Here is a 72,089-nt window from a genome sequence, read left to right as displayed (position 1 = left end):
CCAACAAAGGTCTGTCTAGTCAAAGCTATGGTTTTTCCAGTAGTCATGTATGGATGTGAGAGTTGGGCTATAAAGACAGCTGAGCGCCGAAGAATCGATGCTTTTGAACTGTGGTGTTGGGAGAAGACTCTTGAGAGTCCCTTGAACTGCAAGGAGATCCAACCAGTCCATCCTAAAGGAAATCAGTCCTGAATATTTATTGTAAGGACTGATGTTGAAGCTGAAACTCCAATACCTTGGCCACCTGATTTGAAGAACGGACTCATTGGAAAAGACCCTGATACTGGGAAAGATTGAAGGAGGGAGGAGAAGGGAATGACAGAGGATGAGATGGTTGGATGGCATCACTGATTCAATGGACATAAGTTTGAGTAAACTCCGGGAGTTGGTGATGGACAGGGAGGCCTGGCGTGCTGTGGTTCATGGGGTCACAAAGAGTTGGACACGACTGAGTGACTGAACTGAAATGAACTGAATCTGAATATATGGCTTATATAAATCGCTGCTCATTTGGCATGATTCTTATGGTTCTTGGGCAGGATAGCAAAACCCCTCTCCTCCATATTTGTAAACTTTCCTATAATGCAACTCTGGTTGATGCTGCCAAGTTTTTCCTTCATTCCTTTCTCTCCAATCAAAGAAAACTATGTCTCTTCAAAATGCTCAATAACAGGGAATCAAGCCTGATGTTGAAATCTAATAGGAAACATAAAAAGGATTAAACTCAGATAACTGTGGGGAATAGTGACATGATGGAGTGTCGACATATTGTATTGGTTGTCATGTTTCCACCTGTGGCTGCAGCATCGCGCACAACTCCAGTGCTCTGCATGAGGCTGGCCATGCACACAGAGCAGAGTGGAGTCTTGGGCTTGTCAGAACACACCAGATTTTACTCAGGGAGATCAGAGGACTGCCCACATGTGCTGCCCAAGACTGCCATTGGCAGTCGTAATTCCATCTTCCTCAGCAGGGACTGAGTCACCTGGAGGTGGAAGCTTTTCTGAAAGATGCTTGCAGTGAAGGAGAGGGAAAGAGTAAAAGAGATCAGGCTGCAATTTCTTCTGCAGTCTTCTTCAGACACTGGGGCTTGTAGAGGTTCTAAACAGGTTGTCCAGAACTATTTCACTGTGAGTCACAGATCCAGCCTGGCCTGTTCTCTGTTGCTACTTTTTCTGCTGGTTTCAGCAGCACTCAAAGAATCATTCTATCCTAACCTGGCATCTTTACAGAAGGGGGATCTTGGCTCTGAACTGCAAATACTTTACAAGTAATCCAGTTATTTTCTTTCTTGGTTTAGGTGGCGTCCCAGTGGGGAGATATGATATTTTTCAAGTGATTGTTCGAAGTTCAGCAGCTTCTAGGAACAGACAATTTTCTGAGAACTTGCAGAAAGCAGCCAACACTGTCATTCTCACCATCTGAGCTGTGAAGCCAGGAGACTAGAAGGAGTATGTCTGTGCACTCAGGATGCTCACAGTAAGAGGAACAATGAAAACTGTAAGACCAAAACCTCAGAGCTTGTACCCCAGACTCACCTGCTGCCAGAGCTGGGGAGGACCCTCAGACCCTGAACGGAAAAGCATAACTGAAGAATGGAAAGGAAACAGATGATTGTATTACAGGAAAAACCATCGCAAACTGCATTCACTGAAGGTTTTCAACTCACAGTCCTGAAATTGACTCTCACCTTTAAATCTTAACAAATTAAAGAAAAAAAAATCTGGCATTTTCTTTTAATGTAATTATGTTTCTATTTTCTTTAAACTTTTAGTAAAAGTTGCAGGGAGAAATATCAATAACCTCAGATATGCAGATGACACCACCCTTATGGCAGAAAGTGAAGAAGAACTAAAGAGCCTCTTGATGAAAGTGAAAGAGGAGAGTCAAAAAGTTGGCTTAAAACTCAACATTCAGAAGACTAAGATCATGGCATCTGGTCCCATCATTTCATGGCAAATAGATAGGGAAACAGTGGAAACTGTTTATTTTTTTTTTTTTTGGGGGGGGGGGGCTTCAAAATCACTGCAGATGGTGATTGCAACCATGAAATTAAAAGACGCTTACTCCTTGGAAGGAAATTTATGACCAACCTAGACAGCATATTAAAAACCAGAGACATTACTTTGTCAACAAAGGTCCGTCTAGTCAAGGCTATGGTTTTTCCAGTAGTCATGTATGGATGTGAGAGTTGAACTATAAAGAAAACTGAATACAGAAGAATTGATGCTTTTAAACTATGGTGTTGAAGAAGACTCTTGAGAGTCTGTTGGACTGCAAGAGATTCAACCAGTCCATCCTAAAGGAAGTCAGTCCTGGGTGTTCATTGGAAGGACTGATATCGAAGCTGAAACGCGAATATTTTGGCCACCTGATGCGAAGAGCTGACTCATTTGAAAAGACCCTGATGTTGGGAAAGATTGAGGGCAGGGGGAGAAGGGGATGACACAGGGTGAGATGGTTAGATGGCATCACCAACTCAATGGACATGAGTTTGGGTAAACTCCAGGAGTTGGTGATGGACAGGGAAGCCTCGCGTGCTGTAGTCCATGGGATTCACAAAGAGTCAGACACGACTGAGCAACTGAACTGAATATTGACGTGTATATATATATATATATGTATATATATATATATGTATATATATATATATATATATATATATGCTGCTAAGTCACTTCAGTCGTGTCTGACTCTGTGTGACCTCAGAGATGGCAGCCCACCAGGCTCCCCTGTCCCTGGGATTCTCCAGGCAAGAACACTGGAGTGGGTTGCCATTTCCTTCTCCAATGCATGAAAGTGAAAAGTGAAAGTAAAGTCGCTCAGTCGTGTCTGACCCTCAGCGACCCCATGGATCGCAGCCTTCCAGGGTCCTTTGTACACAGGATTCTATATAACAGAGTAGTAAATCACAACCCACTCCAGTATTCTTGCCTGGAAAATCCCACGGACAGAGAAACCTGGTGGACTGCAGTCCATAGGGCTGAGCATATATATATATAAATGTTTTATTTTTCATATAGTTCAGTCATGTGCATTCCTACAGGTCAGTAGATATTATTCTAATTTATTTTTTTTTCTTAATGATAATAACCTTTAGTGAATTATCTTAACACAAAAATAATGCATTTCCATTACAGAAAATATGGCCACTCAGGTAAAGACATAAAAAAGAAATAAAATTAGGAGGGAGAACAAGATGGCAGAGGAGTAAGTGGATGTGGAGTACATCTCTCTCCATGGATAACATCAGGAATACACCTTCAGATACAGAAGTACATGCAGAACACCAAATGAGAGTGGACAGGAGTATCTGATCAGCAGAAAAGAATATATAGACCTATAGACCTACACAAAACTCAGTAGGAGAAGGAACTAGGGGGAAAATAGGAGTGTTAGTAGGACTGGACCTGCTCTCAGCAAGTGAGGGAACTGAAGCAGGGGTCCAATCCCCACACTGGGGCAATTGTCTGAGTCAGAGAAGAAACATTTAAGGCTGAGAGTGAAAACAGCTGATCTGTAGCAGCTTAAATGGAATGAAAATCAGAGGGTCCTTGCCACAGCCATACAGACCCCAAATGGCACAGTGGCTGGGAGCTGGAGTTTAGGGATTGTGGAGCAATCCCCGGGTGAGGGCTGCTGTTGACTGCAGAGAGACAGATCAAGGGGATGTGAGGGAGGAGTTTGTAGTGTGAAACGCCTGTGCAGAAAAACTGGGCAGCCATGGAAGCAAGGCGATACTGCTGAGTCACATGTAGGGGGTGGAGCCATCACCATAGCCTCTCTCCCCCTACACGCCAGCATTGGCAGCTGAACAATAGGGAGGCTGGCCCATCAAATACCTGACCGTAGAACTACAGAGTAGGACCCCACCCAGGGTGCCCCATTAAGTGCCTTACGCACCCCTCTACAGAGTAGGACCCCAACTGGTGGGGGGGGGCTCCCCTATGTGCCTGATGCACCTGAGAAACAGAGAAGGACCCCAAGCAAGGAAGCCCTCTAAGTGCCTGAAGGGGCAGAGCCTTGGAGAAAGACTAGCCAAAGAAGCCTTCTGATCACAGCTACAAGAGGCTCAAAAAGACTCCAATAGGGCCATAACTCCTGCGGTGGAGGTAGTCCGTGTCCCTGCACACTTGGTGCCATCAGGGTCCCCACAAGCCAAGCAGCTGTGCCACCTTCATGCTCAACTCTTACTGGGGCAGAGCTGCCACAGGCAAAAAAAAGTCTTGCACCTATGCACACAGGGTAGCTTCAGTAGTGTCCAACTCTGCGACCCTGTAGACTGTGGCCTGCCAGGTTTCTCAGGGCGGGGGCGGTGGGGCACGGGGGTGTTCTCCAGGCAAGAATACTGGAGTGTATTGGCCAATACTGGCTGTCATATCTTTCTAGAGCACTATATTTCCTGCTTCCCTAGCCGCCAACTCTCCTGAGTAACTGGTGCTGCCAGAACCCCTGCAACCCAAGCAGCTGCACCACCTCCACATCTGGCCCTCACAGGACAAACCCAAGCCCTCCAGGGCAGCCTCAGAAGCAAACCCCAGTGGATGACCCACATGCAGAGGTGGAAACAAAATCACAATTGAAACCCAAGGGCAGTGTGACTAAGGAAGAAGACCCAAAAGCCTCCCACCAGCTGTACAAGCTGAAAATTAAATCCACACGATCAACTAGGCAGACTCTGTGTCTATGGAATATATAAAAGGTCATTGAGAGCTCCCACAAAAGAAAACACACTCGTTCTGATAGCTGTGGACATTGGAAGGAAGAACACAGAGGAGTAGGACCAGATTAGAATCTGAGCTGTCTGCACAGCAGGTCCAAAGATCAGCACAGGGTTGGAGGGTATCCTTGGGAGGTGAGGTGGACTATGATTCACAGCAAGGCAAGGATTCTGACAGCAATGACTCAAGAAAAACATCTATTGTTCTTATGTTTTGACTTGATCTGTAGATTCTTTTGCATTTTTTCTCTTTATTCCTCCCTCTGTTGTTGATTTTACTGGCACCATGAAATCTAAGTAAGCTTTTGAGTTTTTTCTTTTTTTTCTCAGTCACATTTTTTATTGATGTTATAAAACTCTGCCTCTATGTTGGGCTTTTGCAGTTCTGGGGAGGTTTTTCTTCTTTTTTTAGTTTCAGTTTTTAATTTATAAACCTTTTTTTTTTTTTTTTTTACATATCTTTTCTTTATTTGCTTTTCCTACTGTTCTTTTCCCCTTACAGTTAATCTTTAATATATATAAATCTTCTTTATCTACTTCTATTTAACTTTGCATGTCTATTCTTTCCTTTCTTTCTTTCCTTTGGTCTCAACATATTTGTTAGTTTTATTTTCATTGCTTTATTCCTCAATTGGCACCTTGCTTTAGTTTTGTTTTCCAGTTTGTGCTTTAGTTAACTTTGCTCTGGTAGGCATAATTTTTGGTTTCCTTTGTTTGCTGGGTCAATCTATTGTACTTTATTTTTGTTGGACTGTTGATTTTGCTTATGGGTGTGTACATATATGTGTATATTCCATTATTTTAATTATTATTTGCCTGATTTTGTAACTGCCATTTGTCTGGGATTCATCTTTGGTTTCTCATTCTTGGACATTTGTTTTAATCCCACTTAATGCCATAACAAACCACTGTGGAATCTTCATTCCTGAACAGAAATCAAGCCCTCAGCCTTTGGAGTGAGAGTACTGCCTCCAATACCCTAGACTACCGGAGAACTAACCCTAGGGGGTATCAAATAGTGAGAACTCACACAAAGGAAACCACCTGAATACAAGACCTGACATCACACAACCACCAGTAGCACCCTGTGCAGGACATCTCATCTAAACAACAAACAACACAAAAATACAAACCCAATCATCATCAGACAGGATTACCAACTCACTCAGCCTTGCCCATCAGAGGAAAAACAAACAAACAAAAACTCAGCACAAATCTCACCCTATAAGCTTACAGAAACCCCTGGATCAACCTTTGGGGGGCAGAAACCAAAAGGAAGAAAGAATTCAACGTTGAAGCCTGGGAAAAGGAGAACTCAAGAACAATAAGTTAAAAATAATAATAATAATCAAAAGGCAGAGAAATACTACATAAATGAAGGAACAAACTAGAAACACAGAAGTCCAAATAAATGAGAGGATATAGGCAAACTACCTTAAAAGTAATTCAGAATAATGATAGTTAAGATGATCAAAAACCTTGAAAACAAAATGGAGAAAATGCAAGAATTAATTAACAAAGACCTAGAAGAATTAAAGAATAAACATACAGAGATAAACAACACAATTACTGAAATTAAAAAGACTCTAGAAGGAATCAATAGCAGAATATCTGAAGCAGAAGAATGAATCAGTGATCTGGAAAATGTGAGAATAACTTCTGAAGAGCAGAATAAAATAAAAAGAATGAAAAGAACTGAGGATAGTCTCAGAGATCTCTGGGACAATATCAAATTCACCAACATTTGAATTATAAGGGTCCCAGAAGAAGAAGAGAAAAAGAAAGGGTATGAGAAATTTTTTAAAGAGATTATAGTTGAAAATTTCCCCAACATGGAAAATCAAATAGTCAATCAAGTCCAAGAGGCACAAAGAGTCCCATACAGGATAAACCCAAGGAGAAACATACCAAGACATATACTAATCAAACTAACAAAGACCAAACACAAATAAAGAATATTAAGAGCAGCAAGGGAGAAGCAACAAGTAACATACAAGGGAAACCCCACACACCTAACAGCTGATCTTTCAGCAGAAACTCTGCCAGCCAGAAGGGAATGGCAGGACATATTTAAAGTACTGAAAGGGAAAAACCTACAACCAAGATTACTGTACCCAGAAATGATCTCATTCAAAATTGATGGAGAAATAAAAAGCTTTTCAGACAAGCAAAAGTTAAGAGAATCCAGTAACACCAAACCAGCTTTACAACAAATGTTAAATGGACTAATATAGTCAAGAAATATAAGAGAAGAAAAAAGATCTGTAAAATCAACCCCAAGCAGTTAAGAAAATGGCAATAGGAACATATATATCAATAATTACTTTAAATGTGAATGGACTAAATGCTCCAACCAAAAGACACAGACTGGCTGAATGGATATAAAAATAAGACCCATACATATGCTATCTACAAGAAACCCACCTCAGAACAAAAGACACATATAGACTTCCCATTCATGCAAATGGGAAGCAAAAGAAAGCTGGAGTAGCAATCCTTATATCAGACAAAATAGACCTCAAAATAAAGAAGGTTACAAGAAATAAGGAAGGACACTACATAATGATCAAGGGAACAATCCAAGAGGAAGACATAACAATTGTAAATACCTACGCACCCAACATAGGAGTACCTCAATACATAATACAAACACTAACAGACATAAAAGGAGAAATTGATGGTAACACAATAATAGTAGGAGACTTTAACACCCTACTCACACCAATGGACAAATCATCAAAACAGAAAATTAATAAGGAAACACAAGTCTTAAATGATACATTAGATGAGATGGATCTCATTGATATCTTCAAGACATTCCATCCAAATGCAGAATACACCTTCTTCTCAAGTGCACATGGAACATTCTTCAGGATAGACCACAAATCAAACCTCAGTAAATTTAAGAAAATTGAAATTGTATCAAGCATCTTCTATGACCACAATGCTATGAGACTAGACACCAATTACAAGAAAAACAAACTATAAGAAAAAAACACATGGATTAAAGATTAAACAACACGTTTCTAAATAACCAACAGGTTACTGAAGAAATAAAAAGGGAAATCAGAAAATTTCTAGAAACAAATGGCAATGAAAAATGGCAACTCAAAACCTATGGGATGCAGCAAAAGCAGTCCTAAGAATGAAGTTTATAGCAATACAATCCTACCTCAAGAAACATTGAATAGACAACCTAACTTTACACCTAAAACAACTGGAAAAAGAAGAAGAAAAAAAACATCAAAATTAGTAGAAGGAAAGAAATCATAAAGGTCCAAGCAGAAATAAATGAAAAAGAAATGAAAGAAACAGTAGTAAAGATTAATAAAACTAAAAGAGTTTTTTTTTTTTTTTAGGTGATACACAAAATTGACAAGCCTTTAGCCAGATTCATCAAGAAAAAAACAGGGAAGAATCAAATCAACAAAATTAGAAATGAAAAAGGAGAGGTAACAACACACAGTGCAGAAATACAAAGTATAAGAGACCATTATGAACAATTATATGGCAATAAAATGGATAACTTGGAAGAAATGGACAGATTCTTAGGAAAGTTCAATCTTCCAAGACTGAACCAGGAAGAAATAGAAATTGTGAACAACCCAATTACAATCACTGAAATTGAAGCAGTGATCAAAAATCTCCCAAAAACCAAAAGCCCAGGACCAGATGGCTTCACAGGAGAATTATCTCAAACATTTAGAGAAGAGCTAATGCCTATCCTTCTAAATCTCTTTCAAAAAATTGCAGAGGAAGGTACACTTCCAAACTCATTCTATGAGGCCACTATCACCCAAATACCAAAGCCAGACAAAGACAACACAAAAAAAGAAAACTACAGGCCAATAGCCCTGATGACACAGATGCAAAAGTCCTCAACAAAATTTTAGCAAACAGAACTCACCAACACATCAAAAAGCTCATACACAATGACCAAGTTGAGTTTATTCCAGGGATGCAAGGATTCTTCCATATATGCAAATCAATCAATGTGATACACCATATTAACAAATTGAAAGATAAGAGCCATATGATAATCTCAATAGATGCAGAAAAAGCCTTTGACAAAATTCAGCACCCATTCACAAATTCATTCAAACTTTTAAAAAAATGGGCATAGAAGGAACCTACCTCAACATAGTAAAGGCCGTGTATGATAAGCCTACAGCAAACATTATTCTCAATGGTGAAAAACTGAAAGCATTCCCCCTAAGATCAGGAACAGGACAAGGGTGTCTACTTTTGCCACTATTATTCAATATACTTCTGGAAGTCCTCACTACAGCAATCAGAGAAGAAGAAGAAATAAAAGGAATCCAGATTGGAAAAGAAGAAGTAAATTTCTTACTGTTTGCAGATGTCATGATACTGTACATAGAAAACCCTAAAAATAGTATCAGAAAATTACTAGAGCTAATCAGTGAATTTAGCAAGGTTGCAGGATACAAAATCAATACACAGAAATCTCTTGCATTTCTATATACTAACAATGAAAAATCAGAAAGAGAAATTAAGGAATCAATCCCATTCACCACTGCAACAAAAAGAATTAAATATCTAGGAATAAACATACCTATGAAGACAAAATAACTGTACACAGGAAATTATAAGACACTGATGAAAGAAATCAAAGACGACATAAACAGATGGAGAGTTCCATGTTCCTGGGTAGGAAGAATCAGTATTGTGAAAATGACTATACTACCAAATGCAATCTACAGATTCAATGCAGTCCCTAATGCACTGCAATGAGTTCCAACCAGTCCATCCTAAAGCAGATCAGTCCTGGGTGTTCATTGGAAGGACTGATGTTGAAGTTGAAACTCCAACACTTTGGCCACCTGATGCAAAGAGCTGACTCATTGGAAAAGACCCTGATGCTGGGAAAGATTGAGGGCAGGGGAGAAGGGGACGATGGAGGATAAGATGGTTGGATGGCATCACCGACTTGATGGACATGGGTTTGGGTGGGCTCCGGGAGATGGTGATGGACAGAGAGGCCTGGCGTGCTGCAGTTCATGGGGTCACAAAGAGTCAAACAGACTGAATGACTGAATTGAACTGAACTGATCAAATTACCAATGGCATTTTTCACAGAACAGAATAAAAAAATTCACAATTCGTATGGAAACACAAAAGACCCCAAATAGCCAAAACAGTCTTGAGAAAGAAGAATGGAGCTGGAGGAATCAACCTTCCTGACTTCAGATTATACTACAAAGCTACAGTCATCAAGTCAGTATTGTACTGACACAAAAACAGAAATATAGACCAATGGAACAAGATAGAAAAACCAAAAATAAACCCATGCACCTATGGGTACCTTATTTTTGACAAAGGAGGCAAGAATATACAATGGGGCAAAGACAGCCTCTTCAATAAGTGGTGCTTGGGAAACTGGATGGCTATGTGCAAAAGAATGAAATTAGAACACTTCCTAACACCATACACAAAGATAAACTCAAAATGGATTAAAGATCTAAATGTAATACCAGAAACTATAAAACTCATAAGGGAAAACATAGGCGGAACACTCGATGACATAAATCAAAGCAAGATCCTTTATGACCCATCTCCTAGAGTAATGGAAATTAAAACAAAAATAAATGAGTGAGACCTGATTAAACTTAAAAGCTTTTGCACAGGAAAGGAAACTATAAGCAAGGTGAAAAGACAACCCTCAGAATGGGAGAAAATAATAGCAAATGAAATAACTGACAAAGGATTAATTTCCGAAATATACAAGCAGCTTATAGAACTCAATGTCGGAAAAGCAAACAACCCAATCAAAAAATGGGGAAAAGACATAAACAGACATTTCTCCAAAGAAGACATACAGATGGCTAACAAACACATGAAAAGATGTGCAACATCACTCATTAGAGAAATGCAAATAAAAACTACAATGGGATATCACCTCACAACAGTCAGTATGGCCAACATCAAAAAGCCTACAAACAATAAATGCTGGAGAGCATGTGGAGAAAAGGGAACACTCTTGGCACTGTTGGTGGTAATGTAGATTGATACAGCCATTATGAAAGACAGTATGTAGATTACTTAAAAAACTATCACCATATGACCTAGCAATCCCACTCCTAGACATATACCCAGAAGAAACGAGGGTTGAAAAAGATACATGTATCCCATTATTCCTTGCAGCACTATTTACAATAGCTAGAATATGGAAGCAACCTAGATGTCCATCAATAGATGAATGGATAAAGAAGTTGTGGCACATATACACAATGGAATATTACTCAGCCATAAAAAGGAACACATTTGAGTCAGTTCTGATGAGATGGATGAACCTAGAACCTACTATACAGAGTGAAGTGAATCAGGAGACAGATAAATATCGTATTCTAACACATATATGGAATCTAGAAAAATGGTACTGAAGAATTTATTTACAGGGCAGCAGTGGAAAAATAGACATAGAGAATACACTTATGGACATAGGGAGAGGGGAGGAGAGGGTGAGATGTCTGGAAAAAGTAACATGGAAACTTACATTAATATATGTAAAATAGATAGCCAACGGGAATTTGCTGTACAGCTCAAGAAATTCAAACAAGGGCTCTGTATCAACCTAAAAGGGTGGGATGGGGAGATGGGAAGGAAGTTCAAAAGGGAGGGGATACATGTATACCTATGGCTGATTCATGTTGAGGTTTGATAGAAAACAACAAAATTCTGTAAAGCAATTATCCTTCAATTAAAAAAATAAATTAAAAAAAGAAAATTAATGTAACTTTTAATATTTTTAATTTGTTTTTGTTAATGTCTCATTGTCCACAGTATAGATGTACCATAATCTCTTCAAGCATTTCTTTCATTGATAGATATTCAGTTTTGTCAGTTTAGGACTCAGTTCAGTTCAGTCAGTCTAGTTACTCAGTCGTGTCCAACTCTTTGCGACCCCATGAAGTGCAGCACACCAGGCCTCCCTGTCCATCACCAACTCCCAGAGTTCACCCAAACTCTTGTCCATCGAGTCAGTGATGCTATCCAGCCATCTTATCCTCCGTCGTCCCCTTCTCCTCCTGCTCCCAATCCCTCCCAGCATCAGAGTCTTTTTTTTAATATAAATTTATTTATTTTAATTGGAGGTTAATTACTTTAAATATTGTACTGGTTTTGCCATACATCAACATGAATCCGCCATGGGTATCAGAGTCTTTTCCAGTAAGTCAACTCTTCGCATGAGGTGGCCAAAGTATTGGAGTTTCAGCTTAGCATCAGTCCTTCCAAAGAACACCCAGGACTGATCTCCTTCAGGATGGACTGGTTGGATCTCCTTGCAGTCCAAGGGACTCTCAAGAGTCTTCTCCAACACCACAGTTCAAAAGCATCAATTCTTCGGGGCTCAGCCTTCTTCACAGTCCAACTCTCACATCCATACATGACCACAGGAAAAAACATAGCCTTGACTAGATGAACCTTTGTTGGCAAAGTAATGTCTCTGCTTTTGAATATGCTATCCAGGTTGGTCCTTCCAAGAAGTAAGCGTCTTTTAATTTCATGGCTGCAGTCACCATCTGCAGTGATTTTGGAGCCCAGAAAAATAAAGTCTGACACTGTTTCCACTGTTTCCCCATCTATTTCCCATGAAGTGATGGGACCGGATGCCATGATCTTCGTTTTCTGAATGTTGAGCTTTAAGCCCACTTTTTCACTCTCCACTTTGACCTTCATCAAGAGGCTTTTGAGTTCCTCTTCACTTTCTGCCATAAGGGTGGTATCATCTACATATCTGAGGTTATTGATATTTCTCCTGGCAATCATGATTCCAGCTTATGCTTCTTCCAGTCCAGGGTTTCTCATGATGTACTCTACATATAAGTTAAATAAGCAGGGTGACATTATACAGCCTTGACATACTCCTTTTCCTATTTGTAACAGTCTGTTGTTCCATGTCTAGTTCTAACTGTTGCTTCCTGACCTGCATATAGGTTTCTCAAGAAGCAGGTCAGGTGGTCTGGTATTTCCATCTCTTTCAGAATTTTCCACAGTTTATTGTGATCTACACAGTCAAAGGCTTTGGCATAGTCAATAAAGCATAAATAGATGTTTTTCTGGAACTCTTTCCTTTTTCCATGATCCAGCGGATGTTGGCAATTTGATCTCTGGTTCCTGTGCCTTTTCAAAAACCAGCTTGAACATCTGGAAGTTCACGGTTCATGTATTGCTGAAGCCTGGCTTAGAGAATTTTGAGCATTACTTTACTAGTGTGTGAGATGAGTGCAATTGTGCGGTAGTTTGAGCAGTCTATCTATCAGATGTAGTCCCTTAAATCTATTTCTCACTTCCACTGGATAATCATAAGGGACCGCGGGGCAGAAGTGCACCGGCTGCGACGGACCACGCAGAAGCATGGCCGAGTGGAGCTACCTCTCGCCTGAGGTCAGGGGCGGCAGCCGAGGGGAGTTACCTGACGTCCAAGGTCACAGGTTGCGGCTGAGAGTGCCAGGCTGCGACAGCACAGGAGTGGCCGAGAGGAGCTACCTCACATCCAAGGAGGGGTGGCTGTGCGGGCACAGGAGGGCCAAGAGAAGCTACTCCACGTTCAAGGTCAGGAGGGGTGCTTGTGAGGAGATACCCCTCATCCAAGGTAAGGAGCAGCAGCTGCGCTTTGCTGGAGCAGCCGTGAAGAGATACCCCACGTCCAAGGTAAGAGAAACCCAAGTAAGACAGTAGGTGTTGCGAGAGGCATCAGAGGGCAGACACAAAAACCATAATCACAGAAAACTAGTCAATTTAATGACACAGACCACAGCCTTGTCTAACTCAATGAAACTAAGCCATGCTGTGTGGGGCCACCCAAGACGGCGGGTCATGGTGGAGAGGTCTGACAGAATGTGGTCCACTGGAGAAGGGGATGGCAAACCACTTCAGTATTCTTGCCTTGAGAACCACATGAACAGTATGAAAAGGCAAAATGATAGGATACTGAAAGAGGAACTCCCGAGGTCATTAGGTGCCCAATATGCTACTGGAGATCAGTGGAGAAATAACTCCAGAAAGAATGAAGGGATGGAGCCAAAGCAAAAACAATACCCAGCTGTGGATGTGACTGGTGATAGAAGCAAGGAAGGTCTGATGCTGTAAAGAGCAATATTGCATACGAACCTGGAATGTTAGATCCATGAATCAAGGCAAATTGGAAGTAGTCAAACAGGAGATGGCAAGAGTGAACGTTGACATGCTAGGAATCAGTGAACTAAAATGGACTGGAATGGGTGAATTTAACTCAGATGACCATTATATCTACTACTGTGGGCAGGAATCCCTTAGAGGAAATGGAGTAGCTATCATGGTCAACAAAAGAGTCCAAAATACAGTACTTGGATGCAATCTCAAAAATGACAGAATGATCTCTGTTCATTTCCAAGGCAAACCATTCAATATCACAGTGATCCAAGCCTATGCCCCAATCAGTAATGCTGAAGAGGCTGAAGTTGAATGATTCTATGAAGACCTACAAGATCTTTTAGAATAACACCCAAAAAAGATGTCTTTTTCATTATAGGGAACTGGAATGCAAAAGTAGGAAGTCAAGAAACACCTGGAGTAACAGGCAAATTTGGCTTTGGAATACGGAATGAAGCAGGACAAAGGCTTTAGAGTTTTGCCAAGAGTGCGCACTGGTCATAGCAAACACCCTCTTCCAACAACACAAGAGAAGACTCTACACATGGACATCACCAGATGGTCAACACCAAAATCAGATTGATTATATTCTTTGCAGCCAAAGATGAAGAAGCTCTATACATTTAGCAAAAACAAGACCAGGAGCTGACTGTGGCTCAGATCATGAAGCCCTTATTGCCAAATTCAGACTTAAATTGAAGAAAATAGGGAAAACCACTAGACCATTCAGGTATGACCTAAATCAAATCCCTTATGATTATACAGTTTAGGACTGCTGATGTGATAAATAACTATATCCTTATTTACACAGCTTGTATCTTTAGGATGGATTTCTAAAAATTAGATTATTGGATCAAAAGCTAGCTCTATGTTTATTTTTAGAAGACATTTTTGGCTTACTTTCAAATAAAGTTGTAGCATTTCACAGTTCCACCAACAATTTGTGTGAATTTTCCTTTGTTCTCATGAGTTTGGGAGAATATAAATGGTTTCAATTTTACAAATATGAAAGGCCAAAAATTAACTCACTGATGCTCTAATTTGCATTTCCCTGACTGTCAGTGAGATCAAAAGTTTATGGCCAATTGGACTGCCTTCTCTGTTAATTGCCTTTTAAAAATCTTTGTCCATTTTTCTCTTAGGTTATTTGCTACTCATTAACAAAGTGTGGATCACAATAAACTGTGGAAAATTCTGAAAGAGATGGGAATACCAGACCACCTGATCTGCCTCTTGAGAAATCTGTATGCAGGTCAGGAAGCAACAGTTAGAACTGGACATGGAACAACAGACTGGTTCCAAATAGGAAAAGGAGTTCGTCAAGGCTGTATATTGTCACCCTGCTTATTTAACTTATGTGCAGAGTACATCATGAGAAACCTGGACTGGAAGAAACACAAACTGGAATAAGATTGCCGGGAGAAATATCAATAACCTCAGCTATGCAGATGACACCACCCTTATGGCAGAAAGTGAAGAGGAACTCAAAAGCCTCTTGATGAAGGTGAAAGTGGAAAGAGAAAAAGTTGACTTAAAGCTCAACATTCAGAAAACGAAGATCATGGCATCCGGTCCCACCACTTCATGGGAAATAGATGGGGAAACAGTGGAGACAGTGTCAGACTTTATTTTTCTGGGCTCCAAAATCACTACAGATGGTGACTGCAGCCATAAAATTAAAAGACGCTTACTTCTTGGAAGGAAAGTTATGACCAACCTGGATAGCATATTCAAAAGCAGAGACATTACTTTGCCAACAAAGGTTCATCTAGTCAAGGCTATGTTTTTTCCTGTGGTCATGTATGGATGTGAGAGTTGGACTGTGAAGAAGGCTAAGCGCCGAAGAATTGATGCTTTTGAACTGTGGTGTTGGAAAAGACTCTTGAGAGTCCCTTGGACTGCAAGGAGATCCAACCGGTCCATTCTGAAGATCAGCCCTGGGATTTCTTTGGAAGGAATGATGCTGAAGCTGAAACTCCAGTACTTTGGCCACCTCATGAGAAGACTTGACTCATTGGAAAAGACTCTGATGCTGGGAGGGATTGGGGGCAGGAGGAGAAGGGGACAACAGAGGATGAGATGGCTGGATGGCATCACTGACTCGATGGATGTGAGTCTCAGTGAACTCTGGGAGTTGGTGATGGACAGGGAGTCCTGGCGTGCTGTGACTCATGGGGTCGCAAAGAGTTGGACACGACTGAGCGACTGATCTGATCTGATCTGATCTGAACAAAGTATACACTGGTGTACAAAAATTTTGTCATTTCCTCGGTCTATTGTTTGTTTTCTGACTTCTTTACAGTATGTGGCATGATATATTTTCCTTTGTATGGAAATAGGACAGTTTATCTGTCCTATTTACAGCTTCTGTATTTCTACCTTACCTAAGGATATCTCCCATAATCCAAATATATACAAATATTCTATATTTTAGCCAGTAGTTGTATCATTTTTTAACAATAAAATATTTCAACCACCTAGAAATTATTTTTATATATACATCTATTTTCCACTATCACAATGTCTTTGTAATATTTTATGTTCCTGTATATGTATGTGTAACCAAACAGTATAAATCTTTATGAAAAATTTTACCTTCTTCCAAATATTACAGAACTGGGTACCCCAGGTGGCCCAGTAGGTAAAGAATCCGCCTGACAATGCAGGAGACACAAGAGATGCAGGTTCTATCTCTAAGTCGGGAAGATCCCTTAGAAAAGGAAATGGCAACCCACTCCAGTATTCTTGCCTGGGAAACCTCATGGATGCTGGAGCCTGGTGGGCTACAGTCCATAGGGTAGCAAAGAGTGAGTCATGATTGATCACGTACACACCGCAGCACAACCATTATAGAACAGTATAAGAATCACTGCAGAATTGGATGCTGGCAAGAATAGTCACTAAATGCTCCAGTTCCAAGTTGAAAGGAGAAATTCTTGGTAATTCCAATGAGGTGAGAGAGGCCAAACCTTCTTGACTGGCCTTAACAAAAGAGATACTGGAGGGGAAACTGGGAACTTCAAGAGGGGACCTTTTGGGGAAATGCAAGCCTCGTAACAGAGGGAGGAAAGATATTTGACTTATTCCATCCATCTCCTTCCTATACACCTGGAGGCATCTAGTCCAGCCTGCCCCACTCCACTAAGCTGAAATCTGGCTAAAGTCATATGTCTCAAAGATAAGCTCTGACCTTGTGAATTGGCAGAAAATGTCAGATTCTTGTGAAAAGAAGATAAAAGGCAGAAAAAAGGAAGCAGAGCTAGAAGATAGTGTACTAAATTTCATTCCCATCTTTTACCAGAAAAATATACCTGTGAGTTTAATAAATTTGTCTAGGTTCTGAACCAACCTGTCTGAACCTATGCTGCCTCAGAGAACTACCAGTGACAAGGGTCCTAGCAGCTGGAGGCTGTGTTTTTCATGCAAATATGAGCTTGGTGAGGAGGAAGAGTTTGTGCCTGAGGACAATCACTTTTTTCAAAAAACTGTGGGTGGAGGGCTCTGTAGCCCCTAAAGGAACCACAAAGACACCATCGTGAGAAAGTGAGTACTTGGATATGTGCCACTGAGACAGTCTGTAACCAGACAGAGATAAGAGCCAACATGAAGGGACGGGACCCCTCCTCCACAATATGGGGCCATTCACAAAAAGGAAGAACAGTCTGAACAACCAAGGAGGCAAAGCTACTCAGACCAGGAAAGGGTGAGAGGAGAGCCAACCCAACCTCTCCCACCCAAACTCTGAGGGCTGAGAGGGGTGATGGATAAAAGAACACAGTCCACTTGTCACTGGAAACCTTGGAACTGTCCTGCTGGCTGGAGGTGGGGGGCAGAGTTTGGACTCTAAAATGGTAATTAAGGTTCAAAACCCATACATGAATTGTTGAAACAAAACTAATTTAATAACTAAAAGAAAAAGAAAAGGCCTATCTTCCAATGGAAAAGTAAGGTTTGATAGAGAAAGAAAGAAAGGTATTAGCAAATGTTGAAGAAAATTAAAACTGTTTCATGTTTATACCCCATGACTTGCAATGCTCTCACCAAACCAGCAATATTTGGTTTCCTTCTGGACTTGACTATGTTCCACTTACTGGCTTAATCCTGTGCCTATATTGTACTGTTTTCTTTAGAGTAAGATTTTCTATCATAAAGAAGAAAATTCAATCTCAATATTCTTGTTCAAAATATAGTTGACAATTTCAAGATACTGACAATATTCAAGATATATTTCAGTTTGGCTCAAACAAATGAGATTCTCTTTGGAATCACATTGGAAACTGATGTTTTAGGATATTATGTTTTCCTACCCAAGAATATTATATGCCTGTTCATTTATTCAGGTCTTGTTTTAGTCCTTTAAAAGTAAGTTTTGCTTGCTTGTTTCCAGAAAAGTTGGAAAAAAATGAAATGAATCGTTGAATAAGTGGACAATTGATGTCTGCTTTTCTGTGTCTGTTCCTCTCTCTGAGCAGGGAAGAAAGCCAACAAAAAGTGGAACAGAGTCCCCAGCCCACAGGTGCAAGGAGGGAGAAGTTTCTAGTTTTAACACAGTTACACAAGACTATAGGTTTTTATGTTTCAGACACAATACTAGGAAAGACCTTATTTTTATCATTTTCATTGTTTCAGAGATTAAACAGAAAGCAAGAGTGAGAGCCACAACCATTAGCATGAATACCTCTCTGTGAAGGTCATAGACTCAGCCACCAACTTCTGCCCTGTATTTATGGGACATGTGGCCCATAGGGTCGCAAAGAGTCAGACACAACTGAGCCACTAACACACACACACACACACACACACACACACACACACACACTTCCCCTCTTCAGTCCATTCACAATCCCACTAGAGACAGTGCTCACTTCCACACAAAATGATATTTCTCAGAATTCACATCTCAGGCTTTTCAAGTCTCCTCCTTTCTACATGCTTTGTTAGGCAATATAAAAATATTTTAGTCATGATGCTTATACACAAAGAGTTTCTATCTAACAGTCATAGGAATATCTTTCTTTATATTTAAGCTTTGTGAAGATATCAATTTTTTATTACCAATAAGCACTCACTGAATGATGACTGAATGAATGAATGACTGGTAATATTTACTATACCCCAGGTATAAAGACAAATTTATAGCCAATGGTTAGAATTTATATGGAGATAAATTTCAGCTCACTATAAGGAAAAATAAGCAATTAGAGGTTTTTTCAAAACAAAACAGACTGCTTTGAGATGTAAAATAATCCTCATTGCACAATCACCAAATAAAAGAAGAAATCATCAAATAAAAGGAGAATGTCTATTTTCTAGTGATTTATAGAAACAATTACAAAATGATATGATTTTGTACCACACTTAAAATTTTTAAATTTAAATGAAAGAAAATACCATAAAAGAACTGAATAATCAAAGTGTTTATAAAATGCACCACAGATTTTTTTTTAAAAATCACTTCTAGATTCATGGAAATTGGATCTGAATTTTCACTTGATGTATGTGTAGGAATTTAAGTGAGGTCAATGGTAGAACACATTCCAGGCAGGGTAAACTCATTAAGGGCAAAGATCAAGAAACAGTAAGCAAAAAGAGTTTAGGAAAATAAAAGTTTTTAATATTACTGAATAAGACAATTTTTATTGGATAGTACTGTGAGATAATATGAAATGTTAGCTTGAGGCAATAGTTCAAGAGGGCTACAGCAGCCCAGAACTGCATTCTTTCCAGATAAAAGATAAAACAGGTCATGAGGGACTTCCCTGGTGGCCCAGAGGTTGACTCCACGCTCCCACTGCCAGGGGTGCAAGTTCAATCCCTGGTCAGGGAACTAAGATCCTACATATTGCATGGCATGGTCAAAAACTAAATAAAACAAAACAAAAACAACACTATATTTTTTAAATGTCATGAGATTACCTGTCTTTAACCTAGGCAACACTGTATGTATGTGTGCTCAGTCATGCCTGACTCTTCTTGACCTCATGGACAGTCCACCAGGGTCCTCTGTCCATGGAATTTCCCAGGTAGGAATACTAGAGTGGGTTGCCATTTTCTGCTCCAGGGAATCTTCCCAACCCAGGGATCAAGACTGCATTTCTCGTGTCCACTACATTGGCAAGTGGTTCTTTACCACTAGCACCACCTGGGATGTAACATAAAGGAATATATTGAAATTGTTTCTTAGAATGAACTATTAGTCTAAGTTTAAACTTAAAAATGTCAAAGATTTACTTTTACAAGCACATTTCTAAATATAGAGAGAAACTTGATTTCCATAGTGATTGATTCAAGGAACAAATAAATTTGCCTTTCCCTGAGCAATTCTACCACCAACTAATAGCCATATTGCAGGAAGGAAAAATCTCTACACTTTCCCAATGTGCAGCAATTTTATGACCACTTTTCAGCATGAGTTTTGTTTGGATGTAGGGGGAGACTAATAGCTTCTCTGCTTTCATTAACCTCAAGTAAAGGACAAACTTCTAAATCAAATAATACAGACCAAACAAACATAGCTAGGTTCTGTATTGCTTTGTACTTTGTTATCTTCCTCCCCTGGGTACAAAAGCCCTTGCATGATTTTCACTGAAAATAACTCCTGAATTCATGTGAGATTTTACCCTCCTCAGAACGTATACTGGTGTAGTTTGGATATGTCCCCACCCCTGCTCTTGGGAGTACTGAGTTGCCATAAGGATAAGCCAGGCAGATAATCCTTCGACATTAGGGCTAATTTCTAATTTACCCCCACTGTGTCTTCTATCATCACAAATATGTTTGTTATCTAATATGTTTCACTCTCAGAAAAGCAGAATTTGGTGTGCCTAAAAAAGGATTTTTCTTCAGACAGAAATACACTAAAATTTTAGGGAGTCTTATAGCTCCATTTTTCTACTAAATGGTGCAAGGTTTGAGAATCAAGTAAGCACATAAAAAATAGACACCAACACTGTAGTAAAACTAAAATGGTTATTCCACCATTTGGTGATTTAGTTTATATCCACATGATTCAGAAAGAGAAAAGTTTTCTTCAAAAGTAGAAACTGAGAAGAGTGAAGACTAGAAATCTATTTTATTGAATAAAAGACTTTCTGTAACAGTGATGGATGAAGTGAGAGACATAGAAACTTCCAGTCAGTTTATACTTTCTACTTTTACCAAATATCTATGATCCATCTCAGAAAGTAACCAATAGATTCATAATAATCCCACTCACAATTCTTTCTCTCAAGCAAAAAGTTTCTTGGTGCTGAATGTTGGGTAATGCTATATGTTCATTTGGGATCCTGAATGGTGGAAGAGGGACTTCCCCGTGGCTCAGCGGTAAATAACCCGCCTGCAGTACAGGAGCTGTAGGAGATGCAGGTTCTACCCATGGAGAAGGAAATGGCAACCCACTCCAGTATTCTTGCCTGGGAAATTCCATGGATAGAGGAGCCGGGTAGGCTACCGTGAATGGGGGTCACAAAAGAGTCGGACACAACTTACTGACTAAACAACAATTGATTTGCTGCTCTGTTTTATTGACCTCTCTGCCTAGTCTTGCACTTGAGAATGCAAGACTTTTTTCTTTCATACAGTAGATAATGTGCTCTTTTCTTCCACATTTCTTTAAACTGTTTTTTGTTTGTTTGTTTGTTTTTCACATGAACGCTATAAAAGCTATTTTTTAATTGTTGTTTACCTGTCTTTTGGTAATGGCTTTTCTTCTCTTTTAGGTTTTCTGATATATCATTATCTCATGTGCAGATATGCAGGTGATATTTTACCTGTTTCTTTCCAATTGTTATGCATCTAATTGTTTTTTTCTTTTGGTCATCTGCACTAAGTAGTCGCTAAGCACAATGCTAAATAGTGGTAAATGTAGTGGATATCTTTGTCCTTCTCCTAACTTTAATAAGAAAGTTTCTACAACCTAGATGTCCATCGACAGATAAATGGGTAAAGAAACTGTGATACATATGTACAATGGAATATTTCTCAGCCATAAAAAGGAACACATTTGAATCAGTCCTAATGAAGTGGATGAACCTAGAACCTATTATACAGAGTAAAGTAAGTCAGAAAGAGAAAAACAAATATCGTATATTGACACATATATATGGAATCTAGAAAGATGGTACTGATAAACTTATTGCATAAAGATGGTACTGATAAACATATTGCAGAGCAGCAATGGAGACACAGTCATAGAGAACAGACGTATGGACACAGCTGGGGTGGGGGAGGAAGGAGAGGGTGATTTGTATGGAGAGAGTAACATGGAAACATACATTAGCAAATCTAAAATAGATAGCCAATGGGGATTTGCTGTCTGACTCAGGGAACTCAAACCAGGGCTCAGTAACAACCTAGAGGAGTAGAAGGGGGAGGGAGGTGAGAGGGATGTTCAAATGGGAGGGGTCATGGGTAAACCTACGGCTGATTCATGTTGATGTTTGGTAGAAACCAACACAATACTGTAAAGCAATTATCCTTCAGTTATAAATTAATTAATTAAGTTGGAAAAAAAAAAGAAAAGAAAGCTTCTAGTATTTCCCCAAAGGTAGGTGCTAGTTTGAAGTTGTGGCATATGTAATTTTGTCTGTTAAGGTTTTAAGGTGTTTTACCATAAATGTGTGTTTTATTTTGTCACATTCTTTTTCGGCATCAATGGAAATGATATGATTTTTCTTCTTAGCTCTCAAACCAGTTATTAAGCTCCTCTTAGTTGCAAACTTTTGCTCCTGTACTTTGCAGCTATTGCAGAGTGCTGATGCCTATTATGCACTGCCCTCTAGAGGTAGCTAACTTTATGGGTGTTCTTCAAGACTTCAACAGTATCATGCAGATTCTATTTTGTACATTTTGTTAAACATCCCCAAAGGGTTAACTTGAATGAATTTGAAGTAGCAGACACTCAGCCTTCATTGACTGCGACAACCCCTGTCTATCATTACTTGAGAAAATCACTATCACCTTTAACCAGGTACATACCTGCTGCTTCTGACCTGGAATGTTGAAATCACCAATCCTATGACAGGAGAGAAGGGCTTCCCTGGTAGCTCAGCTGGTAAAGAATCTACCTGCAATGCAGGAGACGCCAGTTTGATTGGTTGGGAAGATCCCCTAAGGAAGGGATAGGCTACCTACTGCAGTGTTCATGGGCTTCCTTGGTGGCTCAGATGGTAAAGAATCCACCTGCAAAGCAGGAGATGCAATTGATCCCTGGGTTGGGAAGATCCCCTGGAGAATGACATAGCAACCCACTCTAGTATTCCTGCCTGGAGAATCCCCATGGACAGAGGAGCTGGGTGGGCTGCAGTCAATGGGGTCACTAAGAGTCAGACACAACTGAGAGACTAAGCATAGCATGAAATTAAAAGACTCTTGTTCCTTGGAAGGAAAGCTATGACCAACCTAGACAACATATTAAAAAGCAGAGACATTACTTTGCCAACAAAGTTCCATATACTCAAGGCTATGGTTTTTCCAGTACTCGTGTATGGATGAGAGAGTTGGACCATAAAAAAGCTGAGCACCAAAGAATTGATGTTTTTAAACTGTGGTGTTGGAGAAGACTCTTGAGAGTCCTTTGGACTGCAAGGAGATCTAACCAATCAATCCTAAAGGAAATCAGTCCCTAATATTCATTGAAAGGGCTGATGCTGAAGCTGAAGCTCCAATACTTTAGCCACCTGATGTGAAGAACTAACTCATTGGAAAAGACCCTGATACTGGGAAAGATTGAAGGCAGGAGAAGGGGATGACAGAGGATGAGATGGTTGGATGGCATCATTGACTCAATCAACATGAGTTTGAGTAAGCTCCAGGAGTTGGTGATGGACAGGGAAGCCTGGCGTGCTGTAGTCCATGAGATTCACAAAGAGTCAGACACGACTGGGCAATTGGACTGAACTGAACTGATGACAGGAGAGAGAAAACTCCATGCAAATGTAAACCTCTCTTGTAGATTTTACTTCTTCCAAACAATTGTAACAACACCTCCTATTTTTCCAGAATAAAATTCCCTTCTTGAAATTTTGCTAACATTTCTCTGCTTTCAGATTTAATATGATTCGGCAGTGCTCCTATTCAGGGAAAGAGCAATCATGCTCCCGGGAAAGTGTATCAATTGACAAACAGGCAGACTCTCCATTGATCACTCCAAGTCTGCTGTTTTCTTCTCAAGGAGAAATGAGTGGGCTCGCGAAGACAAAGCACTGTTCACCTCAGACCCTATGTCTCTAACAGGGAGTTAACTCCAATCTGAGACACAATGACACTGTGTTTCAGGAAAATGCTAGAAAAAGCAGTCTATTTTACATAATTTCATACATGAGAAAGACTAATATCCACAATTAACATCAAAGAAGATCACAGCTCTTTACTCATTGCAGACTCTCAGCCACTTACTTCATGCCCACAGTAAGAACCAAAGAAAAAGAAGGGTGGGATTAGACTGCCAGGACCAGGACTTTACCCAGGTAGTACAGCTGAAAAAATGTGGTGAAGTGGTAGCACCTAGAATCATCAGGGTAAGGACTGAATGCAAAGACTAGAAAAGAACTTTCTTTTTTAACTTCTCCTCTTCTTTAGTCACCAGGGCTTCCCTGGTGGCTCAGAAGGTAAAGCGTCTGCCTACAATGTGTGAGACCTGGGTTTGATCTGTGGGTGGGGAAGATCCCTGGAGAAGGGCAACCCACTCCAGTATTTTGGCCTGGAAAACCCCATGGATGGAGAAGCCTGGTGGACTACAGTCCATGGAGTCACAAAGAGCTGGACACGACTGAGAGACTTCACTTTTACTTCTTTCAGTTCAGTTCAGTTCATTCGCTCAGTCGTATCTGACTCTGCGACACCATGGACTGCAGCACACCAGGCCTCCCAGTCGATCATCAACTTCCAGAGTTTACTCAAATTCATGCCCATTGAGTCAGTGATGCCATCCAACCATCTCATCCTCTATTGTCCCCTTCTCCTCCTTCCCTCAATCTTTCCCAAATCAGGGTCTTTTCTTCACATCATCAGAGCCAGTTCTTCGCATCCAAAGTATTAGAGTTTCACCTTCAACATCAGTCCTTCCAATGAACACCCAGGACTGATCTCCTTTAGGTGGACTGGCTGGATCTCCTTGCAGTCCAAGGGACTCTCAAGAGTCTTCTCCAACACCACAGTTCAAAAGCATCAATTCTTCAAGTGCTGAAGAATTGATTCACTTCTTTAGTCAAATCCTAACCCTTGCTGTAATATAAAAGATGAGGAAACAGGGTTTCATATACTGAATATGTAAAATATAGGAAATTACCAGAGATTACACAGATGCCCAGATTGAAATACAACCTAGAGGGGTGGGATGGGGTGGGAGGTGGAGCAAGGTTGAAGAGGGAGGGGTAGACTCTCCTGGGTATACAACAATAGGTATGCAACCATGTTTACCTATGATTGATTCATGCTGATATATGGCAGAAACCAACACAATATTATAAAGCAATTATATTCCAATTGAAAATTAAAAATGTAAATTAAAAAAAGAAACACACTTTTGCAAAGGTACTACCATTTTCAGAGCTAGCCAGATACCAGGTTGGTCTTCACATCTGGGCGCATATTAAAAGACAGATACTGTATTTCTTTCCTTTATACTTTTATAGAGAACTTAGAGAAGTCCTAACTCTTTTAACTATTTTTAAATTGTTCAGAGTGAGAAATGTAAGAAATTCATAGGAGACCCTAACCAATTAAGGGAAAGAATCAGATCTTCTCTCAATGTTTTATTTATGACCCTCAGAACATAGCCATATAGGCAAAGAACATGCCCTGATCCCTTACAAGTGAGGAGAGTGAAGAAGGGAATCCCAGGTAGTAAGGACGTGAAGACAGTCACCACTAGAGAACATTTTGACACACTGCTTTATTTTCTTTTTTCTTCAAGCTTCACCTAACTGCATGTTCTATCATCCTTTAGCTTAACTTAAGGAATTGCTCTGTATTAAGGGTAATGGAAACAAAATTTAATTTAAAAATTCAGACGCCCCATGAGGGCAGTGCTACCATTAACAAATATAACTGGCTGGAAACTAGAATTATGTGAATGGGAGAAGCAGGAGCAGGTAAATTCAGTGATGCACTTGTGACAGGTGAGATTTTGATTGGTTGTGAAAACAGAATAAAGATCACTGGGGCTTCCAAAGCAAAGGAAGAAGAATCTAGGATAATGGACTAATGACAATAAGCATAATTGAACATGGTCAATTTCATGCCTCCAAACTGAATCCTGAGAGACTCCAGGCAGAAGCAGGAATGCAGCCTCACCTGAAAGCTTCCTGATACTCCTGTACATGCAATTAACCTGTGAGTGGGGAGGAGGGGAGGAATGGTCAAGCCAGGGAAATGGACAACTCTGGTAAGGAAATCTAGGGGCATCCCAGGGACAATATGGAGTTTATTTTAAGAAATGCAAAAGAAATAAGGAAAGTTTTTTATTTACCAAAAAAAAAATGTGTTTTATGTATGAACATTTTCTCACCCCTCCTGAACAGGGTCAAATGGACAACCACTGATGGAACAGAAAATCAAGGAAGGTGAGAACTTCACACTGAACTGCAGTTACAAAGATGGAGCTGATGATTTCTTCCAGTGGTAGGCAGGATCCCAGGGAAGGCATCCACTTCCTGGTGCAGTTGTTTTTGAAAGAGGAAGAGAAAAGCAGGGGAAGATTCACAGCCAAGCTTAACAAAAATGACCAGCAATTTTCTCTGCATGTGGAGGATTCCCAGCTCCATGATGCAACCACCTTCTTGTGTGCAACAGGTACACAGTGCAGCTCAGACACCTGCGCCCCACACCTAAACCCTGCTAAGCCTGCACCTCCTGCTTGAAGGGCTCCCAGGCACTGACTCTGTGCTCTGCGCAAAGCGAAACACAAAGAGCATTGTATAACAGTGTAAAAGAATTCATTTGAAGACCATGTGCAGAGGGGATAGTGTTTTCAAACACCATCTAATCTATTAATATTTTTGTTTCTCTGTGTGAAGTCCTTACTCTGTTCAAAAACTGGAGGCTTAACATCAGAAAGAAGAGAGCACTAAAGAACAGAGGGAATAGAGGAAACAGAGAAAACATCTTGCCTTTGAGCTCCTTTGTAGACTTTCACAAATATATCAAGAATACAAAATCTTGAAAGCAGTGACTATCAAATCCCGCAGTGAAAGAAAACATACTCTGCCATTCCAAAAAGACTGCCTAAGAACATTGAGTACCAAAACCTGAGGGGAAATGGTTTAAAGTTTTTAAAGGGCAGAGTGAGAGGAGAACACAGTGTGATAGCAAATCTGGTTCCTCCTTAAAAGAGGATAAAATTTCAACCAGCTGACTGGAGAAGAGTCAAAGGGGCGACATTCTTAGGGGTGACCCCTAAAAGCACCTAGTTTCTTATTCCTTTCTAGAGTCAGGTGGAGGAGGAAGAGTCACATTTCAAGGAGACCATGAGCTGAAGGGGCAGTGAGTGTAGGCACACGGGGTTGGGATCACTGTATCTCACATTCATGCCCCCCAGACAACATCCACCACAAGGGAGTGCCGAGCAACCATGTGACAAGATGGGCCAACCAAAGGATGTCACCAGCCTCATCCTTGTGTACTTCAGTGCTTGAACAATAGACCTGTGGACAGATGAGCCAAGATGACAGAATAGATGTTCTCCATGAGACCAGAAGGATGAGATGGGGGCAGAGGATGAGATAGTTGGATGGCATCCGTGACTCAGTAGTCATGAATTTGAGCAAACTCCGGGAGATAATGAAGGACAGGGAAGCCTGCCATGCTGCAGTTCATGGAGTTGCAAAGAGTCGGACACAACATAGTGACTGAAAAACAGCAGCATGAGCCCAGAAACACAAGTTTTCTCTCACCAAGTTGGACTTAACTACTTTTGCCAAATGTTCAACCTGTCAGCCATAGACACAACAAAGGGCATTCAATGTGGAATCACCCCTCCAGAAGACCAACCAGGCTCTAGTTGGCAAGTTAATTGCATGAAACCCCTTCCACCCTGGAGGTGGCAGAAATCTTTTCCTACTGGGAAAACTACATGTTCTGGGTACAAGTTTGGCTTCCCTTCAACAGTGCTGCGCATAGCAGCATGAACCAAGTGTTCAGAGGTTATCATGATTATCAAGGGATTTCACATCCCTTTGCATCAACAGACCCAATTTACAGCAAAAAGTTGGGACAATGGTCATGTGACCACTGGACATACTGATTTACTGCATATAGCATTATCTGCCAACCACTAGCCTCATAGAACATTGAAATGACCACTTTACTAAAGCACCAGCTTAGAGGTAGTGCTCTGAGAGGCTGGAGGACTATTCTTCGAGATGGTGTTGTGTTTCTGTTAGATAAAATACATGGACCTGGGAACCGAGCAGTGAAAGTTGGATTATCTCCCCATCAACTCCCAATTCTGGTATTGGGAGAATACCAAAACTCACTTGTTCATTGCGTGTTTCCTGTTCTCATAACTCTAGTTTCATCTGGACTAGAGGTCCTATTTCCCTTTGAATGGAAAGGAGAGGATACTTTTTTGGAGGAAACAGAGAGGCTTTCATCAAGCCTAATGTTACATATGGGTTCCCTGGTGGCTCAGTGATAAAGAACCCGCCTGCCAATGCAGGAGATGCAGGTTCAATCCCTAGGTCAGGAAGATCCCCTGGAGGAGGAAATGGCAACCCACTCCAGTGTTCTTGCCTGGGAAGTCCAGTAGACAGAGGAGCCTGGTGGGCTACAGTCCATGGGGTCGCAAAGAGTCAGACAAAACTTAGTGACTGAGCAACAACAGCAATGTTACATATACCACCTGGTCATCTAAGATACTCATATCCAAAGGCCAGAAGGACAGGAAAGGTGTTACTACACTGGTAGGGGCAATCGATCTTGATTATGAGGATTTAGGGCTGTGGTTACCTATTAGGACGAAAACTCAGCGGATTCACCAAGATGACTTTTAGCATTTTCATGACCATAATTACTGTAAACAGGCAACTTTAGCAACTATGGCTTGATAAAGGGAGAATAACCAGGGGTTCAGTCCCCTCAGGGATGAAGGTCTAGATTACCTCCTCCTTGAGACAGAAATCTAGATACAGAAGTATTAGTCAAAGGTGGGGAGAATCAAGAATTAGTGGTATAGGAGGGAGATGGAAGATAATAAATATAAATTATGGCTGTGGTATCATCTATAGCAGGATTCCCTGGTGGCTCAGACAGTAAAGAGTCTGTCTGTAATGTGGGAGACCCAAATTTGATCCCTGGATCAGGAAGATCCCTTGGAGAAGTAAGTGGCAACCCACTCCAGTATTCTTGCCTGGAAAATCCCATGGACGGAGGAGCCTGGCTGACCACAGTCCATGGGTCACAAAGAGTCAGACATGACTGAGTGACTTCACTTTCACTTTTCATCATCTATAGCAATTGTAACTTATCCCACTAATATTCCTGTTGAGTTTTGTAAAAGAACTAGTGTTCTGAGTGGATTAAACATAGAGCACAAGAGGATCTCAGCAGTGTAAGGATGGGCTGCACAGTGCTCTTGATGCTCCACTCACATCCCTTGGCAGTCACCTCTGCACACTGAAAACCCCAGCAACTCTGAGGACTATTTTCTGACCATGTGAACCGATCAGATATGCCAGAGAATTCATGTCCCCAAAGCAGCCCTAAATCTGCAATGGATAATGAATTTATGGACTACTCCAGCTCCTCTATGCTTCATTTGGGGTAACTCCAAAGGGAAATGCTTTACTATCTCCCAGAGTTACCCAGCTGGATTAAGCTCCAATTGCCCAGGGTAGTAACTGACTTGATGACAACCCTCTGTATTGGCCTCCTTTCCTTCCCCTATTCACTTCCTCAATGTTTCCTAGAATCACCTGCAAATAAACTACTTACCCACAAATCCATGTATTAGACCTGACTTTTGGAGAATACAAAACTAAGATACAGGAATTCAAATCATGGGTCAAGGACAGCAATGATTTAGAGGAAATTCTGGTTGTCCTTTCTTCCATTGCTATCAAACTGGCTTTAGGGGCACAGGAGATTTTAGCAGCCTCATTCAGAGCTGGTCCCAACTCTTACAATTTCCAGTTCATCTCTCTCAGTGAGAAGACTTAGCCACCCACTTCTGTTACAAGAGAACCCATGCTCACAGACAGGACCCAGTATATAGCAGAACCCCATGCTTTCTCTTGGCTTGAGGACTCCAACTCTAGAATTTCATGAGTATCCCTGTCACTCCCTCTGGAAATGGAAACTTCTAGAGACTCATGGTGTGTTTTTTCCCTTGTTCCAGTATTTTTTTCAAAATGGAATGATAGTGATGGGAGCAATTTTTTTTTTTAATGACAATCTTTTTAATCGTTCACTGAAAAATACAAACCTGTATGTATCTATTGAATGCAAGGTTTGATATTACAAGTACACATGACTTAACAGTATAACTTATATAAAATTATACATATTAATATGAGTTGTTTGAAGCAATTCAGTGCTGATGAGAATTACTGCAATAGTTATTTCAGGACTTCTAAATATAGCACAAATGAGGTCTTATTTTTTAAGTGTCCATGGAAAATATAAGCACAATTAGACAATACACATTCTGCTTCCATTTACTATGAGTTTAGTTTGTGCTTTTTTCAGTCATATATATCTTTGTTTTCATTATTTTGAGCAGCTCTAAAACTATAAATAAATGAATACATTAATATAACAGGTATATTCTTATCATCCATAATTAATTGTTTATAGTTATCATATTAGGCCTGTCGTTTTTCTTAACATAAAGAAAAATTACAGACTGTGCCATTGTTGCATATAAAACCCTGCCACCTCTACCTACCATTCCAGGGCCCCATTCGTCTCCCTAGGATTAGGACTTGGCAAAATACATTTGCCAGCTCCCTCTTCTCTTAATTTTCATCCTAGAATTTTTTAAAACTCAGAAAACAGTTTTTGCTTTCATTTGAAATGATAACCTATAGCCTAATTCCTGGAGGGCAACCAAAAAGTATTGGGAAAACTTTCATCAGTGAGGCGTGGTCACCTGTCAGCTGTCCTACTATTTCCTGCTCTTAAGCTCATGTGTCACTGAGTGCAGAAGGGAACCCAGATCAGAGCAAGAGGCTTCTCAGGCTGCAGGGTAGAGCTGTGAGCATGACACCTGTTAGCTTGCTGTGGACAGTCCTGGTCTCCATGTGTCTGGGTAAGGAAGGCTTAGGTCTTTATTTATAATGTTATTTAATGGGGCTGTGAAACAGGAGAAGACTAATAGCATTGGAACAGCATTGCCTCACAGAGCCCAGTTGAAACCTGATATGTTCTGCTGAGGTTTGGATCAAGAAGAAAAGTGGGTGGGGATGGAAACCAGCTTGGGTATCTGCCTGCTTTCTCTCTCCTATGATACCCAGTGCGGACCTTTCTCTCCTTCCCACAGGACCCAGTGTGGCCCAGACGGTCACTCAGCCTCAACCACAAGAGTCTGTACAGGAGACAGGCACAGTGACCCTGGACTGTACATATAGCACCAGAGATACTGGTGATTATTATTTATTCTGGTACAAACAGCCTCCCAGTGGGGAGATGGTTTACATTATTCACCAATATGCTTTTGAACAACAGAATGCAACCAACGATCACTATTCTGTGAACTTCCAGAAAGAAGCCAAATCCTTCAGTCTCAGGATCTCAGACTCCCAGCTGGAGGATGCTGCAGTGTATTTTTGTGCTTACAGTGGTGCACAGTGAGATGAGCAATGGAGAGAGGCCTACAGAAACCTCAGACCTCAGCATCTGTGCAGAGGTCGGGGGAAGTAGCTGGGGTAAGAGGAACAGAAAACCATTGACTTCTCCTTGAAATAATAGTTGTTCCTATCTAAATATAAGAAACACAGAGGGATGAATGTCTGTGACTTGTAGTCCTTAAGTAAATATAATAACATGTATAATACTTTCCTGTTTTATGAGGTGTCTTCATTCGTGATATCATCTGTAACCCTCATAGCTTCATATGGTTTACGTGATCAGTTCGATTTCTGAAGCATTTCTTCTGTCTAGCAAATCTTTATAATTTTCCTGGGAACTCTTACCTCCAAGAATCTCAATCTTTTCCAAGTTGTTCATAGGTGTTTGTCCTTTTAACTGTCCTCCTTGACCAAACTGAACCTCCTCAGAAAAAGATACCTATTTTAGTACACAACAGTTGTGACAGCATGGACATAACCAGGGAGGGACCCCACTGGTCTCACCACAGACTTAAGAGAAAACCTAAGTTGATTTCACTGACCTGCACCTCTGACTGCCACCTAGGTCACTTTGAACTCCTTGAGCTGATGGTCCAGCAGGCAAAGATAGGAATTACTAGATGGAGAGGTTATAGACCCTGATTATCATGGAGTACCAGGTTGTTGCAGCACAATGAAAACAAAAACGAATATGTCTGGAACGCAAGTGTTTCACATGGGGTATTTCCAGGCCCAGTAAAAACAGCAAATGGTCACTGTGGCAACAAGGTCTAAAAAGAACAAACTAAGAACAGAGGCCTCTCAGAAGCGAGGGTCTGGGCCACCACACCTGGTAAGAACTTGAGTTTGCTAACGTTCTGTCTGATATACAGAAGTTTGGAGAGCATCGCAGAGGAGGGAGAAGGTGAGTACCACTTAAACGAGTGGGGCCTGAAGCTCAGGTCATACCACCTCATGTATCAAGTGTTTCAGATGGATTGCAGCCTGCCACGACCTTGAATACTCAGAGACCCAGTGTAAATAACATGTGACAAGCACACATCTGTGTACTGTCAAAGCGAGCTCTGTAACAAATATCTTATGTGCCTTATTGTCACATCCAAATACCTAGGTCTGATGTTATCAATAGCTGTGACAAATCTGTGGACATGGGGACTCATCTCAAGCTGATAACATGCAACATGAAGCATCCACTGTGTCTTAGTTTTAATTCGTACCCCAGGGCCTTTTCTGATACCTTGGGAGCTCATTCAGTCCATGGGCAAGCACAGCCTGAAACTAAGGGGGAATTACCACCCCTGCCAGCAAGCACCAACCAGAAGGAATAGAGATGGATGCATACACAGATTCTTGCCTCCCAACGATAGTCCTGAGATGCATCTTGCATGTTTCTTGGAGATGCTGGCAGAATCAAGCCCCAACACTGCGCTATCTACTTTCTCATTTCTGCTTCTTAAGATCACTTCCTAAATAAACTGCCTTCACCTGAATTCTTGCTTTAGGCTCCTTTTTTGGGGTTGCGAGGAGACAAAATTAAAACAGAGGTACTTTAAAATTTTGATAGAGAAAGAACGGAAGAAAGTTCAATGTAAACATTACTGGGCTGATTTCTAACAAGAGCAAGTGGGTGCTTGAGTGATTACGTAACTGGAAAAATAGAAGCTGACACCCTATTTTTTCAAAAGCTAGTGAAATAGATCGTATTTATGAAAATCCAGTCTCTGTAGATGTATGATCGTATCCTTACTTACCAAGTCTCAATTTTTATTAATATCATTATCCCTGTCCCTGAATCTGCTCATCCTCATTATTTAAACCTCATTCCTACTTCTTCTCAAAATATACCTCTATTCCAGTCCGTCTATTGTCCTTACCAACCCATAAGCATCTCAGTCTCTTGAATTTCTTTTCTGGTTTTTCCACTCACCCAAATTTCCCTTTCATGTATATATCAAGCTGGTCAAATCATATTAGTCCCATAAGCACACCTCAAAACTTTATCTCCTCCAAGTTCTTCTCTAATAGTGAATCCTTGAATCCCTTCTCTCCAATGGTCACAGACTCCTTATAGAACAGTTTTCTTGACTAAACCAAGTTCCTTCTGTGCCTCAGTAATTATTTCCATGACCTGAAGAGGGCACTGCTTGCACGGTTGACAACAGAGAATCAACGGCCCATCTGACGAGCCAGTTCCTGTCTTGAAGCCAGGATGTCACCAAGGTTCTGATGAGAACAAGGGACTTTTATCTCCCTGAAGGAGAGAACTGCCAGCATGGCAGGCCCCGGTTTGCTGTGGGCAGCCGTGGTCTCCATCTATCTTGGTAAGGAAAGCATATGTATTTGCTTTTACTAACAGCCACTAGGACTGGGAAGTAGGAAGAAAAATTATTAACACAGGTATCTTGTTACTTCCTCATGGGTCCAAGCTCCAGGGGGCAAGAAAGCTGATGAATTTTATTCAAGTTTAGATCAAGCAGAAGAAAGGTGGGTGGCAATGGGGACCAGCTTGGACATCTGCCTGCTTTCTCTCTCCTGTGACACCCAGTGCAGACCTTTCTCTCCTCCTTCCCACAGGACCCAGTGTGGCCCAGACGGTCACTCAGCCTCAACCACAAGAGTCTGTACAGGAGACAGGCACAGTGACCCTGGACTGTACATATAGCACCAGTGAGAGTGGTTATTATTTGTTCTGGTACAAACAGCCTCCCAGTGGGGAGATGGTTTTCATTATTCGCCAATATGCTTATGAACAACAGAATGCAACCAACGATCGCTACTCTGTGAACTTCCAGAAAGAAGCCAAATCCTTCAGTCTCAGGATCTCAGACTCCCAGCTGGAGGATGCTGCACTGTATTTTTGTGCTTACAGTGGTGCACAGTGAGATGAGCAACGGAGAGAGGCCTACAGAAACCTCAGACCTCAGCATCTGTGCAGAGGTCGGGAGAAGTAGTTGGGGTAAGAGGAACAGAAAACCATTGACTTCTCCTTGAAATAACAGTTGTTTCTATCTAAATATAAGAAACACAGAGAGATGAATGTCTGTGACTTGTAGTCCTTAAATAAATATAATAACATGTATAATACTTTCCTGTTTTACGAGGTGTCTTCATTCATGATATCATCTGTAACCCTCATAGCTTCATATGGTATACATGATCAGTTTGATTTCTGAAGCATTTCTTCCGTCTAGCAAATCTTTATAATTTTCCTGGGAACTCTCACCTCCAAGAATCTTAATCTTTTCCAAGTTGTTCATAGGTGTTTGTCCTTTTAACTGTCCTCCTTGACCAAAACTGAACCTCCTCAGAAAAAGATACCTATTTTAGTACACAACAGTTGTGACAGCATGGACATAACCAGGGAGGGACCCCACTGGTCTCACCACAGACTTAAGAGATAACTTAGGTTGATTTCACTGAACCTGCACCTCTGACTGCCACCTAGGTCACTTTGAACTCCTTGAGCTGATGGTCCAGCAGGCAAAGACAGGAATACTAGATGGAGAGGTTATAGACCCTGATTATCATGGAGTACCAGGTTGTTGCAGCACAATGAAAACAAAAACGAATATGTCTGGAATGCAAGTGTTTCACATGGGGTATTTCTAGGCCCAGTAAAAACAGCAAACGGTCACTGTGGCAACAAGGTCTAAAAAGAACAAACTAAGAACAGAGGCCTCTCAGCAATGAGGGTCTGGGCCACCACACCTGGTAAGAATTTGAGTTTGCTAACGTTCTGTCCCGGCGGCCAACCCTGACCTCTGACGCAGGGTAACTCCTCTCGTCGCGGTCCCTGACCTCGGACGCTGGGTAGCTCCTCTCGGCCGCCCCCCCGACCTTGGACGTGGGGTAGCTCCTCTCGGCCGTTCCTGCACCGTCGCAATCTGGCACTCTCAGCCGCTGCCCCTGACCTCAGATGTGGGGTAACTCCTCTTGGCCGCCGCCCATCAGGCATGGGGTCCTCCCAGCTTCTGCCCCTGACCTTGGACGTAGGGTAGCTCCTTTCGCCTGCGCTTTCACAGCCACCTGCTCTTTGGCCTGCCCCAGCTGCAGGGAGGAGATACCCCACGCCCTTAAGCCCGAGGCCAGGGGAAGTTGGCGGGAGGAGATACCCCACGCCCCAACGCCCGAGGCCAGGGGCAGTGGCCAGGAGGACCAACCCCACGCCATGGCTGCGCGGGCACAGGAGCGCCTAGAGGAGCTATCCCACGTTGAAGGTCAGGAAGGGCGGCGGTGAAGAGATACCCCTCGTCCAAGGTAAGGAGCATTGGCTGCGCTTTGCTGGAGAGGCCGTGAAGAGATACCCTACGCCCAAGGTAAGAGAAATCCAAGTAAGACGGTAGGTGTTGTAAGAGGGCATCAGAGGGCAGACACACTGAAACCATAATCACAGAAAACTAGTCAATCTAATCACATTAGGACCATAGCCTTGTCTAACTCAATGAAACTAAGCCATGCTCATGGGGCAACCCAAGGTGGGCAGATCATGGTCGAGAGATTTGACAGAATGTGGCCCACTGGAGAAGGGAATGGCAAACCACTTCATTATTCTTGCCTTGAGAACCCCATGAACAGTATGAAAAGGCAGAATGATAGGATACTTAAAGAGAGACTCCCCAGGTCAGTAGGTGCCCAAGATGCTACTGGAGATCAGTGGAGAAATAACTCCAGAAAGAATGAAGTGTTGGAGACAAAGCAAAAAGAATACCCAGCTGAGGATGTCACTGGAGATAGAAGCAAGGTCAGATGCTGTAAAGAGCAATATTGCATAGGAACCTGGAATGTCAGGTCCATGAATCAAGGCAAACTGGAAGTGGTCAAACAAGAGATGGCAAGAGTGAATGTTGGCATTCTAGAAATCAGCCAACTGAAATGGACTGGAATGGGTGAATTTAACTCAGATGACCATTATATCTACTACTGCGGGCAGGAATCCCTCAGAAGAAATGGAGTAGCCATCATGGTCAACAAGAGTCCGAAATGCAGTAGTTGGATGCACTCTCAAAAACGACAGAATGATCTCTGATCGTTTCCAAGGCAAACCATTCAATATCAGAGTAATCCAAGTCTATGCCCCAACCAGTAATGGTGAAGAAGCTGAAGTTGAACGGTTCTATGAAGACCTACAAGGACTTTTAGAACTAACACCCAAAAAGATGTCCTTTTCATTATAGGGGACTGGAATGCAAAAGTAGGAAGTCAAGAAACACCTGGAGTAACAGGCAAATTTGGCCTTGGAATACGGAATGAAGCAGGGCAAAGACTAATAGAGTTTTGCCAAGAAAATGCACTGGTCAAAGCAAACACCCTCTTCCAACAACACAAGAGAAGACTCTATACATGGACATCACCAGATGGTCAACACCAAAATCAGATTGATTATATTCTTTGCAGCCAAAGATGGAGAAGCTCTATACAGTCAGCAAAAACAAGACCAGGAGCTGACTGTGGCTCAGATCATGACTCCTTATTGCCAAATTCAGATTTAAATTGAAGAAAGTAGAGAAAAACACTAGCCCATTCAGGTATGACCTAAATCAAATCCCTTATGATTATACAGTGGAAGTGAGAAATAGATTTAAGGGCCTAGATCTGATAGATAGAGTGCCTGATGAGCTATGGAATGAGGTTCGTGACTTTGTACAGGAAACAGGGATCAAGACCATCCCCATGGAAAAGAAATGCAAAAAAGCAAAATGGCTGTCTGGGGAGGCCTTAAAAATAGCTGTGAAAAGAAGAGAAGCAAAAAGCAAAGGAGAAAAGGAAAGATATAAGCATCTGAATGCAGAGTTCCAAAGAATAGCAAGAAGAGATAAGAAAGCCTTCTTCAGCAATCAATGCAAAGAAATAGAGGAAAACAATAGAATGGGAAAGACTAGAGATCTCTTCAAGAAAATCAGAGATACCAAGGGAACATTTCATGCAAAGATGGGCTTGATAAAGGACAGAAATGGTATGGACCTAACAGAAGCAGAAGATATTAAGAAGAGATGGCAAGAATACACAGAAGAACTGTACAAAAAACATCTTCACGACCCAGATAATCACGATGGTGTGATCACTCACCTAGAGCCAGATATCCTGGAATGTGAAGTCAAGTGGGCCTTAGAAAGCATCACTATGAACAAAGCTAGTGGAGGTGATAGAATTCCAGTTGAGCTATTCCAAATCCTGAAAGATGATGCTGTGAAAGTGCTGCACTCAATATGCCAGAAAATTTGGAAAACTCAGCAGTGGCCACAGGAATGGAAAAGGTCCATTCCCAAAGAAAGGCATGCCAAAGAATGCTCAAACTACCACACAATTGCACTCATCTCACATGCTAGTAAAGTAATACTTAAAATTCTTCAAGCCAGGCTTCAGCAATATGTGAACCGTGAACTTCCTGATGTTCAAGCTGGTTTTAGAAAAGGCAGAGGAACCAGAGATCAAATTGCCAACATCCGCTGGATCACGGAAAAAGCAAGAGAGTTCCAGAAAAACATCTATTTCTGCTGTATTGACTATGCCAAAGCCTTTGACTGTGTGGATCACAATAAACGGTGGAAAATTCTGAAAGAGATGGGAATACCACACCACCTGATCTGCCTCTTGAGAAATTTGTACACAGGTCAGGAAGCAACTGTTAGAACTGGACATGGAACAACAGATTGGTTCCAAATAGGAAAAGGAGTACGTCAAGGCTGTATACTGTCACCCTGCTTATTTAACTTATATGCAGAGTACATCATGAGAAATGCTGGACTAGAAGAAACACAAGCTGGAATCAAGATTGCCAGGAGAAATATCAATAACCTCAGCTATGCAGATGACACCACCCTTATGGCAGAAAGTGAAGAGGAACTAAAAAGCCTCTTGATGAAGGTCAAAGTGGAGAGTGAAAAAGTTGGCTTAAAGCTCAACATTCAGAAAATTAAGATCATGGCATCTGGTCCCATCACTTCATGGGAAATAGATGGGGAAACAGTAGAAACAGTGTCAGACTTTATTTTTCTGGGCTCCAAAATCACTGCAGATGGTGACTGCAACCATGAAATTAAAAGACGCTTACTCCTTGAAAGGAAAGTTATGACCAACCTAGACAGCATATTCAAAAGCAGAGACATTACTTTGCCAACAAAGGTTTGTCCAGTCAAGGCTATGGTTTTTCCTGTGGTCATGTATGGATGTGAGAGTTGGATTGTGAAGAAGGCTAAGCACCGAAGAATTGATGCTTTTGAACTGTGCTGTTGGAGAAGACTCTTGAGAGTCCCTTGGACTGCAAGGAGATCCAACCAGTCCATTCTAAAGGAGATCAGCCTTGGGTGTTCTTTGGAAGGAATGATGCTAAAGCTGAAACTCCAGTACTTTGGCTACCTCATGGGAAGAGTTGACTCATTGGAAGAGTCTCTGATGCTGGGAGAGATTGGGGGCAAGAGGAAAAGGGGAGGACAGAGGATGAGATGGCTGGATGGCATCACTGACTCGATGGACATGAGTCTGAGTGAACTCCGGGAGTTTGTGATGGACAGGGAGGCCTGGTGTGCTGCGATTCATGGGGTCACAAAGAGTCAGACACGACTGAGCAACTGATCTGATCTGATCTGATCTGAAAGTTCTGTCTGATATACAGAAATTTAGAGAACATCACAGAGGAGGGAGAAGGTGAGTACCTCTTAAAGGAGTGGGGCCTGAAGCTCAGGTCATACCACCTCGTGTATCAAGTGTTTCAGATGGATTGCAGCCTGCCACGACCTTGAATACTCAGAGACCCAGTGTAAATAACATGTGACAAGCACACATCTGTGTACTGTCAAAGCGAGCTCTGTAACAAATATCTTATGTGCCTTATTGTCACATCCAAATACCTAGGTCTGATGTTATCAATAGCTGTGACAAATCTGTGGACATGGGGACTCATCTCAAGCTGATAACATGCAACATGAAGCATCCACTGTGTCTTAGTTTTAATTCGTACCCCAGGGCCTTTTCTGATTCCTTGGGAGCTCATTCAGTCCATGGGCAAGCACAGCCTGAAACTAAAGGGGAATTACTACCCCTGCCAGCAAGCACCAACCAGAAGGAATAGAGATGGATGCATAGACAGATTCTTGCCTCCCAACGATAGTCCTGAGATGCATCTTGTATGTTTCTTGGAGATGCTGGCAGAATCAAGCCCCAATACTGTGCTATCTACTTTCTCATATCTGCTTCTTAAGATCACTTCCTACATAAACTGCCTTCACCTGAATTCTTGCTTTAGGCTCCTTTTTTGGGGTTGCGAGGAGACAAAATTAAAACAGAGGTGTTTTAAAATTTTGATAGAGAAAGAACGGAAGAAAGTTCAAGGTGAACTTTACTGGGCTGATTTCTAGCAAGAGCAGGCAGGTACTTGAGTGATTACCTAACTGGACAAATAGAAGCTGACGCCTTATTTTTTCAAAAGCTAGTGAAATAGATCGTATTTATGAAAATCCAGTCTCTGTAGATGTATGATCGTATCCTTACTTACCAATCTCAATTTTTATTAATATCATTATCCCTGTCTGCCGGGGTCCAGCCCCGGTTGTTCCAGGGAATTCGAAGGGGAGATGGCTTCAGCAATCAGGAAACAATAGCTTTAATTAAATATTAATTAGAGGTATAAAGAGTAATAAAATAAGGATAGCTCAGTGAGAAAATTCAGTGGAGAAAAGAGGCTGAATAACTTGGTTTATGCGGAAAACCAATAAAACTTCAAGACAAGAAGTTTGCACCACCCATGTAGGCCACAGGCATCTTCCCATTCTCCCAAGGGAGAGGAGACACTAAGGCCTCCCTGATCGGATCTTAGAAGCCCAGGAAAAATTAGTAGGTTTGTCGGGCTTCCGCGCTCCAGATGGGAATTCAGCCAGAAGGTGAAAGAAAGAATGACATGAGGAGACCAGTCTTTCGAGGAACTGATCCCATTCTTTATTTTCCAGGGTCTGTTTTTATACACAGAGATGTAATACAAAAGTCACGTGGGGTCAGCAGTCCTGACTTTTATCAAAATCAGATGCTTCATACAAATGTATACAAAGGTCTTAGAGGTGTTACATCATCTTCTGGCCAGGGGGCCTGCTGACAATTTATGACCCTCTCTTTGTGACAGCAGTCAGTCAACCAGAACACGTATTTCTCCAGGGGTGATTATTCTTAAAACAGATGCCACCTTCCTAAGGCATCAGATAAAGTTACATTCCTATAGGGTTAGGGTATAGTGGGTTTTAATTAAGGAAAGAATTTGCTTAGCCTAAGGTCTAACGTGATTAATATCAAAGGTTAATACTTATTTCTCTTATATGTTAGTTATATTCATTAATGTGTATAAGGGGCAAGGGATATGGAGATGTAGCAGCAAATTTTGGCTCAACAATGAAACCCTCCACCGGTATAATTCCTAACTAGCCCACTAGTACTATAGTAAAAATTTTCTAACTTCTCAAAAAACTCTGTTTTTAAAAGGTTTAAAGCATCTCGTGCCTCTCACGGCTGGGAGGCTGTGAACAATCTGTGAACTTCTGTGAACAATTTGTCCGGCCACAAACCTGTCAGGCAGGCTAGAGAACCTTCAGAGGAGTTTGTAGGTTGAAACACTCCTGTCATGCCCAGGAATTATTATTAACTGGAGCTGTAAGTTAACTCTTTTTCAGAGCAAGGTGGTAGGGGACAGCCCCCCATAAAGTCAGAGGTGTAGGTGAGAGCACAAAGCAGTAAAGTAGGCAGACTCTGGTTTTGGGGGTAGATGCTCGAGAATTTCCAGGGGGACTCCTGAGGCTCGATCCCACCTTTGCGTATGCCGAGCCTCCTTCCTCATGACCTTTGCCACAGGCAGAGATCCTCACGCTGGCTCCCGGCACCTGTCCCTGAATCTGCTCATCCTCATTATTTAAACCTCATTCCTACTTCTTCTCAAAATATACCTCTATTCCAGTCTATTCTCCTTACCAACCCATAAGCGTCTCAGTCTCTTGAATTTCTTTTCTGGTTTTTCCACTCACCCAAATTTCCCTTTCATGTATATATCAGGCTGGTCAAATCATATTGGTCCCATAAGCACACCTCAAAACTTTATCTCCTCCAAGTTCTCTAATAGTGAATCCTTGAACCCCTTCTCTCCAATGGTCACAGACTCCTTATAGAACAGTTTTCTTGACTAAACCAAGTTCCTTCTGTGCCTCAGTAATTATTTCCATGACCTGAAGAGGGCACTGCTTGCACGGTTGACAACAGAGAATCAACGGCCCATCTGACGAGCCAGTTCCTGTCTTGAAGCCAGGATGTCACCAAGGTTCTGATGAGAACAAGGGACTTTTATCTCCCTGAAGGAGAGAACTGCCAGCATGGCAGGCCCCGGTTTGCTGTGGGCAGCCGTGGTCTCCATCTATCTTGGTAAGGAAAGCATATGTATTTGCTTTTACTAACAGCCACTAGGACTGGGAAGTAGGAAGAAAAATTATTAACACAGGTATCTTGTTACTTCCTCATGGGTCCAAGCTCCAGGGGGCAAGAAAGCTGATGAATTTTATTCAAGTTTAGATCAAGCAGAAGAAAGGTGGGTGGCAATGGGGACCAGCTTGGACATCTGCCTGCTTTCTCTCTCCTGTGACACCCAGTGCAGACCTTTCTCTCCTCCTTCCCACAGGACCCAGTGTGGCCCAGACAGTCACTCAGCCTCAACCACAAGAGTCTGTACAGGAGACAGGCACAGTGACCCTGGACTGTACATATAGCACCAGTGAGAGTGGTTATTATTTGTTCTGGTACAAACAGCCTCCCAGTGGGGAGATGGTTTTCATTATTCGCCAAAATGCTTATGAACAACAGAATGCAACCAACGATCGCTACTCTGTGAACTTCCAGAAAGAAGCCAAATCCTTCAGTCTCAAGATCTCAGACTCCCAGCTGGAGGATGCTGCAATGTATTTCTGTGCTTACAGTGGTGCACAGTGAGATAAGCAACGGAAAGAGGCCTACAGAAACCTCAGACCTCAGCATATGTGCAGAGGTCGGGGGAAGTAGCTGGGGTAAAAGGAACAGAAAATTATGGACTTCTGTAGAGGAAAAAAATATTATTCCATCTGCCTATAGGAAACACAAAGGATATCTATAAGCTGAAGTTCTCAAAATAGTAATAAAAATAATGGAGGTACATAATGCTTTATAAAGTATTTACATTCATATGCATTTAACTTTCAAGACCCTGTTGATAGGAGAGGTCAGATATTCTGTGTCACTACCATCCAGGGATTTTTATAGCTCTAACTAAAGCTGTATTCTCTATCTGCATGTTCCATGATTATATCCAAGTCAATATATCTGAAACCAAATGTTTCATACTCCCCATAAATCTTATTTGTTATTTTCCTCAGCTTTGATCAGGATTAAAACACACAATAAAAAATCTTCTATTTCTGGGCTTGGAGAATTTCTTCATCACTTACCCCCCAGCCTGGGCTGTCTAATTTTGTGGTGTGTGTGTGTGCACCCACATCTAATTTCTTTATAATTACAAAACAGTGTGACAAACTACATCACATTTATCTCATTGTTTCCGTTTCTGACTTCAACCTAATTCCACCCTCTTTTTCTCAAATTTCCTTAAAGCACAATTGGCCTGATCTAGAACGTAAGGAAAGAGAACACGTCCAAAGGGATTTCATGTGCTGCTAGTACTTGTCAGCAAATGCAAATTAATAATGTTTAAAAAACAAAAAGGTTAACCTCTGGTTATGCTACCACTGCTTCTGGGATGTGGTGAGCCATTTAGAAGAACCAGGTCTAAAGGTGGGGCCAAGCAGCTGCCATAGCCAGAGTCACCACCTAACATCCCCCGAGAAACTGGGAATGTCTGGACCTGGAAATGATTCCACCTTACTTATGTGAAAGGGAAAAAATAATAAAATCAAAAAAAATGATGCCAATATTTCTTTGTATGTCCATAATCCGCCCTCCCCAGTACATAGCTATGAAGACCCTCCCTCCTGGAGCATTTAATTCTATCTGCCCACTTTGAGTGAATGATAAAGTTGGAAAAGATATTCCATGACTGAAATAGTTAAGCCTTGAGAGGGTTCCAGACCTTCAGAATGCTCCAGAGAGGGGTTTCCATGAAAAATCAGGGAAGACAAATCAGCCAAAGATTTTTTTTTTTTTTTTTTTGCTTTCTTCTGAAGTCCTGATGGAAAAGGAAATCAACACTGACAGTACAAAAATTAGTGCTAAATGTTATAAATTGTGCTTTCTTTTTCTTTCTACTGTTCTAGATCAATGACTCTAGGGTAGACGTGGCATGTAGCAATCACCTGGGAGTTAAAGACTACAGTCTTCATCCTCAAACCTTGAGAATAACCACAGTTACATTGTTACTATGGGAGTGTTCAGTTCACTTCAGTTCAGTTCAGTCACTCAGTCGTGTCTGACTCTTTGCTACCCCATGGACTGCAGTACACCAGGCCTCCCTGTCCATCACCAACTCCCAGAGTTTATTCAAACTCATATCCACTGATTCATGTCCATGGGAGTGTTTCACAACCATAAATTATGCTAAGATGGTAAAAAGTTTGATTAACCCCATTTCATTGAAGTTCATCTTTTTAAAGCAGAGTTGATTAAGATGTTTACCTAATTTAAACTGTTTAAGCAAATAATTCTGTTTGGAATAATGAATGGAAAAGTATGTTATATGCCCTCAGTTAATAGGATCGGGGAACAATGAATCTACTGGGGGCACTACCCCTCCTAATGACACTTCACATGAACTTTAGGCAAAGCTAACTACTAGATACATGACTGACTTTCCCTGATTATACACTATAAAAGCTTATTGCTTGTTAAAAATGGAAATACCATGCTCATTGGCAACTAGCCATTTCCTAACGGCCCCTTACATGCTCACTTCCAACCCCAACCATTTTGGCTGTCTTGGTTCCTCTCCCAAACTTATTCATGACCCAGCAACTAAAGAGAAAATGCTTTGCACAGCCAGCAAATTAAACAGTGGAATAGCTTGGAATCCTCACCAGGATTCTGTTCAACACTCTGACTTTCTCCCCACAACCTGTGTCTGTTCTGATATCCATACCAAATAACAAACAGGTTATTAAATATTGGGTTATGAGTTTTTAATATCACCCCAGCCTAGAAGGAAATACAACATATACCATAGCATACTATAACAAATTGTCTACTAGGCAAGAGTGAGCTAATGCAGGTTAATAAAGAAATAAGTTAAAAATGTAAAAATTTTTTGTCATGCAGACATATTCATAAAATAAAAGTCTGATAGATACACAGGTATCAGCTAATCTGATCCTTAATTTTGCCTCGTTCACTTTTCTACCTACTGTCTGGGCAGGAATATCCTGTCCTGCTTCTGTGATGAACAGATGTTCTGAATCCCAGTTTCTAATATGGTGGGTGGAGGGGGTAGGTAGGGGATCTTCCCATCAGTTCAGTTCAGTCGTTCAGTCATGTCTGACTCTTTGTGACCCCATGGACTGCAGTACGCCAGGACTCCCTGTCCATCACCAACTCCCAGAGTTTACTCAAACTCATGTCCATTGAGTCGATGATGCCATCCAATCATCTCATCCTTGGTCGTCCCCTTCTCCTCCTGCCTTCAATCTTTCCCAGCATCACAGTCTTTTCAAATGAGTCAGTTCTTCACATCAGGTGCCAAATATTGGAGTTTCAGCTTCAACATCAATCTTTCTGATGAATATTCAGGACTGATCTCCTTTAGGATAGACTGGTTGGATCTCCTTGCAGTCCAAGGGACTCTCAAGTCTTCTCCAACACAGTAGTTCAAAAGCATCAATTCTTCTGCACTCAGCTTTATAGTCCAACTCTCACATCCATACATGACTACTGGAAAAACCATAGCTTGATTAGAAGATCCTTTGTTGGCAAAGTAATGTTTCTGCTTTTTAATGTGCTGTCTAGGTTGGTCATAACTTTTCTTCCAAGGAGTAAGCGTCTTTTAATTTCATGGCTGCAATCACCATCTGCAGGGATTTTGGAGCCCCCCAAAAATAGTCTCTCACTGTTTCCACTGTTTCCCCATCTATTTGCCATGAAGTGGTGGGACCAGATGCCATGATCTTAGTTTTCTGAATGTTGAGTTTTAAGCCAACCTTTCCCTCTCATCTTTCACTTTCATCAAGAGGCTCTTTAGTTCTTCTTCGCTTTCTGCCATAAGGGTGGTGTCATCTGCATATCTGAGGTTATTGATATTTCTCCCGGAAATGTTGATTCCAGCTTATGCTTCATCCAGCCCAGCTTTTCTCATGATGTCCTCTGCATTTAAGTTAAATAAGCAGGGTGACAATATACAGCCTTGATGTACTCCTTTCCTATTTGGAACCTGTCTGTTGTTCCATGTGCAGTTCTAACTGTTGCTTCCTGAACTGCATACAGATTTCTCAAGAGGCAGTGGGGAGTATTAGTTTGTTGGAGTGGCCCACATAACTAAGGAAGCTTGTTTCCTCACTAGGTAACCAGTTTATTATGAAAGCATACAAGTCAGGAACAGCCAGGTAGAAGAGATGGGTAGGGCAAGATATGAAGAAAGGAAAGCTTTCAAGCTCATCTTCAGCACACCACTCTTCCTGAATCTCCACCTGTTCACCAACCCAGAGGCTCTATGAACCCCAGCCTTAAGGCGTTTTATAGGGGCTTCATTGTTTAGATATGACTGATTAAATCATTGTCCATTGGCAATAGATTCAACAGCTGCATCCCCTCTCTGGAGATCAGGGGGATGGGCCTACAAGTTGCAACCCTCTAATCACAGGGTTGGCTCCTCTGTCAACCAGCCACTGTCTTTAGGTGCTTTCTGAAAATCACCTCGTTAACATAATATAAGATAACTTTAAGGCTCTTGCCACAAGAAATTCCAAGAGTTTTAGGTGCCAGAAATGGAATGAAGATCAGATATCCATTTCTTATCATAAACCAAAACATCACATGTGCTTAGGTTAGTATTTGCTTAAGAACATGGTCAGAATAGAACTTTTAGGTGTTGAGACCACATTAGGATATTTTGATTCCTATTAATATGCTTTGCTAACACTGTTTTTCTGCTTTGGTTACTAACAAAACCGAGAGTATGGAGCTTTCATGTTCTTTCTCTCCTAACACAGTTCTTTGTCTCACTTCTCTTTAGAAGCTTCATTGTCTCTGCAACATCAGGAATGGGCACGTTCCACTGACTGCAGCAACGGAAGTCTACCCTTTGGCAGAAGGAAATTTCTGCTTAATGGGAAGGCTGATGCAGATAACCTTTTCTAGAAGCTCAGAATTACACTGATCATTTCTCGCACAGAACATTTGCAATTTCAGAAAGGTGAGTGATGTCAGATCTAAAAATCTTTGGTTCTGTCTTACTTCATTTAGATTCAGATTTAAGGGGAAACACTGGAGAAGTCTCATGAATTTCAATGAGTGCTATTTTCCACCAATCTGTAGAAGATATAAATTAAAAGAATGGTTAAAGCATTAACCAAAATGGACATTGCCAGTAATTCTGCACTGTCATCAAAGCATGTATGTTTGTAAGCCAATCAGCACTTTAGATGAGTGATAGAATTTAGAAAACTATAAAACCTTCACACATTTTTAAGATGACTTCTAAAATATTTTATAATTACTTTAAATGTTTAAGTAGCTCTAAAGGTTATAAATTCCACTGCAGTATAAATATTGACATTCTCAAATAAAACTCATATAATAGCTTATAAATATATGCAATGAAATCTTAATATCAAAGTAATCTGATATCCATCAACATCCAATTAAAACTCATGAACAAGATATCATGTTACTCTTTTCTTTTCTTAAAATCATATTTCCATTCAATTTCTCCTGCAGAATTTAATACATTTTGTCTTTAAAAGTCTTTTACTGATTACCAAAAATGTCTGCAAAACATGTATGAAATTAAAATTGTTTTTTAATTTTCCCTAATCATATTGCTCTAATTGTTAAAAGTTTTTTTTTTTTTCTGGATTGAGTTGTAAATACAATTACTAGTAATGCATACTTAATGAAAACAACCTAAATTTGTTATAATTTTTTAACATTTTTTTTAATGTAACAGCCAAAAAAGATTTTTGAAAGCACATTTCTTAATGAAATGACTGAGGTCAGATTTAATTGCTTTGATTAAATGCTTTCCTGACACCAGTAAAAAGAAATACCCCTTTCCTTAATGCCCTAGTGGTTTTTCAACCTCAGAGCAGCACTGCAAAAATTCCATGTAAAGTAAGAAGGACAGTTGTGAAATGAAAGTTAGGAAATGAGAACCACAGTCAAGTTCTCAGGAAGATCAGTTTTAGGAAAGGGTACATAGAGAAGTCAAGGATCTAGAAACTGATTCCCTTAAATACATATCTCTTCCCTACTTTGAAGATCACTGCATGTGTGTATCTGCTAAGTCATCTCAGTCATGTCCAACTCTTTGCAACCCTATGAAACCACCAGACCCTTCTGTCCATGGGGTTCTCCAGGCAAGAATACTGGAGTGGGTTGCCAAGCCCTCTTCTAGGGGATCTTCTCGACCCAGGGATTAACCCACGTCTCTTGTGTCTTCTGCACTGGCAGGTGGGTTCTTTAGCACTAGCACCACCTGGGAAGCCTAGCATTAGATTTCTCTACATATTACTGATTCATTCTCAGCCAGTCTTCATTCTATAATGAGTTTTGAGGAAAGTAAGCAGGAAATTTGAAGGATAGAGTCTTCAGTTTCAGTAAGCTGATAAATTTCCTAAAACCTCTTTGACATTTCTGGTTTGGGGGAATGGCTACTGATGAATTAGAAAATTATAGGGGCTGAACTCTTGCATGATACAAAGTCATTTGCATACAAGTCACTCATACCTGTATCTTTATCTTGGAAAAGGCAATTTTAAATGCCAGCATCATTCATTAGCAACACTGTAAAAGAAAAAGCTGTTCCAATCTTGGGGAAAAACATGACCATTGCTAGATCCTTTTTGCTCTATCATGCAAGAGCATTTTCTAGTAGACACTTATCTGACACTCTTGAAGAAGGTAACTAACTGTACAACAGTTGGTACTAGAATTTGGGGTTAATTTTTCTCCTAGACCATAAACTTATAATACCTCTTCTATTTCCATGGGTTAACTTCCAACACACAGGAGTGTAAACCATATGAGCCTTTCCTTATAAATATTTATGGCTTGGTAATCCCATGGACGGAGGAGCCTGGTGGGCTGCCATTCGTGGGGTTGCTAAGAGTCGGATACGACTGAGCAACTTCACTTTCACTTTTCACTTTCATGCATTGGAGAAGGAAATGGCAACCCACTCCAGTGTTCTTGCCTGGAGAATCCCAGGGATGGCGGAGCCTGATGGGCTGCCGTCTATGGGGTCGCGCAGAGTTGGACACGACTGAAGAGACTTAGCAGCAGTAGCAGCAGTGGGTAAATATGCCGTGATACCAGTGAAGGAAACCATCATCCCATCCAAGGTATTTTCTTCACTATAATCAGGTATTATTTAAAAATGCAGATGCAGTCATTTCAGGCTCTTGCTTAATCAGTGACTTCCCATTTCCCATGGGATAAAATTCAGAATTATCAAGACTCAAAAAGTCCTCTTTGCTCTGACTTACTTCTCTGGCCTCATCTCCCAACTCTCATCCTCACCCATATTGGACTATGGGCTTACTATCTCCTGCCTGCCCTTCTAGGTCCTTTCTTCATCCTTCCACACCCTGTTCTGTGACCCAGGTGGCTAACCTGTAGGAACTGTATCAATGGGCTCTCTTGCCTCCTGACTTTTGATTGGTATAGCCTCAAGGGGGGGCACCTGCAGAGACCAGAGGAATGGATGAGCATAAGGTCAGGGTATACAGTGCCCCTAAAACATCTACTTCTGCTTTATTGACTATGCCAAAGCCTTTGACTGTGTGGATCACAATAAACTGTGGAAAATTCTTAAAGAGATGAGAATATCAGACCACCTGACCTACCTCCTGAGAAATCTGTATGCAGGTCAAAAAGCAACAGTTAGAACTGGAATGGAACAACAGACAGGTTCCAAATCGGGAAAGGGGTACGTCAAGGAGTACGCTGTATATTGTCACCATGCTTATTTAACTTATATGCAGAGTCCATCATGAGAAACACTGGGCTGGATGAAGCACAGGCTGGAATCAAGATTGCTGGGAGAAATATCAATAACCTCAGATATGCAGATGACACCACTCTTAAGGCAGAAAGCGAAGAAGAACTAAGGAGCCTCTTGCTGAAAGTGAAAGAGGAGAGTGAAAAAGTTGGCTTAAAACTCAACATTCAGAAAACTAAGATCAAGGCATCTGGTCCACCACTTCATGGCAAATAGATGGGAAAACATTGGAAACAGAGAGAGACTTTATTTGGGGGGGCTCTATTCAAAAGCAGAGACATTACTTTGTCAACAAAGGTCCATCTAGTCAAGGCTATGGCTTTTCCTGTGGTCATGTATGGATGTGAGAGTTGGACTGTGAAGAAGGCTAAGCACCGAAGAATTGATGCTTTTGAACTGTGGTGTTGGAGAAGACTCTTGAGAGTTCCTTGGACTGCAAGGAGATCCAACCAGTTCATTCTGAAGGAGATCAGCCCTGGGATTTCTTTGGAGGGAATGATGCTGAAGCTGTAACTCCAGTACTTTGGCCACCTCATGCAAAGAGATGACTCATTGGAAAAGACTCTGATGCTGGGAGGGATTGGGGGCAAGAGGAGAAGGGGACGGCAGAGGATGAGGTGGCTGGATGGCATCACTGACTCGATGGACGTGAGTTTGAGTGAACTCCGGGAGTCGGTGATGGACAGGGAGGCCTGGCATGCTGCAATTCATGGGGTCGCAAACAGTCGGACATGACTGAGCGACTGAACTGAACTAAACTGAAAATCACTGCAGATGGTGACTGCAGCCATGAAATTAAAAGACACTTGTTCCTTGGAAGAAAAGTTATGACCAACCTAGAGAACATATTAAAAAGAAGAAACATTACTTTGCCAACAAAGGACCATCTAGTCAAAGCTATGGTTTTTCCAACAGTCATATATGGATATGAGAGTTGGACTATAAAGAAAGCTAAGCACCAAAGAATTGATGCTTTTGAACTGTGGTGTTTGAGAAGACTGTTGAGAGTCCCTTGGACTGCAAGGAGATCCAACCCGTCCATCCTAAAGGAAATCGGTCCTGAATATTCATTGGAAAGCCTGATGTTGAAGCTGAAGCTCCAATACTTTGGATGCAAAGAGCTCCAAATACCTGATGCTCCAATACCTGATGCAAAGAGCCAACTCATTGGAAAAGACCCTGATGCTGGGAAAGATTGAAGGCAGGAGGGGAAGGGGATGACCAAGGAAAAGATGCTTGGATGGCATCACCGACTCAATGGACATGAGTTTGAATAAACTCTGGGAGTTTGTGATGGACAGGGAAGCCCAGCGTGCTGTAGTCCATGGGGTCACAAAGAGTCAGACACAACTGAGCGAATGAACTGAACTGAACTGATATAGTGCCCCAGATTCCTACTTCTGAGACTGACATAGGCTGACATTGAACCTCTATCACAAGGTCAGCTCTTTAAGACAGCCTCTCCAAAGAGCCTCTCTATCCCCAGGTTCCAGTAATCACTCTCTCCCTTCCATTTAAGACCCAGAGTGATGCTAGAGCCAAAATAGCACTATCCCTTAGGTGTTCCCTTCTCCCTGCTTATACTTCTGTAACTAGTGCCTCATTAAAGTCTCCTCAAATTAGGCAAATTTTGTTTGAGTTTTCTGCTAGAATCCTGATTGATACTTTCAGATTCTAAAATGTGCTTATTTTTTACTTTAACATTACTTTTTCAGGGAGGATTTTCCTAGCCTCCTTGACTCAGTATAACTAACTGCCTGTTAAACTCTTACAGTGCCCAGTACTCTCCCATCACAACATCCTCCACACTTGGTGGCAATTGTTGAATGAGTGTTAATGTCCCTTTCTCAAACAGGCTGTGTCTTCCACAACATTACGGACTGAATTTTTGTCTTCTCATTGCTATAGCCTAAGGGATCAACCTGGAATCTGGAACACAATGGATTCTCAATAGTTATTTGTTCAATTCATAAGAGGATGAGTGAACGAGCTTGTTCTTATTCCAAAACCATATTGCATCAGAAAAATATAAAGCAAAATTTGTGGGAAATATATGAATAATTTTAAAAGATATTAATTATAAGATACTTTAATAACCACTTCTCAGAGAAAGAGCCAGAGAAGAAAACTAACTTTGTAGCCCATAAGCATATATATACATATATATAAACATTTACCAGAACATGAGCATGTATCATGACTCAAAGAAGCTATAGGAAAGATGTATAAAAGCCACATTCTTTGAATACTATACAATAAAGCTGGAAATTAATAATTAAAAATAAATAAATAATTTAAATAAATTATGAAATAATTTAAATAAATATTAAATATAAAATTTAAATAAATGATAAATTAATAATTAAAAATAGTAAATAAGTTGAAGGAAATTAACCACTTATGATATTCTAAATAATTTCCAGGTCAAAGAACTAAAAGTTAAAATTGCAGATTATTAAAAATTTACTCTAATGACAGTACTACATGTAAAAATCTATGGATTTGTTCAAAGAAGTACTCATAAGAAATGCATAGCCTTAAATACATTTATTAATGAAGAGTTAAATAAAGAAGCTAAATTTTGCTTTCAAGAAATAAAAAATAATAATAATGAGCAAAATTAACATAAAGAAGAGGAAAGTCTAATAATAAAAGTAGGAATTAATTTAAAAGCAAAACAAAAATTAAAATTTATAAGTAAAGAGTTCTAGAAAATACGTTAAGAAAAAAGAAAGAAAACACAAATACACAACATCAAGAATGAGAAAAGTAATAAGAAAAATAACACAAATACATATCAAAAATGAGAATGGTTATATTATTAACAACTCCTAAGGAAGGAATTTTTTAAGCATCAGTTAATACTTGTGTAAATAGATCCTGATGAAATGGATGATTTTTAGAAATATACAATCTTTTCACTTGAACTTCTAAAGTTTGCAAAAATTTGTATTATTTTATAATTCCATAGTCTGCATCAGATTATAAGGGAAAAAAATCCTGAATTCTGCCTCTTCTATTTCCCTCATATATCCAGCACATAAATACCAAGAACCAAGTCTCAACTCTCCTGTATTTCCGTCTTTAAAAAAAAAAAAAAAAAACTATTTTTATTCCTACTAGTGTGGGATGAATTGTGTCACCCCAAAATTCATACATGGAAACCCCTAGTGCCTTAGAATGTGACTACATTTTAAGATAGGGCCTTTAAAACAGTGATTAAGTTAAAATGAGGTCATTAGGGTGGGCCTTAATCCAACCTGACCAATGTCCTTATAAAAAGAGGTGATGAGGGAAAAAAAAAACCAAAAGAGGTGATTAGACACAGACACTGGGATGCTCAAACACAGAGGAAGACCGTCTGGGAACACGAGAAGGCAGGCATCCACAAGCCAAGGAAAGAGGCTTGAGTCAAAATCAACCTGCTGACACCTTGATCTTGGACTTCTGGCCTCCAGAACTGTGAGATATACATTCCTGCTGTGTCAACCACCCAGTCTGTGTTACAGACACCCTACGTTTACTTTTAACAAGCAAATATAGAGACCATGTGCCAATCACTGTGCTAGACACTGGAAAATCAAGACGGATTAAGAAACGAAGTCCCTGTTTTCAGAGGGCTCACACTCTAGCAGGATAAACGTATAAGCACTTGCCTATGTGTTAGTCGCTTATTCATGTCCAGCTCTTTGCAACCCCATGGACACCAGCCCACCAGGTTCCTCTGTCCATGAGATTCTCCGGGCAAGAAAACTGGAGTAGGTTGCCAGTGGATTGCCAGTTCCTTTTCCAGTGGACCTTCCCGACCCAGGGATTGAACCCGGGTCTCCCACACTGCGGGCAGATTCTTTACCATCTGAGCCACCAGAAAGCCTAAACATATGTGCACACTGACAGTAATTCTAACACCAACTTTGATACTCCTGAATGACTCAGAGGTGGATGCCTGACCCAGTTGAGCCAATCATACCATCTATACCCTACTGCAGTCATAAACTGACCCCTGGAGGAAAACCTAATTCAGACTAGGTGAGAAAATCCCAGAATGTTTACATTTGGTATGGGAAAGAGGAATTCGTCTTTGGTGGCCATGCCATGAAATGAACTTTGGCTAGAAACTGTTTGCATCCAGGTCTCCTGATTTGTGGTCTAAGTGAATAAACCTTAGGTACAGAGAGAGGTGGAATAAAAGGAAAATCCTTGAAAGATTCAGTTTCCTGGCCCCCTGGATACCTGAGGCCCATATACATACATATATATATTCTGTACTGCCTGGGTTATAGGAGCCAATGTATACATACATACATGCATTCTGTACTGCCTAGGCTTTAGGAGCCAATGTATACATACATACATACATACATTCTGTACTGCCTAGGTTACAAGAGCCAATGCATTTCTCTTCTTGACTAAGCTTACTTCAATTATATTTCTGTCATATGACAAATGTCCTGACTAATTAAATGAGGTTTTTAAGGATTAATTTGCTTAAAAACTTTTGGAAACACCTTGTTGGCTTACAAAAAGCAAATTCTATGGCTTACTCTCAATTCCACAGCTTACTCTCTCAGTAATTTCTCCAAATATCCTGAAGGTGGCACTCCTTACATTCAAAAAGGAAAAAAAAAAAAAAAAGAAACCCACCCTTTTGTCCAAAACATTAAAAAAAAAAAAAAAAAATGGAGGAACTTAGTGAATTGCATGAGGTAATTCTAATTGGTTGGAACATCTGTTGAAATGGTGTTTCTGTAGATAAAGAAAAAGTTAACATGTTTGAGGACCCCTAATCAGCTTTCAAGGCACCTTAGTCTGAATCTTCAGTGAAGTGGACAAGAAAAAAGAAAAGGAAACATGAAAAAGCTACTAGCAGCGATTCTGTGGCTTCAACTAGGCTGTGAGTTGAAGGTTTATTGGAAAGAGAACCATGGGGGTCAAGGAATTGTCATAAAGTGTTCAGAAGTGGAGATAAGATTCAGTGTGACCCATCTGTGGTTCTCTGGGTAGGAACTGGATTATAGGAATAGCTAGTGAACTCCTTCTAAAATGTTCTCTCTGAACAGGGTTAAATACAGAGCTGAAAGTGGAGCAAAGCCCTCTATCCCTGATCACCCGGGAGGGGCAAACTGGTATCAACTGCGATCATTCAGTCACTACCTCAGACACATTCCTCTGGTACAGACAGGATCAGAAGAGCCTGGAATCTCTGTTTTTATTGATGTCAAATAGAGCAGTGAGGAAGAAGGGAGGATTAACAGCCTCCTTTGATACCAAAGCCTGTCGCAGCCCCCTGCATATCACAGCCTCCCATCCTGGCCTCTCTGCCACATACTTCTGTGCCGTGGACGCACAGTGTCCCCCTGATGCTTCCAGTCTGTACCCAAACCTGCAGCTGTGGCTCCAGCCCACACCCCTGTTGCAGGGACTGCAGTTCTGAGGATTCCTTCACTGTCTCTGGCTCTCTGCCTGAAAGAAAATTTCTGAGTTGAATGAGAAAAAAATGGTGTTTTAACTTTGATTTTCTTTATTGTGGAAGTTTTTTTAGAAGGAAAGAGGATTGTGAGGCAGGCAGAATGGGGAACAACCTAAACATGTCTTTTCCAAGAATATGAAGCCTCATCTTTTATTGCCTCATAGTCAAAATCCATGAGTCTTCCATTACAGAGTAATTTTACATTTAATGCAACTGTCACAAATAATTCCTGTGAAATACGGAACCATTGTTTGTTTTGATATGCAAAGATAACATATAGCCATGGAGGGGAAAGGAGAATAAAAGCTTTATAATATAATATTCTATGAGAGGCTCCTTACCTAGTTTTTCCTGCTGAAACATTGACTGCAGTAGACAGGCAATACCTATGTGATCTATAGATCGAGTCTTCGCAACATGTGGAGAGATTTTTATTGTAAGACCTTAAAAGAAAATTAAAAGGCTAATTTGAAAAGCCTGAACCCACAACATTTCATGACAACAACATACATATACCTGATCTACAAACCCAGGATACATACAAATACTCTTATGTCTCTTATTTTTCCAACTGATTGTTAGAGTGACTACCTGCCAGATAAGCAGGAAGTTCATTCTCTCTTTTGAGGCCTTCCCCACGCCGGCTCCTGACCTGTCTAAGAACCCGAGGGACTTGGGCAGTTTGGAAGAGGTTAGTGCAGCTTCCACACACCGTCAGAGGTCCTCCCAGTTGACTCTTGCCTTGTTTTTTGTTGATGTCCAGTCTCCCCCAAGATCTGTGTAGGATTGCTGGACCACTGCTGATCCAGGCCCTGAAGAGTGACCCCACTCCAATGTCAGCTGGTCAAGGGTGCCTCAAACCTGGGTTCCCAAGGTTTTAGACTCTGTGTCATCTTTTTTGTAGATGCACAACCATCATTGGAGACCCAGAAAATCAAAGGATGCTGGGTTCAGAGTGGTTCTGGCATTTATATTGTGAGTCCACACAACATTGCCTTTTTCCATTTTCTGGGACCCATACCTAACAGATAATATCTTTTTTGTTTTGTATGTCTCAGACCCAAGGACCTGATTATGCTCACTTTCTCTAGAATGACAGTAGGGTTATGGATCCTCTTAAGGAAAGACTAAATAACCCCTAAACATCCTGCAACCTCTCTATAATCAAAGTTGCCTTTGGTAACCCAAAGGGTGATTTATCCTATAAATGAGTCTCTCCAAGGTGACCTAAGCCAGTTTTTTAAGAGAGGCCACCCATGATTCTACATTGTCAAACTTCCTTTTCTAAAGGATGCTTGCCTCATTGAATATGAGTAGTTTTCTGGGATTTTCTTGCTGAATAATAGAACTAATCCAAACATTATCATTCATAAGCTCCCTGCTGCATGCTTTTTTGAATCAATTTAATAAAACAAAGCAAAGTTACATATTAAGTTCTAAGCTCCTGGCTAAGTCATTAGTGAAAAGACTTAGTTTAATGGCAAGGAAAATAGTATCTAGTCTGTTACAACCTGCTGCACCTCTGTGTGTCCTGTAATATTCCTGTCCCAGAACAGTTTGCAATGGGAGTCACTCCCTGGTTCAAAGACCTTTATTAAAACTCCAGAATGTTTCTGGTATTTGTTTAAACACTTTCTGAAAGTAGGTATTCATAATATCAATTCTTTATTATTTTAGAGGCTTTCCTTCCCTATAACTACTCTGCAAAAAGTCCATGCCTGTATTTCTTACAACCCAGGAACAGTGGCTCTGTTCCACAACCCTGCTCCTTCCTCTGCCAGGGGAGTATGTGTCCTGAGTGTGGTGGTTTGTTCCGTTCCTCTCTTCTCCATGTGGTAGTGCTGATTAGTCGGCTGGGTTAGTTATTAGTTGAAATCCAAATTCAGATCAGATCCCTCCATGATGCACAATTATATACCCCAAGACATGTCTGTGAACATCTTCACAGGCCATGAAAAGTCAGGGATTTTTATTTCTTGGTCTTTGTATGTGCAAAAGTGTTGGTAACTATAGCCTGCAATCCATTTTCTTCATCACTCAGGAATGTCTAAGGACCAATATATGGCTACAAATAATACAAATGTAGATTTATTTCTATTGTACATTTAACTTGAAATTACAGTCCTTGGATAAATATTTTAAGGTGGAGTTCCAACATAGCAGGGCTACTTATTCCAAAGGCTTCAGTATTATCACCTTTCTGTTCTTTCCTTATATTTTCTCATTTGAACTTCACAGCAAAAGAATATGATTTTTTGTGTGTGAATGAGAGGCCCCACTTAGTTAACAGACACAGAGTGGTAGAACCAGCTTTGGACTGGGTGAATAGGAGAAAATATGCTACAAGAGAAGGAACTTTTGACTAAAAATTCCCTATCATCCCAAATTCATAAGCATGGGAGCTTCATCAATGATACATTGACTTCAACTATGTAGGGAGTTGCAGAGATATAGCTCAAGAATCATGAAAACAGAAAGTCAAAAATTGATGTCTTAATAATTATCTCACACATTTTATAGAGGCTTTCAGATCAAGAATTAACACACAACAGGAAATGGAAAGAGCACTGTTATCTGCCAAAATTACTCAGGCAGCATTGTAAGCAAACTTTTATAAAATAAAGTCAGGAGAGAACCCTAACAGCTAATTTGGTAATTTTTAAAGGAAAGAATTGAATAAGAGCACCATAAGGAAGCTTCTCTTATTATAGCAAATCAGATCTTTAGTAAATTTTCCTCATTTAAATTTTTTAGGAGAAAGGAAACTAGAAGGCACCAAAGAGCTCTAAGAACGGGGTGTCTCACCTCAGACCAGCTGCACTGAGGAGGACAGAGGTCTGTGTACATAAGCCCCAGCAATAACTCTTTGAATATGGATCGATTGTTCTCTTCTCCACTGTTTTCACTTCTATAGCATGGGGTCAGTAATTGAGCAGCTTTCTCCAGGAAGGATTTGGAAAAATAAGATGCTCACTGAAGCTACCAGTCAACAAAATTGTACTAAAAAATCTATTCAAATTTGGCTGTCTCTTTTCCACTCAATCATCAGCAACTGTAACCCAGCTTCCCTTTGACACACTTTCACATATTCTCGAGTTCCCTACTACATAAGCACAGTTCCTAAAGAAGAATCTCAGAAAATTTTAATCTTTGTAGAGTCCCTGGATTTACCACAAGACTTCTTGCCAGTCAGAAAAATATAATATTTTTTTCTATATTCTCCACCAACTCTTTCTTCCGCTTCCTCCATTTTTGTTTGTTTGTATTTTGCTAAACAGTGAATTCAACTTTGTCCTTTTCAGGCTAGGTCAGAACAAATTTCACTATCAGGAAAATCATCTTATAAGAAATATCCATGCATAAACAACAAAGGCCTACTGCATAATAGAGAACTGTATTCAAAATCCTATGACTAACCATAATGGAAAAGAATATGAAAAAGAGTGTAATATATATATATATATATATATATATATATATATATATATATATAATTGAATCACTTTGCTGTGCAATAGAAATTAACACAACTTTGTAAATCAACTATGCTTCAATAAATTTAAAAAAAGAAATATCCAAATTGAGCTTTATATGAAAATAATTGAAAACAGTTTTCCTGTTTTACCAGTGCGATGGACAAGCCCTAATCAGTACCCTCAGATACCAGATTCACCAGGTTTTCTTCCCAAATCTCTAGACAAATAATCATCTTGATTCGAGGGAGCCGTCAAGTGAATCTATTCCAGAAATTATAATATGTGCAAAAAACTGACCTTAATGTTTCAACATTCACACCCTCCTAGGTAAGAGCGCACTTTTTTTTTTTTTTTAATCTGTTTCTCCAAATTGTCCCAATCTTCACAGCATTATCAGCTTCCACAGGGATTTGCTGGCAGGCAAAGGTCAGCATCAGCAGCGTACAGACCAAAGTTCCTGATACCACTCAGAACCTACAGCACTGGCTAATAACTATAATAACAGACAAAATAAAATTTGACATGAAAACCGGACTTAGTTCCATCTTCCTTTAACTCGAGCAGAGGCTCTACTCTTACTGATTAAGCTAGAAGAACTTTGACCGTGTATTTATAAATATTCATGATGTATCCTGAATGCTTACTTCCTCAAACTGTTACCAAAGCAAGTTTACTGTTAATAACTGTTTGTCAGAAAATACTTATTTTTCATTTATGAACTTGATTTCTGCATCAGACAGATATCAGATTTCCTACGACCTTTCTGTAGCATTTAACATCATATTGCCACATATTGATTCCAATGTTGAAAACAGTTTCACAAGGAAACCATTCATGACAGGAAAAAAGTCATTTTTCAACAGAATTTACTGAAAGAACAGATATCCACTTGAGTCTCCAGATCTCTTCCTTAGAATAAAGGACTCTGATTCTGAAGATGAACATTTGTATATTCTTAAAGTCAAGAGCATAAGCAAACTCCAAGACAGGTGAATAAGATTCAGACTTCAAAGAAATGCATTAATTTGAAATTTAAAACATAAAAACCAAGTTCCTCTTGCTTCCCTTACTGACCCCTTCCCAACTTACAAAAACTTGAAGAAAAGAAGAGAGAAATCTCTCCAGTAAAGATACTATCCAGCTTGGTTGGGTGTCTCAAGAATGTTCAATCTGTCTCACTGCGATGTATCCCAACAGGCAACTGCAAGCACTGGTATTCCATCCTGCGAGTGCAGCAAAGTGAAGAGAAAATATTTGCTCAGTGTTTAATATGAATTTGACCACTTACAAAATATTTCTTATAGTTCTGGATGCAAGAAATCTAAAATCCATTTCGCTGTCTACAGCCAAGGTCTTGGCAGGGTTGATTCCTTCCAGATTCTCTGGAAAAGAATCTGTTCCCTTTCCTTTTGTAGCTTCTGGAGGCCACTTGGATCCATGGCTCAAGACCCCTTCTTGAATCACTCCAAATCTTACTTCCACCACCACGGCTCCCTCCTCTCCTGGAGTCAAATATCTTTCTGCCTCTATCCTATAAGGTATAAAAATTTAAAGCACAGAAATCTCAATTAAATAGAGCTGGCAGAAGAATGGGAGTTCTCCTGACCTGTGGACATCACAGAGGGCAAAAAGAAGACGAAAGAAGCCTTTACTTCCCTGATCAGGACACAGTCAATGGAAAGTCAAGGGCACTCTGTTTACTATAACCCTCTTAATTTCCTTGTCTTCTCTGTAAAAGCATTTCCTTTCCTTGTTTAGTGGGGACTTGCATGTGGCTCCTCATGGTTGCAGATCTGGAACTTCAGTCCTTTGGTGATATCAAATAAACTCATCTTTACTGGAGAAATATTTGGCAGTCTGTCATTTGTTCCCTGTACCTTGTGATTTTGTTTTTGTTCTGTTGTATTTGTTCCTTTGTTTTGATTCATTTTTATATATCATATATAAGTAAAAAACAGTATTTGTCTTTCTCTGTCTGACTTACTTCACTAATATAATACACTCCATATCTATCTGTGTTGTTCCATTTGGCAAGATTGCATTCTTTTTTACATTTGATTAATGTTCTATTGTGGTGTGTGTGTGTGTGTGTGTGTGTGTGTGTGTGAGTGTATATACATAGTTAGATGAAAGATTGATATTTTCTTTATCCATTCATCTATGAATGAACACTTAGCTTGGTTCCAGATCTTGGTTACTATAACAAATGCTGCTATAAACACTGGAGTGCAGATACAATTTGGAAGAATTTTGTTTTCTTTGGACAAATATCTAGGAGTGAAATTGCTGGGTCATATGGTAGTTGTATTTTTAGTGTTTTGAGAAGAATCTCCATAATGTTTTCCATAGTAGCTCCTCCAACTTCCAACCCAGCAGCAATGCACTAGGGTTTCCTTTCTTCTGCATCCTTACCACACTTGTTATTTCTTTTCTTTTGATAATAGTCATTCTGATAGATGTGAGGTGACACCTCATTTTGACATAGATTTGCTCTTTTTCTGAATATTAGAGACTTTGGACAGCTTTTCATGTACCTATTGGCTATCTCTTTGGAAAAATGGCTATTCAGGTCCTATGTCCAGTTTTTAATCAGACTGTGTTTTGTTATTGAGGTATATAATGTCTTTGTGTATTTTGGATATTAATCTCTTATTGCAAATACCTACTCCCCGTCAGTAGTTTGTCTTTTATTTTTGTTGATGGTTTCTTTGCTGTGCACTAGATTTTAGTTTGATTCAGTTCAGTCACTTAGTTGTGTCTGACTCTTTGCGACCCCATGAACTGCAGCATGCCAGGCCTCCCTGTCCATCACCATCTCCCGGAGTTGACCTAAACTCATGTCCATCGAGTTGGTGATGCCATCCAGCCATCCCCTTCTCCTCCTGCCCCCAGCATCAGGGGCTTTTCCAATAAGTCAACTTGTCGCATGAGGTGGCCAAAGTACTGGAGTTTCAGCTTTAGCATCATTCCTTCCAAAGAAATCCCAGGGCTGATCTCCTTCAGAATGGACTGGTTGGATATCCTTGCAATCCAAGGGACTCTCAAGAGTCTTCTCCAACACCACAGTTCAAAAGTATTAATTCTTCGGCAGTCAGCTTTCTTCACAGTCCAACTCTCACATCCATACATGACTACTGGAAAAACCATAGCCTTGACTAGATGGACCTTTGTTGGCAAAGTAGTATCTCTGCTTTTTAATATGCTGTCTAGGTTGGTCATAACTTTCCTTCCAGGGAGTAAGTGTCTTTTAATTTCATCACTGCAATCACCATCTGCAGTGATTTTGCAGCCCCCCAAAAATAAAGTCTGACACTGTTTCCACTGTTTCCCTATCTATTTCCCATGAAGTAATGGGACCAGATGCCATGATCTTAGTTTTCTGAATGTTGATTTATATTAGTTTGACTAGGTCCCATTTATTTATTTTTCCTTTTGTTGCCCTTGCCTTTGAAACAGAAAAAAAAATATGGTAAAAAGAAATGTCAATGAGCATACTGCCTATATTTTCCTTTTCAAGTTTTAAAAGTTTCAGGTCTTATATTTTGGTCTTTAATCCATTTTGAGCTTATATTTGTATATGTTGTGAAAAAATGTTCTAGTTTTGGTCTTTTCCTTTTAGGTGTTCAGTATGATCAACACCGGAGAAGGCAATGGCAACCCACTCCAGTACTCCCTCCTGGAGGATCCCATGGGTGGAGGAGCCTGGTGGGCTGCAGTCCATGGGGTCGCTAAGAGTCAGACATGACTGAGCAACTTCACTTTCACTTTCCACTTTCATGCATTGGAGAAGGAAATGGCAACCCACTCCAGTGTTCTTGCCTGGAGAATCCCAGGGACGGGGGAGTCTGGTGGGCTGCCGTCTATGGGGTTGCACAGAGTCGGACACGACTGAAACGACTTAGTAGCAGCAGCAGCATGGTCAACACCACTTACTGAAGAAACCATCTTTCCCCCATTTTAATAAGCTATATAAAATCATTCAGAGTAATATCTCTACATGGCCACAGAAGGGCAACACTGCTTCAGAGACAGTTAACTTTTGTCCCACATACACAGATTCTTCAACTAGCCAGAAAGGATCCTTATCTATTAAATTTTTATCTCCAACTTTGCTTCAATTTACATCTCTGAATCTTGTATGTACATAGGTATCCATCCATCTACCTAAATAGTATCTGTGTACATTTTAGTTTAACAGTTTGAAGACTATGGTTTTGAAAATTAATATTTAAATTATTTAATATTTAATATTATTTAATGATAATTATTTAATAATATTTAATATTAAAATTAACATATCTTTAAAACAGCATGTTTTTTCCTTTGACATTAAGGCCATATTAGTTTCTTTAATATAAATTTATAATGCTTTCACCCAGATATATCCCAAACTCCAATCATACTGAGTTAATCAGTGCCAGAATTCCCTTACCCCATTCTTTACTAAGAAATATACTGGTGATGTAAGTTCCAGTTCGAGCAGCTCCTCCGTCAGAACTACTCTCTGACTCAGTCCAGAAGTGGGTCCATTATCATTTTCTTGGGTCCATCATATAGAAACACATTTCTCTTTAGCAGCTTTTATCTGAATGTACTTGTATTGGGAGTGGGTTGACTGAAGATTGCTACTTCTGTTTCTTTCTTGACTGAGACCCAAGTATGACCATTTTAGGCACTAGTAATATATATTGAAGACATACATGGATTAATGAATAAATAAAAAATAAAGCACACCAAAAATTCAACAAACAATAAAAAATCCCCTTAGAGAGCTGGAGTATATGGGATTAGATTGAGGAGTGGGAATGGTTATTATTGTCTCCTGTTGAACTGTGATGATGTTTTTCTTTGATAGTATCTGAAATGACCTCAAATACAGAGACCACAAAGTCTTTAAAACAAAATGAGCTCCTTAATTTCTGTTTCTATACCCTGATGTGTTGACCTCTAAAGCCAAAATGGTTCTTCACATTTTTGTATTTTACCTGTGAGAATAAGGTGTAACTCAGTAATGAGAACTACCAAAAATGTTTTATTACTGAATGATCATGGTCCCATATCTTCTGAATTCTGCAGAATTTTCCCAGCTAATCTTATCAATTTGGAGAGAAAGATTCTCCAGAATAAGTTATTCCAGTGCTTCTCAATTTATTTTCTCCATGCTTATTCTTGGAAATATTTATTTTCCTGATATATATATATATATATATATATATATATATATATATATAGACTTTAACCAAAACATTTTATTACATGCTAATCAGTGAATATACAGTTAATGAAAAAAGTAGTTGAGAAGAATGAGATAGAATCATATGTACTGAACAATGTAGAAGTATGTGAAATTAATAAACCTTGCAAAAGATAACTGAATTTAAGTAATTTACAGGAATATGTACTTAAACAGTCATGGGATTATTCAGGAAAGTTATATGAAATTTGTAAGAACAGTCATTTAATGGATGGTAAACTCTGAAGTGGGTAGAGGTAAATATTTTCCTCTTTTTATGTTACGCCTTTACTATTTCAATTTTATAACCACATCCATGCTTTACTTTTATTTTGCAATGTCAACTAGATTTATGGGAATGGTGTACTTACAATCATTTTATCTTTATATTTATTGGCATTTAAAACTGTTTATAAATTAAAAATAAGAATATAATATCAAAATATCCAGATCAAGAAGTGGCGATTCAATAACCCTCAAACGGTTGGCAAGAATAAGCTATAAAAAAATTTCTGGGGATATAACTGATAATATCTTCTAAAACATTAGTTGTTGTGTTATTTGATTTATATTTTATAAAGAGTATAAATTGAAATTTATCTAATTATATTTTATTAATTCTTAGCATCATGTAAAGTGTGGAAACCCTGAATGATGGTGTTAAAATGTAAATTTCATCAAGGCAAAAGGACTATGTATCTTTATGTTCTGCTCCATAAGCTTTGCTTGTAATGATATATTATGCCCCTTGTGTATCCTCAATAGACTTTAATTAGTATTTGTAATAAAAAAGAAATGCCCCCTACATACTAATCTTGTGACTTCATGGAAGTCCCTCTCTTCCCCATTGTAAAATAACCCTAGTCCTATTAAACTGTCCTGATACATGATTTTTAACCTTCTAGGAGGTATGAGGAAAAGGAAGAAGGGGATAGTGTGAGAGAAATTCTATCCTGCACTTTATCTTTGTAAGGGGGGCATTTCAGATTCCCAATGAATTTAATTTTCAGTGATTCTAAATTAGCACAGAATGAGAAATACTACTTTTGAGAGAGAGGTTTAAGAGAAAGCACTTGTGAGAGGGTGGGGCCTACTGAAAGAATAAAAGCAGGTGTGAACTTAAAGTCAGAGTTCTAGCTGACTGCGAAGAGCAGAAGAGGAACTTGGGTTGCCACTGAGCACTTGCGCCAGAAACAATGGATACGATACTGGGAGCATCATTTTCGCTTCTGTGGCTTCAACTAGGCTGTGAGTTGTGGAGTAGAAAATCTAGGATATCTCATTAATTAGGGGGACTGGGAAAATTGGGTTACAAACAAGTTCATGCAGATAGAAACTTTAAGAAATAAACATATGTCTGTGGAACTGATGGCTTTTTACCTCTTTAAGTGGGGGTGAGTGGCCAACAGAAGGAAAAAAGTGACCAAGAGCAGGTGAAACAGCACCCTTAATCTTTGACAGTCCAAGAAGGAGAGATTTCCATTCTGAACTGGATAGTTCAGAATGAACTATAGTTTTTTTTTTTTTTTTTTTTTTTTTTTACTACTTCCTATGGTACTGGCAATACCCTTGTAAAGGTCCTGCATTCTTGATAGCCATACGTTTGGTTGTGAATGAAATGGAAGAGGGAAGATTCACAGGGAAGTTTTCCTAAATAAGAGTGCCAAACAGCTCTCATTGCACATCACAACTGCCTTGCCTGCAGACTCAGCCACCTACTTCTGTGCAGCAAGTGCACAGTGCTCCCCAGGCACCTGCACCTGTACCCAAACCTGCAGCCGAGGCTCCAGACACACCCTCCTATGTAGATGAAATACACATGCAGACACATACAATTTGTTTGTGCATAAAAAGTCTTAATATATTGAAGAAAACTGATATTATACAGAATTTATTTTTTGACCAAAATGGAAATGATATGGATCAAGTACAAAGAACTGTCTCTAGAAACTCCCAAATATTTGATACATATTTAAATCTTATAACTTTAAAACAAGTCTAAGTTTAAAAAAAAAATTACAATGGATGCTACAAGATATTTTGAAAGTAAACGTTGGGAGCGCACACTATATAAATATGTATGAGGTGCAGCTAAAATAACACATAGAAGGAAATTCATCTTTTTAAATACTTATATTAATGAAGAAGAAAGGCTGATAAACTACTATCAAGGCTTTAAGTAAAAGATGAGAGAAAAGTAAATTAAACCCAACGTAAACTGAAAGAAGCAAATAATAAAATGTCCAAATGGTGAAATACAAAGAAAACTATGGAGATAACCATGAAATCAGTCAGTTCAGTCTTTGTGACCCCAAGGACTGCAGCACACAAGGCTTCTCTGTCCATCACCAGCTCCCAGAGCTTACTCAAATTCATGTCCATCAAGTTGGTGATGCCATGCAACCATCTCATCTTCTGTAGTCTCCTTCTCATCCTGCCTTCAATCTTTCCCAGCAACAGGGTCTTTTCCACTGAGTCAGTTCTTCACATCAGGTGGCCAAAGTATTGGAGCTTCAGCTTCGGGATGAGTCCTTCCAATGAATATTCAGGACTGATTTCCTTTAGGATGGACTGGTTGGATCTCCTTGCAGTCCAAGGGACTCTCAAGAGTCTTCTCCAACACCACAGTTCAAAAACATCAATTCTTTGGCACTCAGCTTTCTTGATAGTCCAATTCTCACATCCATACATGACTACTGGATAAACCATAGCTTTGACTATATGAACCTTTGTCAGCAAAGCAGTATCTCTGCTTTTTAATATGTTGTCTAGGTTGGTCATAGCTTTGCTTTCAAGAAGCAAGCATCTTTTAATTTCATGGCTGCAGTCACGATTCACAGTGATTTTGGAGCCCAAGAAAATAAAGTCTGTCACTGTTTCCATTGTTTCCCCATCTATTTGCCATTAAATGATGGGACTGGATGCCATGATCTTAGTTTTTTGAATATTGAGTTTTAAGCCAACTTTTTCATTCTCCTCTTACACTTTTTTCAAGGGGCTCTTTAGTTCCTCTTCACTTTCTGTCATAAGGGTGCTATCACCTGCATATCTGAGGTTATTTTGATATTTCTCTTGGCAATCTTGGTTCCAGCTTGTGCTTCATCCAGTCTGGCATTTTGCATGATGTACTCCACATATAAGTTAAATAAGAAGGGTGACAATATGCAGCCTTGACGTACTCCTTTCTGAATTTGGAACCAGTCTGTTGTTCCATGTCCAGTTCTAACTGTTGCTTCTTGACTTGCATACAGATTTCTCAGGAGGCAGGTCAGGTGGTCTGGTATTCCTATCTCTTGGAGAATTTTCCAGTTTGTTGTGATCCACACAGCTTTGGCATAGCCAACAAAACAGAAATAGATGTTTTTCTGGAATTTTCTTGCTTTCTCTATGAACCAATGGATGTTGGCAATTTGATCTCTAGTTTATCTACCTTTTCTGAATCTAGCTTGAATATCTGGAAGTTCACGGTTCACATACTGTTGAAGCCTGTCTTGGAGAATTTTGAGCAGTACTTTGCCAGTGAATGAGAATGGTGCAATTGTGTGGTAGTTTGAAAATTCTTTGGCATTGCCTTTCTTTGGGATTGGAATGAAAACTGACCTTTTCCAGTCCTGTGGCCACTGCTGAGTTTTCCAAATTTGCTGGCATATTGAGTGTAGCATTTTCAGAGCATCATCTTTTATGATTTGCAATAGCTCAGATGGAATTCCATCACCTCCACTAGCTTTGTTTGTAGTGATGCTTCTTAACAAAGGTCTGTCTAGTCAAAGCTATAGTTTTTCCAGTAGTCTTTATGGATGTGATTGCTGGATTATAAAGAAAAGTGAGTGCCAAAGAATTGATGCTTTGAACTGTGGTGTTGGAGAAGACTCTTGAGAGTCCCTTCGACTACAAGGAGATCCAACCGATCAATCTGAAAGGAAATAAGTTCTGAATATTCATTGGAAGGACTGATGCTGAAGTTGAAACTTCAATACTTTGGCCACTGATGGGAAGAACTGACTTCTTGGAAAAGACCCTGGTGCTGGGAAAGATTGAAGTTGGGAGGAGAATGGGACAATAGAGGATGAGATGGCATCACCGACTCGGTGGACATGAATTTGAGCAAGCTCTGGGAGTTGGTGATGGACAGAGAAGCCTGACGTGTTGCATGGGATTGCAAAGAGTTGACCACAACTGAGCAACTCAACTGAACTGATACATAGTGTGATTCTGCTTAAACAACATTCTCAAAGGGACAAAATTTAAAGATAAAGAGAAGATCAGTAGTTAGCAGGGTTATAAAGAATTGCAGAGATGGGGAAGGTATTCAAAGACGATTTCTTTAGAGATGAAACGATTTTGTGTCATGATTTTAGTGGTGTTACAAGAACCTATACATGTGATAAAATTTCTTAGAGTGATGCCTCAAAACCTAAGAGTGTATATGAGAACTGATTTATAAGGTTATTGCATTTTGAAAAAATTTTATTAATATAAATTTCTTGATAGATATGTAATTATTATATTAATATATATCTATATTATATAATATGATGCTCTGCAAGCTGCTGTAGTCATTCATGATCTCCTCTCCTTAATTACAAATAATTTCAAGCCTGGGCATTCATCGTTTGTCAGCACTCAGATGTGAAATGGAACAGAAAAGTAGATGTCTCAGATAAATATAAACTCACCTCCCCGCTTCACTCATTCATGAGTTACTTTGATCCATGAACTTGCACTCTTTTAGACCTTGTCTGTATTTTCTTTTCTACTTGTTTATTTGCCTTTGGTTCTTTTATATTAATTTGTCTATTACAACCATGAAACCAAATGAAAGATTGGCAGCTACATTCCACATGAACATGAGACAGTGTACAGAATCTGAGTCACCATCTTCTGTGGTGTTGACAAGTACTAAGTGTCTGCAGTTTGCAGATATTAAGTTTTGTAAGAGTGCATTATAGCATTTTGTCACAGAAAGATCTGGCATGTTTATCTTAACTTTATTTTATAAAGAGAAATAATAATGAGCAACTGACAAATGAGACTGAATACTCTGGACCAATGAGACACAAAATGTGACATGAGGATGATTCTAGGACACATGGTCTAATAAATACAATTCTACATTTAGAAGCAACAGGAGTGAATATCCTGATCCCCTTCAAAGTCTAATACATAAAACTCAGTATCAGATTTCAAAAGAATAATATGTTATTCCTGATATAATGTCATTTAAATATAAACCACTGAATAGACTCTGACTTTCAGATGGACTGATTGTTAAAAATCATTTCATGTTGAAGTAATTTTATTAATTGAAAAACCTAAGTAGAGCCCTGAAACTCAGTAAAAAAAACAAACAAACAAACAAAAAAAAACAGAGATACATTAATTACTTTGGATAAGATTGCTTTTCACCTGGAAAGCCTAAGATCTGTGAATGCTTTAAAATAGTCACTAGATTCTGGATGGAGCAAAGTAAGCATGGGCTAAATTAATGACCAATCTGTAGATTACAAGAATGTATCGTAGGCTATACTAAATTATATCTTAAACAGGAGGGCAAAATTATTTTACTGAATCAATGTATGTCAACTTGTTTAATCTTCAGTTTCCCTCAGTTCAAACCTTTAATAATTCTTTAATAATTCTTTCTTCATGCCTCTTTTCAGGATCTGCCAAACTTAATGACCAGGGAAAGAAAAGTACACAAAGTAAAGGTGTGTGGTGAGCCAGACTTCATCTGTACACAGACCACGTGGTTGATGAACATGACACCCTACTTCCTGTATGGGGAGGAGTCACACAGGAACCCAGGTACTGTGTATATGTGCTGCCAGGCACTCAAAGACACTGAACTCTCAGCTTGAGGCAGAATTCAACACATTTGAGCAAGGGAATCCACGCCTCATGCCGCTCTCCAGCCTGCACTGGGTGTTCCTGGCCTTTACCTTCTCTGGTAGGGATGCTTCCAAACATGGGTGCGAGTGTTCAGGATGAAAGGCCTGCACACAGGCGCATGGAGCTTCACAGGAATTTGGGGAGGAAAGGATTGGAGAAAAGCAAACATCTTAGGATTTCAGTTTGGTTTGTAAATATTTGAGTCCAAAATTTGTCTAAATTCTACAGTATTTTTTTCACTATTTCAGCTCTGTTTTCTTATTTTTTTCCACAGGATCTGGTGTGGCCCAGAAAGTTACTCAAGACCAGCCAGTCATAATCAGTCAAGTGGGGAAGGTAGCCACCCTTAACTGTCAGTATGAAACAAGTAGGAACGTGCATGTCTACTGCATTTTTTGGTACAAGCAGCTTCCCAGTGGAGAGATGACTTACCTCATCCGTCAGTATTCAGAAGATGGGAATGAAAGGGACGGCCGCTACTCTGTAAACTTCCAGAAAGCAAGTAAATCCATCAGCCTTACTATTTCATTCTTAAAACCAGAACATTCTGCAAAGTATTTCTGTGCTCTCTGGGAACTCACAGTGTTTGAAGTAATAGGAAAAGCTGAACAAAAACCTCAGAGCTTAATAAGAGAGAGTCCCTCTGCTGTAGGACCCCAGCTGAAATGCACACCTGCAGACCTCAGACAAGAAATGATAGTCCTGTGGTTGCTTAATCTGTGATCTGGATCAGAGGAATTAATTCTAAATGAAAGCTTCTTCTATGTCATTTGGATTCAGGTGTCCAGAGTAACTTTCTACTAATATATTCTCTTGAATTTTTGAATTTAAATCAATCAAACAGAACATGTGTAACCTTGTCTAAAGTTATAAACTAGCTCCATAATAATGTAAAGTGACAGTTTCACTAAAATACACTCATATCACACACCTGGGTCTAGTTATCTGGAATCGTGATGGAAATAATTTCCTGAATCCTTTCTTCTTAGACTTATGTCACTTAAGGTGCAATTAGACAAGCAGAACCACCAGTGGTATGGAATAAGAAATTAGTTATAAAGATTAGAACTCAGGCAATTACTAGATTTGGTTGAAGAGTGTATACAAAGCTGTTATCTTCATATCTGATGTTGAGAATAAATTCATTGTTAATCAGCTAGAGTAATAGTTGTAGAACAAAGCTGGAAATAGACTGAAGTGTGGACAAACGGTGACTCATAAGGACATATTAGAACCATGAGGATAATGGAACCCAAAAGACACACTAAAACTTGTCTACATCTCACCTCCTTCAGTCCCACAGTAGTGGGTGACCTTGGGAGAAGTGGGTGTCATTTGACATCATGCTTAAAATTGGTTTAAAACGCAACATTCAGAAAAATAAGATCATGGCCTCTGGTCCCATCACTTCATGGCAAATAGATGGGGAAACAATGGAAACAGTGATGGATTTCATTTTGGGGGCTCCAAAATCATTGCAGATGGTGACTACAGTCATGAAATTAAAAGACACTTGCTCCTTGGAAGAAAAGTTATGACCAACCTAGATAGCATATTAAAAGCAGAGACATTATTGGCCAACAAAGGTCCATCAGTCAAAGCTATGGTTTTTCCAGTAGTCATGTATGGAGGTGAGATTTGCACTATAAAGAAAGCTGAGTGCCAAAGAATTGATGCTTTTGAACTGCGGTGTTATAGAAGACTCTTGAGAACCCCTTGGACTGCAAGATCAAACCAGTCCATCCTAAAGGAAATCAGACCTGAATATTCATTGGAAGGACTGATGCTGAAGCTGAAAGTCCAATATTTTGGCCACCTGATGTGAAGAACTGACTCATTGGAAAAGACCCTGATGCTGGGAAAGATTGAAGGTGGAGGAGAAGGGGATGACAGAGGGTGAGATGGTTGCATGGCATCACTGACTCAATGGACATTAATTTGAGTAAACTCTGGGAATTGGTGATGGACAGGGAAGCCTGGTGTGCTGCAGTCCATAGGGTCGCAAAGAGTCAGACATGACTGAGAAACTGCACTGAACTGAACTGAACTTACAATCATACTTGGCTCAAGACAAAGAGAAGATGAGGAGGAGATTTGATGGGAAGTGGAGGTGTTGTGAGTCAACAATAAGATGAAATATCAGATCAGCAGCAACACATGTGAGTAGCCATAATCCTGGAGCCCTGCACCAACCTCCAAAACATAAAATCT

The 72,089-nt window shown here is 40.2% G+C and overlaps 4 gene segments (V, D, J or C); all 4 read left to right on the top strand.

The window, feature by feature from the left end:
- The first annotated feature begins 13,099 nt into the window (after positions 1-13,099).
- Positions 13,100-31,663, top strand: LOC787726 (T cell receptor alpha variable 38-2/delta variable 8-like). The segment is given in 3 exon segments: positions 13,100-13,169; positions 26,398-26,439; positions 31,353-31,663. Coding segments are annotated over 3 exon segments (423 nt in total).
- A 1,374-nt stretch (positions 31,664-33,037) lies between these two features.
- Positions 33,038-34,679, top strand: LOC527826 (T cell receptor alpha variable 38-2/delta variable 8-like). The segment is given in 2 exon segments: positions 33,038-33,980; positions 34,234-34,679. Coding segments are annotated over 2 exon segments (357 nt in total).
- A 6,470-nt stretch (positions 34,680-41,149) lies between these two features.
- LOC528363 (T cell receptor alpha variable 38-2/delta variable 8-like) lies at positions 41,150-43,002 on the top strand. The segment is given in 2 exon segments: positions 41,150-42,051; positions 42,305-43,002. Coding segments are annotated over 2 exon segments (357 nt in total).
- Positions 43,003-69,829: 26,827 nt separating this feature from the next.
- LOC407203 (T cell receptor delta variable 1) lies at positions 69,830-70,632 on the top strand. The segment is given in 2 exon segments: positions 69,830-69,936; positions 70,153-70,632. Coding segments are annotated over 2 exon segments (498 nt in total).
- Positions 70,633-72,089: the final 1,457 nt, after the last annotated feature.

The sequence above is a fragment of the Bos taurus genome, chromosome 10, assembly GCF_002263795.3.
Source record: "Bos taurus isolate L1 Dominette 01449 registration number 42190680 breed Hereford chromosome 10, ARS-UCD2.0, whole genome shotgun sequence".
Lineage (NCBI taxonomy): Eukaryota > Metazoa > Chordata > Mammalia > Artiodactyla > Bovidae > Bos > Bos taurus.
This window is presented reverse-complemented; position numbering and strand designations above follow the sequence as displayed.